At 43.0% G+C, this 60,948-nt stretch overlaps 3 protein-coding genes across 3 annotated transcripts; all 3 read right to left on the reverse strand.

The window, feature by feature from the left end:
- Nucleotides 1-33,245: 33,245 nt before the first annotated feature.
- cdca7a (cell division cycle associated 7a) lies at nt 33,246-37,251 on the reverse strand. Its single transcript, XM_080018779.1, has 10 exons — nt 37,195-37,251; nt 36,458-36,598; nt 36,249-36,365; nt 35,888-36,085; nt 35,707-35,784; nt 35,411-35,602; nt 35,182-35,316; nt 34,932-35,081; nt 34,688-34,824; nt 33,246-34,597 (listed from the first exon to the last, which is right to left on the reverse strand). The coding sequence occupies exons 1-10, from the start codon at nt 37,213-37,215 to the stop codon at nt 34,564-34,566; spliced, it is 1,203 nt and encodes a 400-aa protein (XP_079874905.1). The 5' UTR covers nt 37,216-37,251; the 3' UTR covers nt 33,246-34,563.
- Nucleotides 37,252-37,821: 570 nt separating this feature from the next.
- Nucleotides 37,822-43,041, reverse strand: LOC307243887 (mitogen-activated protein kinase kinase kinase 20-like; the record flags this gene model as incomplete). The annotated part of the gene is made up of 8 exons (XM_080018857.1): nt 37,822-39,684; nt 39,782-39,932; nt 40,080-40,154; nt 40,250-40,366; nt 42,399-42,488; nt 42,585-42,647; nt 42,786-42,925; nt 43,020-43,041. The coding sequence occupies 8 exons, from the start codon at nt 43,039-43,041 to the stop codon at nt 38,975-38,977; spliced, it is 1,368 nt and encodes a 455-aa protein (XP_079874983.1). The 3' UTR covers nt 37,822-38,974.
- Nucleotides 43,042-44,377: 1,336 nt separating this feature from the next.
- On the reverse strand, nt 44,378-60,224 carry LOC307244275 (mitogen-activated protein kinase kinase kinase 20-like). Its single transcript, XM_080019411.1, has 12 exons — nt 60,132-60,224; nt 57,936-58,128; nt 57,323-57,410; nt 54,532-54,633; nt 53,229-53,294; nt 53,032-53,060; nt 51,750-51,887; nt 50,831-50,917; nt 50,051-50,125; nt 49,786-49,892; nt 47,631-47,766; nt 44,378-46,097 (listed from the first exon to the last, which is right to left on the reverse strand). Exons 2-12 carry the CDS (start codon nt 58,092-58,094, stop codon nt 45,783-45,785), a joined length of 1,302 nt encoding a protein of 433 aa, XP_079875537.1. The 5' UTR covers nt 58,095-58,128; nt 60,132-60,224; the 3' UTR covers nt 44,378-45,782.
- Nucleotides 60,225-60,948: the final 724 nt, after the last annotated feature.

Here is a 60,948-nt window from a genome sequence, read left to right on the forward strand (position 1 = left end):
CACTACTGTGTGATTGGACAGTGCATACTAGAGTAATGCTCCCTCCTGTAGTTCTGGCTGTTTTGAGTGTTCCGATAATGTACAGATGAACCAAAAGCTGAAATGAATTGTGCTGTCACCACGTTACCTACGTTTTTATTTTATTTGTTTTTGTTTGTTTGTTTTTCTTTTTACATTTTATTTTCCCCCAAAGGAAATCCCAACCCCTTAATCGAATAGCTTGACAGAACTCTGGAGCGGTACCTCGTTCAATCAGCCCATTAAGCAGAGGAGATTGTGTCAAGGTAGTGCTGATCAGCACTGCTCTCCGTGTCCGCAGCACTTTTCCCCTTCACTTTTCTTTTCAAATCATTTTGCATGGAATGTCTTGTATCCTTTCAAGAAACTCATCGATGCTCACTGCCTGCTAATGTACATTGCTTTTTGACATTGATTTTTATTGACTGGATTGTATGTAGGGACTACCTGGCCCACATTGCTGTACATTCTCAGACCCCCCCCTCCAATTATTGAAATGTCAGACTGACTGATGCTAAAAGTAATTTACTTGTGGAATGTTTTTTTTTTTTTGTTTTTTTTGTTTTTTGAGTGAGTGAGTGAGTGAGTGAGCAAGAGCCTAATAAGCACTATGTATCTTGAGACTGTGGTAGAAAGTAAAAAAAAAAAAAAAAAAAAAAGATAAATCCATACTTTTTGTAACTGTACTCCACTCTTCATAACTGGTCTAGGTTTTTATTCACACCCAGAACATCCCTTAATTTTAGCCGCTATAAATTTACATCAATTTAACATCAATATAAACCTTTCTGTAACACTAAGGATTTTATTTAAATTTGCTCTTTCTGGAGTTGTCGGTCACTAATGGTGCATAATAGCTGTACAATGTCCACACTTTGTGGGCTGCTTTATATTTAATACTCTTTTATTACTAAACAAGGAAGAATACCAAGTTATCTTGTTTTTATTTTTATACTGAAACCTTTTGGAATGTTTGATCAGTTACTTTTACCTTGAAAGACGTGGGTGTTAACGGAGTAAGAGAATCCGACTTGAGCCAATGTGTCAGACACAAATTTAGTTTGAGAAGGAAGGTGATCCTGTTGTGACACCCCCCCCCCCCCTTACCCCCATCTCTGTGCCGTGCACTTTGATTCAGTAGTCCAGTAGATGTCACTGCAGCCAAAGCAGCATAAGGAGAAGCAGCTGGTCCTCTGACCCTCCTGTGGTGCCGCCAGTGATGCCACATGCATTTGACTAGCACATCACAACTCCAACTGGACAGAGTCCCCCCTCACACCTTTAGGATTAACTCGCCGATCAAGTAAATAGTACTCATTTACTTTATTAATCTGCATTTTCTTTTTATCAAAAGGGTTGACCAAAGTCTAGTCAAGACCGCCTTTAGTGTAAATGTGTACAAATATTTAAATACTGAGATAAAAAAATATATATTATTTTGAGTTCCTTATGTTGCCTGTACCCCCAGCAAGCACATTTAACCATTTTCACGATTTGGACAAGGTATCCGTAGGTCACTGCTCCTTCACTCCAGCATGTTGTATGTATGGTTGTATTGTATGGTGGAGATAAAAATGCATTATGGGCTACCTGGTTTAAGTACCAGGGAGCATAATTAGAAATTATACTATATAAAAGCCTTTATCTGACAAATCGGACTGAAAAGCGGTTGCTTTTCTAACCTTACCCAAATTGCTGAAAACGAAGTGCAGGAATAGTCCTGTTACATAAAAAGGACTCGTCCATTTTGTCCTACCTTTCATTTGCATAATTTAATGAATTAAATTCATTGTAATTCAGTACCTAGTGCACCAGTAACACAGAATGACAGTTTGAGTTAATGAAATGTGTTAACGGTATCATCATTTACTTGTATGTTAATTAGTCCAATTAATTTCCCCTGCTCGGTAATCTGAATATTGTAATAATCTTTGCTCCCCTGCAGGAATTAAATCTATAAAACACAGACCTCTGGGATAATCTTCATGGATATTCTGAGTTAATTTTTTCCAGAAGTGATACATGCAGGTTATTTTTTATTTTTTTTATACACATTTAGCTTTCTGGCAAAATAAAATAGTAATAAAAAAATCTTAACATTCTCTGGTGGATTGAGTGGATATATTTTGGTACAAGTAGGTTCAGTGAGCTATGCTGTAGCCGTGAACACTGATCAGTAGTAGTTGAGCTTGACCTTCCTTTAAAACAGTCAATCATGATTGAAACAAATGTCTGCCTTCGGGTTGGAAATGTGTGAAACTTTTCAACAATTGTCCAAAGTGAGAGCTGTCGGTTTGTCTGCTTCAGTGCCACAGTGAGGCGTGATGGGCTGGCCACGCCTGATAAGAGCGGCCATCAGTCAGCCATCCTCAGCACGCGGCGGGAGGAGGAAAGATCAGGTGTTTGCTGAGCGTGACAGTGAACAACTCCAGCACCGCACTGTCCAGCTACTTCTACTGTGGTGAACCAACTGCATTTCATCTCACCATGTTTATTCCAAAGTCACATAATTCAAAGTCTTTGCTCCAGTTCCTCTATTATTTTTTCATTTAACCAGGAAGATAACGCACACGGACACATTGTCACTTTTTAAAGGGCGACCTGGCCAAGAAGGTTGTGGCCGTCTGTAAAATACAAAATACAATGTGGACGGCACAATACTCACACACAGACACACAGTTATGTGTCGCTGCCGGGATAATTTCCTGTAATCAAAACAAACAGACAATAAGATTGACAGTGGTGCAGGACGGCTGCTTTGACTTGGTGAGGGACTGCACTGGCGGCCGGTATTCAAAATGCTATCAATGAGAATATTGATGGCCTTTTGAATATCGTCCGAAACAAAAATGTTATCAGCGATTAGATGGAAACATCCAATTCAACCAGAGACCAGAATCATTTTATTTTATTTTTTGTGAAATATGCACAAAGTGGAGTAAAAGGAAAGCAGTTCCAGTTATCAGGATTTCGGTATTGTAGTTTGCGATGGAAAGGTATCATTTCAAGTAGTGCTTACGCTCGAAAATGTTTTTTGGTTTTGTGTAGTGCAAAATAGCTTTTGGTCTGATAGGTTCTCCTTCTGGCTCAGTTTGAATAGCTGCGTAATTGTACACAACGCTCAACTTCTCATTTCAATTCATGTGCAAAATGCATAAATACAATAACTATACAGTGCAGAGGGACAGCAACACACTGTAATATTGTAATAACATTTCTGTGATACACTTACAAATACCATAGGGATTATGCTGCTTAACCATGGGAAGGTAATATGAACCGTTGGCAGAAATTACTTATTTCATTATTCTGTCCCAAAGATACAGCATACTCCACCAAGAGGGGTGCACCATCTTTATCCTTGCCCAATTTTAACTGTTTCCCCCAGTTGTTGAGGGATAGGGCTGCAATTTGGCAAAATGACTATTATTTGCCTTTCTAAAGGAATTGTCAACTTGAAAGTAATGCAAGGAAATCTTGAGCCTTTGCAGCTGCATTTATTTACAGTATGTATTCACTGGCAAAACACTCTGCTAATCCTACAGAATTTACAACATAAATAACTGGTCCCATCGCCTCCCGAGAAATGAACTACAATAAACTGCCACAGTCTCTCAGCACTTGTAACAAATAGTGACTGTCCTGCTAAATGTCTTGTTTTGCTGCAGCATTTCCTATCCATCTTATCAGCATAAACCTGTATTTAATACACATCGTAAGTGTCTTTTTTTTCACCCCACATCTCTAAATTCCTGTCACATTCTTGCCCTTGATCAACTACAGAAGGCAAACAATATAGCAGATCATTTTCCCCAGGCAAGGAAACACAGCATGGATCAACTCAATAACCTGATATTCTCTGTCTACTGAATGTGGCCAATTTAGCAGAAGGTCAGTGGCTTTTTCTTTTTTTTTTTTTTTTTTTTTTGATTCCAGAGACAATTTGGTGACCTCCCCCTGGTGTCCCAGCGGGACCCAAACAGACAAGCGCAATCGGTGGGCGAGAAAGTGGTTGTGTTGACATTGCATTTAGGGCCGGACTTCTCAAGGTGAACAGGTACCTGGTGTGGGACGGGGGCTATTATGCAAACCTGAGAGCGATGGAGAACAGCGGCGTGCCCCGGGATTTGTTTGCCAAGTATTTTGTGTCATTATTTGTCATCAGCATTCATCTTCGTAGCATCTAGGGACGATGTTTAAATTGAAAGATGCAGGAAGCCTTTGTGGTTTATGGTATCTAGTGTGCGTGCGTGCGTGCGTGCGTGCGTGCGTGCGTGCGTGCGTGCGTGTGTGTATGTGGGTGCGTGCATGTGCTATTTTGTTTATGAGTGAGTGTGTGTCTATGAGTGCTTGTTTCTTTATGTGTGGGATTGTGCGTACTACGTCCTTCATGAGTGTGTGTGTGTGTGTGTGTGTGTGCTTGTTTGTTTATGTTTGTGTGTGCTAGTTAATGTATGTGTATCTGTGTGTGTGTTAGTTGGTTTATGAGTATGATTTTATGTGTGTGTGTGTGTGTGTGTGTGTGTGTGTGTGTACTAGTTTGTTTATGGGTGTGTGTTTCTGGATCACCTTTTCCATTCTTTTGAAGGTTGATTGAAATAATTTCCATATTTGCATCACAGTAGATAGTATTTTATATTGTAATTCTTACAGGTCAGTCCATGAAAAATAGAATTAACCTTGGTGACCTAAGCCTTTATAATATTCAAATGATTCTCTGAAACTACCTTATGTACCCGCACAGTGCATGTGCTGCTCAAAGGTATCAATTGATGTGAAATTCTCTGTTTGAGAAGATGACTCATTTTGATCCTTTACCTCAAACCTCTTATTTGGCTTTTGTTGATAACTCCTTGTCAAGGTTGTTTGTGTCAAGGTCAGACTCTTGAGTGTTCTCAACTTGTTTGGACTCAAGACCAAGGCAGAGGAAGCCCTGAGTGTGTCCTCAATATTTTCCTCTCTCGGTGACAAGGAGCTGGCCTCCGGCGCCGCTCAGCCCATCGGAGACTATTTTCAGGTATGAAAGGAAGCGTTTTTGTATCTGAAAATGTACATTAAAGGGTGTCAACAACATCCCAGAGGGCAGAGTGGAGTCCCCATGGAGACTGAATCCGGCTGAATTTTCTTGCAGGCGTCGAGCCTCGCCAGCCCCCCTGAGTGGCGGCTCCGTGATGGCTCTCAGTTTCGCTCCTCGTGTCCCTGGCAGCTCTGACACAGGTAATATGCATGCAAGCTGTCAGTGCCCGGGGATGTACGGCGGAGACGGTGATGTACATATCATTTTCCCTCCTGACTGATTGAAGACTGTAATCTGCGCCGGACTTTCTCTCTGATTACACACGGCTCGGGCGGCAAAACAAGGATTCTGAGTCGCCACCGGGCACCGGGCTCATCCAGGGCTTTCAGCCTTTCGAGAGGACTGGAGTCAGCCTTTAAGGTGAGCTCAATTTTCGTCCCCCATTTACACTATTGTATTGTAAGTGTCGGATGGAATGCATCGGGTGGGGGGGATAGTGGTCAAACAGCGGCTGTCTGGAGATGACATGGGGAACACAGATGTATCTGGCTCCCAAGGTCACTTCCATTCTCCACCGCCCTGTGTGCGTTCAGTATTCCAGGAGATGGGCAATCTAGGAGAGAAAAAACATGAATTTTTCATTCCGGAGCATTGTGTCCTGGCCCGGCATTATAATAAGGATCTCAACGCCAATCTGAATAGGCAACGCTGAATCTGCCCAAATTAAAACTGCTCTTACTGCAAAAGGCCCGATGACAAAAAAACAAATAGAATCCAAACTTTAGACATGGACATGATGGCACACGAACCGGGTCTCATGCCACCGTGTGTAATGTTTGTAAAGGGTGGGACCGCACGTCCATTGGTTTGAAAGCCACTTATCTGCCCTTGTAACCTTGTGAGTTACACTGGACGTGTCATAAAACATAAGAGACTTCTCTGTTGACAATAGGTCAGTCCTTCCCAGAAGGTACCCAGCACATTATAAGCTCGCTCCCGGGGGAGAAGTAATGGGTTCTGGGCAATTGACCAACGCGACATGCTTTACTGCGCCTGCACTGAGTTAGAGCTGTCATCATTACCACTTCCTCCGACGTTCCCACCGGCGGCCCGACACTCCCACTTAAAGCAATATTTCACGACGCCTGAGCCTCGCTTCTGCTGTACCTCGCGTACTTCTCGTGAGGATGGAGGTGGACTGTATCCCGAGGTGTGAAGGTGGCCTTAAGAACCGGAAGAATGGGGCCCCACAGGTCGGGGTGGGGGTTCAAATTCTCCCAAATTGTCTATTTACCAAGATCAGGATTGTTCTAATTGTTGAATCCAAACGCAAATGGAAAGCAATTGTGAAGTCAATAAACCTTATATTTCAGGACATGCTGTATGACCACTCAAAACAGAGCCAATGTGACACTATATTCGTATAGGAAAACTGGATTGATATAGAAATAAAATTCTCTGTGCACTAGATGATTTTTAGGATGTGGAGTATAGATGCCAAACAGAAACATGTAAGTTAATGTGTTTTTAATAATATTTTTTTTTTTATTATTGCTAGACGATCACTGTGAAAGTGGACCCTACATGCAACGCATTTAAAATACAGGGGAACGAGGGTCGACTATAAATGTCTCTTTATGCATGTTTTTATTATGTTGCTCAAGTGACAGAACAAATTCTTTGCTATTCTATATTAACTGTATTTCAAAGAAACCATCTTATCATTTGTGTCATTTTTACAATTTGTCACGTTATTTTGTCTACTTCTAAGTATTTTGTTTAGAGACCAGAAAATCATATTTGTTATGTCACAACAATGAAAAATACATCTGGTTAATTTAAAATCTCACCTGAGGTTGAGGAACCATTTTCCAAATGTCAGACCTATACACAGAAATTCATCACATCAGATGAATGCACCGCCTTGTAATAGAACTAGAGTACTTGATGTGTTCTTAATACAAAAAAGGAAATAATGTCAGGACCAATTTTATTGGCAAAGCACCGATAATTTGCCCCATTTTCCTCCATAAACAATTTCGGAAGATGAAAATTTAAATTGAACACCCCGCTCGTCGCCCGCCCAGCTGCCATGACAAGATAACCTAATAGTGTTTAGTGGGACAGATTGAAAATATCAACACAATTAATTAAACCGAATTTTAGAGAATGATTTTAAAAAAGCAACGTTGCATTGTTTACAGAGCGTTCTCGGGAAGAAATAAACAAACCACTGAATGCACTTCCGGGTGCCGAAACCGAGCAAAGTGTGCGAGCAACTTCAGCAACTTGCAGATGTTTTTTTCTCCCCCCTCCCAGTTTCTCTTTCCTCCGCCCACACACATGTCTTATATCAGTGTTTTCTGGATCCAAAAACGACCGGCTTGGCAAAGAAAGGAAGGGAACTTTACATTGTGCCAGAAAAAGGAATGGAAATTACGGGCAGTGTCAGATAATTGAGCTTGTCGTAAGAGACATGTTAATAACAGACAGTGATGCGGAAGACATGTCACTCTGCAGCCGGGGTGACAGACTCTCTCTGCTCTTGATGAGCTGTTTAGAGGGGAAATTGTTCCACGCAAACACCATCGTTATTACGAGCTGGCAAGCTGCTCGCCTGTGTACCCAATTCTGCTTGAACTGACAGAATCCAATTGACCGGCAAATATTCATGCACTTTATTTTCTTTATTCTCACCAACAATGCAGATAATTACCGCAGCAAGTAAAAAACCGAAAATAGAATTTCACAGTGGCTCCGGGAAAACAATACGGGAGCCGCCTCAGCTCGTCTTTTGTTTTTGCGTGTTTTGTTGAGAAAACTGTGACTTGTGGAACTACTGTGATAATGCTCGGAGCTGATCAAATGTCCTTTTTTCAATCTTGTTTATCTTGTGTTATTGCTAAAACAGAGTGATATATGCTTCACCCGGTAACATCCTATATGAAAACTTATGGAAGAATATGGGGCAAGTTCTCTATGCCTTGCCATCCTATATAAAGGCATGGTTCGTATTACGGGGGCGATTGAGGAGGTCTGACCCCCCTAATTAAGACTTGGATACCCCAAAAGAGGTAAAAACAACAGGCCGGGGGTGTCGACACATTTATGGATCCTTCTTACCTTTGATCATAAACATTACAATATACTGTATTTCCCGTATTCGTGCGTGGAAGAATCTTGTAATACCATTTCAGACCCTTCTAAAGTGGACTGTACCACTACGCTGAGCATCCCGCTCCGCCGCGGAGGGTGCGATCCACTCTGATCTGCGCTGTCAATCAAATAAAAACAGTGTGTTTTTATTGTACATTCATTTATTTTTCTCATGAATTAAACAAAAAAGCCCCATGTGTAACGGGAATACTTTCTCAGTTGTATAATTTGCACTCTGTATAAAGGCGTATTTACCTCAATTCATGTGTGTGTTGTTGTTTATATATATATTTTTACATACAAGAACATGGTTTTTCAGTATCCATGTTTTCTCAGTTAAAAGGTCATTAAACCCCATTTGAGTACATTTTCTCAACAGAGTTTAGCCTGAGTGTTGGCCTGATTTACCACAAACATATATTGTTGTTTACAAATAAATACAAAAAAATAATTCATTGTGACCACTTAGATTTCATGACTTTTGTCAAAAATGCAAATAGATGTGAAATAAATAAATCAATAAATTGTCCTCTTGTTGTCCTTTCTCTTCAGGAACCAGTGAGTTTAATAGTTGTATTGTCATAAATGTTCAATGCTCAAGGACCGACAGAGACGTGTCCCACATATCCACCTCTACGTCCCTTGCCCCCTTTTTGCAGAAATCACTATTAAATAAAAATTCATTCACTAAAGTTCACGCTTCTCTTTTTTTCTCTCTCTTTTAAATGTTTAATTTTTTTTTAACCTGAACTTTGCCACGTTTCCCGATGTGAGGACGGTGAGAGACTGTTCTGCTGATACAGAGGGACACTCGGCAAGCCGCTGTCCAACAAGTCGTGTGTTATCTGAGGGAAATGTGTCCGTCCAGAGGTGAGGGCGGCTTTGTGCTCTCAACCAGGCCACCTCTCTGCCTTTGTGCCGGTAACAAGCTCAGCTCAGGCTCCAACGAAGCGAGAAATTGTAAACTCTCCAGAGAGGCCCAGTGGAGAGATAAGGGCTTAGTGTTTGCGAGCTATGCGCATGGGGATGGATCTGATACGGCGCGGTCCCACGCCAGAATGGGAGTGATGATACCTCCCCTTCTATGGAGAGTTATGTCTAATCCCCTTTGCCAGTGTATTCACTTGCAAATACTCCTGTCACCATTAATATGTATTAACATCCTTCACACACTGTTCAATACAGATTTATCGGCCTCTCCCTTTTTCCCCCCCGCCCCTCTCCCTTGTGTTCATCGTGGTCCCTCAGACCGAAGCCTCTCACAAACAGAATGGCTCTGAATGTGCGGCTCTTATTCAAACGCGGCAGGTTTGGCCGTAAGATACCGCAATGTACAACTTGGGCTGTGACGGTAGCCTCGACTGGACATGCAGACCCGGCCGCCTGATGGTCTCGCAACTGGGATTGTTTTGCGGTGATTTTCCCGATGCATCACCAGAGCAACAGCCGGTTCATTTACACAATATAACAGTGAAATGAAATGGGTCTTATCTGGAGTCTGCAACGGCACAACCTGCCGATCTAAAATGCTTTAAGGGCTTTTTGTAATAAATACATCTGCATTCAAATTTGTACTCACAATCAATTGTAATGTTGTTTTCATCTTTTATTTTGGACACTTTTGACACATTTGACTTAAGCTTATTGATTTAGAAATAATTATGAATCCATCTCATCAGATGGAGCACGTTAGATGGGATTTACGTGTGATTTTTGTCTTCATCTCGCACTAATCCGCACAAAGCCCGAGAAGCTCATTACAGCGCGGCGAGGACTGCAGCCCGCGCCGTTTGCATTAAAACAGCCGAGCACTGTCTGTCAGCCTCCTGGCAGAACCCAAATCAAGTTGTCAATTACTGGGCGTGTTTATGGAAATTACATGTTTGTTAACATGCCGGAAAAATGTGGTTTCGGCTCAAGCAGCGCGAGTTCAGAGAAACAATTTTGCTCAGAAATCACCTTTCAAATGGATGTAGGTGATCCTCATCAGATCACAGACACGGGTGGCATTTTACCTCTCACTATTCTGAGACGCACGAAAAAATGGGCTTCAACTAAGACCACAAGACCCACAAGGGATTTGCAAGACGGGGATAGGCACCACATTGTTCATTTGTTTATTTTAAGCTTGTTTAAAAAGTCACTTTGCACCTAATTTCGGCATGTTTCTTTATCAAGAAACAAAGAAATCAATATTGTAAACCAGATCAACACATCGGAGGAGCTCTCTGCAGAGCTGCCCCCACTAGCGCATGCATGACACGTGCGATAGGAAATACACATTTCATACATTTTCAGTGGAGCCATAATAAATAAAAGTATTTCAGTCTAAACATGGTCATGACATTCTGCTGGGGAAATAGATACGTAAACTAATTTCTTAAGGGACATTCCTGAGAAGATGGTGACCTGAGGGTCAGTCCGCCCGGCGTCCACGTCTCCAGCAACCGTGTTGACATCAACTCAGCCATTTAAATGCGAAGGGAAAAAGGAGCCGATTCCTGCTTTGCAAATGATCATGAAATTGAGCCGATCGACGTGCATGTCTCAGATGTCTGGTCGGGCTCATCTCAGACGAAGGTAATTTTGTCGGAGCAATTACCTTTATAATGTATTCCAACGTCAGGGCGTTTTCTGCTGCTTAGGTGAGCCACTGACAGCGTGTTGTGATTTTTCCGGCAACTGCGCTTTTCACTTAGGGATCATACTAAGGTCTGACTTTCTGTCTACATAACAACCCCAAACACATACACACAGGCACGCACACACACACGCGCACACGAACGCACACACACACACACACACACACACACACACACACACATACACACAAACACACACACACACACACACAGACACACACACACACACATACACACACACACACACGACACACATACTGCTATTTCACTAAAAACTCATGTAAGGTAAATGGGAACACACCTATTCACATGGCAGAGACAGCAGTCATATTGGAAACCTCTTGCACTGTAGAGTCCCGGGCTGTGGCGAGCTGTGTTTGTGGGGAGTGTGTGTGAGTGTGTTTACAGAGAAGCAGGGCCTACTGTACGGCGTACGTATCCGTTCCACTCGGCGCCGTATCACCTGTCAGCCGCGAGGACAATGCCCGAGAGAGCGTCCCCGTGCAGTGAAACTGTCATCACACAATTACTCTCACCATTACTGGCCCTGCAGCTCCGTGTAATGGCTGTGACACACTTTACAATTCAGATTGTATTCCTCAGTCATTGGCACTTAAATGCTGCACTCCATTTCGTCTTTTTTTTTTTTTTTTTTTTTATGAAAAGATAAAGATCTCTGTCATCTCCCAGAGCTAAACCGTCTCTTGAAAGCTTGTCAGGCAGCATTTTGTCATTCACTAGAAGTTGTCAAAACCCCGCGGCACCCCCTCTGTTGTCCCGCTGACAGTGTTTATTTTATTTATATCTACGTATGTGCATGTTGTTAGTGTGCGGTGCTTCTCGTCGGGGTCTTGGACAGCAGAAAGTTGTGCTATGTTTCGGGTCCAGTTATCCACCTCGGTCGTTATAATGTGCGGTACGAATCCGGTACGGTGGAGTCCAGCTGAGCACACAAAACGGAAACCCTGCGATTAATGATAGTAAAGCTCTTGAAGGACTCCCCCCCCCCCCTAACTTACGCCGAGCCGTCGTTGTTGTTGATGCGCGTGTACTGAGCGATACCACGGACAAAACCGTAGAAAGCAAATGGGGAGACTATCAGCAGATTGAATTTTACAAGCCAGATGGGTTGTAATTGTCTGATCAATCCCATGTTTGGCGGCTTTTATGCCTTTCATTACGGTCTGTTTTCCTTACGTGTAATTTCCTCCGCTTATTTTCCTCCCCTTTGAGTTGAACCGGCTCCAAAATCCGGCTACGTTCTCCTGCCGTCGCGGGAACGACGGCTCATACCGGGGGCTGGGGGCCCGAAAGCGCCGGGCCTCCGCCTCCATCGGCCATGCTGCGCCGGTTTTAGTGCCGCACCTCGGCAGGGCAGGTTCGGTGTCGTGCGCCGCCGCGGCGCAAATCTTGGTTCTTCCGTTGAAGCAGGTCCACAAACTGTGACGTGGCGTTGTTTTTTTTCAGCGGTTCGTTCCGAAAGTAAAGTCGCAGGCCGGGATATTGAGTCAGCCACGTGGATCTGCTAATGAGCGTCAACCCAGAGGTCCAATTAGGAACAGAGCTTGGCATGGAGCAAAAACATGAAAACAGGACATCTGAATTTTTTTTTTTTCTGCAATTTGGACACATTGTGTGCAGCGGGGCGGGGCGGGGCGGGGCGGGGCGGGGTGGAGCGAGGCTTCAGGGCTCTGTGACTGAGTCTCTTAGAGAGTGGCGGCCAGCAGGGTTGGCAGATCAAGCCGGCTTCACATCCTCGCTCGAGATTAAACGTCTTAGAAAGTGTTCAATTTGAACTGACATTTACTGGTCTAACTATGAAGGGAGGTGTCTCGGTCTGTCTTTCTGTCTGTCTGTCTGTCTGTCTGTCTGTCTGTCCATGAGTCCTCCCATTATCTCGGCGGCAGTTCATCCGATCGACTTTACACTTGGCGGGGGTGTCGCTGGGGACCCAAGGACGCGCCTTGTCGAATTTGGTGCAGTCTGGACACGCGACACATGTAATTTTAATAAACTTCCAGTAAACAGCGAACAGGGAGCCAGCGCGGGGAGGGGGGCTTCCCGCGGAAGCAATCGGTACCTTTTTGGTACAAAACACACGACACTTGTAATGTTAATAAACTTTGAATAAATAAGCAAACAGTGCGACTTGGGTGTTTTTTATCCGTGAGAAAGAGTGTATTACCCTTATGTTTCCAAAGGCATGAACAGGCATGTTTTGAATGGGCACTGCACCCTCGTTACTAATGTGAATATGATGATGAATCAGATTGATCGGATATATTGATGAGAGGATCTGCATTACTTCACTGTCGTCCGGCCTCAAAGACAACATTTCATTATATTGCGATATCACGATTCCCAGACATTATTGTACCATCTTGTGTATTTTGGGGCTCCTAATTTACAATAAAAGACTGATTTTCCACCTCGATCCTAAACATGCCGCCGCGACGCATCTAACTAAGATAAAAAACTTAACGTGAGACTTTGTGAACAGGATTGAGGGCTAAAGTGAGGAATAGCCGCCGCTTTACATGATTCGCAGTCAAAACCAAGAAAACTTTCACTAGTTCCTACAATCTTGCAGACATTGTTATTTCTAACCACCTGTAACAGCATGCATCCCTTTTCAATCATAACTTAAGTGTTGTTCCCCATCGCAGATGTGAAGAGGTTAATTATTTTTTTTTTACATTCGGAAACCCGTGGACCGGCTTTGTCACTTCTCCTTTTATCGCCGTAATTGAGACTCTTTAACATAGCTTTTGTTTCTTTTCTTGGGTATGTAATGAGCTGGATAGATACTCCACACGCTCAATCACAAAGAGCTAATCTGACTGCATTGTTTGACAAGTGTGTTCCTTACAGCTCGGCGCAAGTGAGATGTGATCCAGAAACAATTATGCCAATTCCTCAGAACAGTATGGGGCAGGTAAGAACCGTTTTACAGTCACACAGGTTAAATGTAATGGCCTCTCTAAGGCCTGGACCTGGGAGGGTGTTTCTTTCTTTCTTTCTTTCTTTCTTTCTTCCTTTCTTTCTTTCTATTTAAGCTTGAGGATTTTGAACAAATGGAGGTGAAATGGAGGGGAAACGCACCTATACATTGCAGGGAATATTCATCGTATTTTATAGAGCTTTTGAATGATAAACTCCTTTCTAGTTTGTGAATCTTAAGTTTAACTTGTGGTTTTTTTTTTTACTGATTCTACACACACACACACACGTGCGCGCGCACGCACAAACACACACACACACACACACACTCACACACACACACACAAACAGACGCACACGCACACACACAAACAGACGCACACGCACACACACACACACACACACACACACACACGCACGCTTGGGTATATATCTGTCCAATCCTGACTATCACCGGTCATCTCCACGGAGGCTGAGGACTTAATACTGATTCTGCAGCACATCAGGCTCCTAATGTTTAAAAATGGAGGTAAAAGAGACAGACGGTCCGCCGGCGTCTCAGGGACATTAAAGTGTTCAAGTGCCTCGAATTCAAGGTTGCTGAGGACTGAAACCCATCTGAGCCACGTCTTTTTCTTTTTTTTCTTTTTCTCTAGCCCCCGTTCGACTTTTACTATTTTTTATCACTCTTGATATTTGTTCTCAATGGCAAATTAACAGCCCCCCCCCCCCCCTCCAGTGCCATTCAGTTTCCTTTCCTCAGACAAGGCTTAAATTTGGCCTTAACTGCCTGAATTTACAACTATTCTATTTTTCACACGACAGAATCAATACCAGGGACTGGAGTGGAGAGGATAAAAATTTATGGTATCTTGCAATTTAATGGTTGAAAAGATGCAATTTGAAAGATCATAAATTGTGAAGGAGCTTATGCTTCATTGCCCTTGATTCAGTGCTTGCTGTTAGAACTTGATTTGCTGCGTGTCTGCAAAGTGTGATTAACGAGGCGATCAATGTGCGCCGCCGCACACCACGCCGCTCCTAATGCTCTTCATTAGAATAAATAAAATAAATTGACTGCAGCTCTACGAAAACTCTGTAATGGTTAAAAATCAAAGAACGCCAATCTCTCACTCACGGTTTTGCTTTTTTACACCCCCCGCCCGGCCTGTGTGTGTCCACCTTCATCTTCGTTTTTTTTTTTTTGTTTTTTTTTTTCTGACAGCCTCGTACCCCAAACCTGTGGGGGCCCCGTGAGCCAGGGGCCGCCAGGAGGAAGGCTGGACTGCAGTGCACTTGGTAATCATAAATGGGAGCTTTTGTACTGAAAATGTTTATGGCAAGTGTGTGTGTGTGTGTGTGTGTGTGTGTGTGTGGGGGGGGGGGGGGGGGGGGGGGCAGCTTGTGAAGTATTAATGCATGAAATGGCATTTCAAGCTGATAAACGGTTTGCAGAGGGGTCAGTCTGCGCTGATTTCTCATCCTCTGCTCCTGTTTTTTCGCCAAGAGATTTGGAATAACATTTACCAGGTACTTATTATTCCCCCCCACCCCATACGCTTTATATATATTTCCTCTCCAGATAGAGTTGTACCATTATGCAGCGGGGAAGAAGTTATGGTCTTTCCTCTCCTAAAAGATCCCTCGCTCCCTCTAATTATATTTACTGACCAAAAAGAAATATCAACCGCCGAGCCGTTCTTTTTGCGCCGTGTCGTTCACGAGGCGGTTGAGCTCAATTAACTGGAAGTCATTGACTAACACTTGTTCACAAGTGAGTACGTATTGATATTTTCATTCTGCCGCATTAATAGCACTGGTGGATTGTATTGAAGCCTTGTCTCTGATAGTCGAGAGAATGAACCACAAACTCATGACCACACGTCAGATAAGATGAGATAAGATCAAACTTTATTAATACCAGTGTGAAAATTCAGGTGTCACAGCGGCAAAAAAAGCAGCAACAAAAAGTACAAGTCAAGAAGGGAATAAGAAGTAAGATGGGGATAAAAATGAACAATTTAAAAAAAATGTATCTACTCTATCCTCCTAGCCACGGAGTAGCACTATGACAACTAGTGGTAGTGAGTCCAACATGGCGGATGGCAGTATATCAGTAAGTACACAGCCATAAAGTGAAATGGCATCCCAACAGCGTTAAAGAAAGTGTCAATCCAGTGGAAGTAGCAGTAGTGATAATCATTGAAGTGTAGTTGCGTATATTAATGTTAGCCATATATTATATATTATATATTATAATTTCCACAGTATTGTCCAGTTATGATGTTATGATCCACGTGGTATTTTGAATGTACATGTGCAAAGTGTATTCCAGATTTATAATCCAGGTGGTACTGTATTACAATGACCAAAGTACGAGTATAGTATATAAGTATAGTATATAAGTACAGTATATAAGTATAGTATATAAGTAAAGTATAGAGTGATCCAACAAACTATAATAATATGATGATATGGTAATTACTATCACAAAACAATCGTTTGTGCCCAAAGTAAATATCACATTCACATCACGTGGAGCCTAACCAGGTCCGCTTCATAATCACATCTTATCAAATCTTATTACAGGCCGAACTTTTGACCGACATTGATTTATGGACGATGGACAAATCGAAACTCCTGCGCGGAGTGAAGGCCCCGAGGTCTGGCCACTTACGGGGAAACGTCGGGGGACGATGACAGGGTTCCCGTGCGGAGAGGGAGACTCGGTGACCGGCGTCTTAAAGACACCTTTTTTTCGTGGCACTCCTCCCACTCCTCCCACCATCCGAACCACCCACCCCGACCAACCCCACCACCCTTGCTACCACCCCCCCGCTCGGCCTCAACCTTCATTAGCTCTCTGCCCATTAAACATGACCCCGGCGCTCATTCTGCACGGAGACACTTAATTGCACGACAATGCCGCAGACGCTGCTCCTCCGCGGGTGAGGACTAATAACGGCCGGTTCCTTAGACGATAATGCCCGAAATGAACAGAAACACTGAACAATTTCCCTTGTTCCTTACGCACCTTCGCCACCGACACCACCACCACCACCACCACCATCCACCCTTCTGTTCTGTGCAGCATTTTGATCAGCCCAGAGAAGATGCCCTCTGAATTTAAAAAACACATGCGCGGACGATCGGAAGATATTAGACCCGCGAGTCTCATCGATTGAAATCATAATAATCAATTCATGCTGAAAGGAGTTAATAATCAGTGATCGCCTGACTGTAATCACGGTAGCTGCGTCCACAAAGCGGTGAAAGTATTGCAAAAATGTCAAGCAGGCAGGTGTTTTTTTGGTCCGGACGACAAACCCTTGTGTTCTGTTTTTGTTGTTACTTATAAAAACTGAGTGCCACTGAGGGCTCCAACGTGCTTTCATTCTACTGCAGATACATTTCAGATATTTTCCAGTTTAAACATTTTTTTTCAAACTCCATTCATTTGGGAAAATCAAGTCATTTAGGAAAAATGCTAATACATAAAAAATGCAAGGACATTTCTATGATGCATATTTTTACGTGGTTGACGGAAAGTTAATAATAGAATTATCTTATTATTATTCTATTATTTTAACCCATGGATATACTTACATTATAGAACTAGACACCCAAGCTCTACGGCTGTGACAGCATTAAAAATCCTCGCAGAAGTTGAGCAGTCGCCATTAGCTCTCTGAGGACGGGTTGGGCAGACCGTTCTGGGACGTTTTTTTTTTTTTAATTTTGTCTATTTTGTCAATTTTTCCTCTTGTTTTCCTGCGGTTTCCTCAGCATCCCAGGTCGGACTCCACACATGGTGGCCGCTGATAGATTCCATGAGAGAGCGCTGGATACCCTGAAGTAATTACTGCAGCGTCCTGATGTTTGGGGGCCGCTGGGGTTTTTTAGGGTTTTTTTTGGTTTTATTTTGTTCTCTTGATGATTTCCCCTGGTATTCCTTTTCAAATGAGGGACAATGTGAACAATTATTTCTATATTTTTGTTTTTCATCCTGGGCCAGCGTACAGCTAATTAGCCGTGCGCGACCGAAAAGGGCTTTTTCAGAGCGGTTTTACCTGCAACTGGACACGGATACGGACGGAGAGGCCAGGTACGGAAACCGAGCTGATCCAGCTTTTTTTTCGTTTTTCGATTTGTTTTAAGAGCACGGTTCACGTTGCACGTGGTGCGCCCGCGAATAATAACCAAACGCAATTCATTTCCAATTTGTTTTTCCGGGAACGCTACAATTTGCTCAAATAAGATAAACAGACGCTGCCTATACGGACGTATACAGAGGAACATACGTTGTTATGTTTCGATACATTAGGATGTAATTTTATTTATATCTATTTCAACCTGGATTCTGGAGAAAAGCTCCCTGTGCACAAACTGAATTATGACACACACACACACACACACACGCACATATGCACACGCACACACATGCACACACACACACAAACCCAAACAACATTCAGAGTCCTTATACTGTAAAATAAGGAAATACATTGCATACATGAATTTATCTATCTATCTGTTTATCTGTTTATCTGTTTATCTGTCTGTCTGCCTGTCTGTCTATCTATCTATCTATCTATCTTTCTGACTATCTGTCTGTCTGTCTGTTTGTGTGTCTGTCTGTCTGTATCTATCCCACCATCCTCATCCTCCACACACACGGAGCACTTCATTACGTCTTCCTTCCTTAACTTAGCGATGGAGGACGAGTGTGGATGTTAAACATCATGGTTTTAAAACTTTAGCGTCGCTCTCCTCATCAAGGCGGAGGAGAGGAGGAGGGGGGCGGAGGGGCGCACAGGTCAGTGGAGCTGTGAATAGGCCTCATCAGCGAAGGTGAGGGTTCACATTCTCCTATTAGATCTACTGGAGTCACCCCCGCGCGACCTGAAGCAAATAAGACGCTTAACGCAATTATTTGCAATCACCAAATGTAAAAAAAAAAATAAAATCATCGCCAGGTAATTTCCTATTGTTCACGTGAAAAAAAAAAAAGCTACACAAAAGAGCTTTTTGAGTGTTATTGTGGGAAGAAGGGCATCTGTTTAAGACTCTTTTGGATTAAACTTGGAAATGGCGGGTTGAAAGGGAGTCCTATTATGCGCTGACCCTCGCTGAGAAGGAAAAATGGAAGCTCCCTGCGGAACATCTTTATATCGGGCTGATTTGTAAATTCAAGCTTTTGAAAGGCATCATAATGCACGTGAATATTCCACGTTGTTACATTCTATTCTTCCGTCATTGTCCCTTGATTTTGTTTATTAACCCTGTCGGCAGTTTATTAACCCAGTTTTGGCCTCGAACCCTGCCCGGACAGTAAGTATAGGTGTGAGCATGCGAGGAGAGGAAGCGGATCCAAGCCGCACTGTGGAGCAAAAGAAAGACATGATGGAAAAATGATTACTCCAAACTTTCTCCTCAGTGTTCATCTGTACATCTGCATTTGTCTAATTACGCTTTGGAGAGCAGAACACACACACACACACACACACTCTCTCTCTCTCTTTCTCTTTTTCCACTTTTCTTTCGCCTCCTATTTGTGAGTGGCTTAATGCGCTATTTGGTAATGCAAAGCAAATATCGGACTAATTGGCAGTTGCCTCACGTCGCTATACGTTTTTTCGCTCTGCATATTTCTGCCTTCCAGATAATAATGCAATTAAGCACAACATTTTTTTTTTCATTCCTCCACAGAATTGCTTAAGTAGATGTAATTAGGGAGTGGGTGTTTTGATGAGGAGAACAGAACCCATGGATATATCCATAAACCTACACACAATGTAGGAAGACAGCATTATTTTGTTCTAATTGTGTATGTTTGTGTGTGTGTATATATATATATACTGTGTTTATATAATTGGAATGAGTACACTTTAAATCCTTTAACGAATATGAATTGGAGGGCAAGTCTGGTGCCAGCAGCCACGGTAAATGCAACTTGCGTGCAATAGTACCGGAAAAAACTCTGGCAGATGCCCATAGTGGTCCTGTAAATAACATTGCTTATCTCATTCCAGTGGTACCTTTCAAGGGGTGTGATATATTAGGCTGCAAGTGAACAGTCAGTTCTTGAAGTTTATATGTTGAAGCAGTAAAAATTGGGCAAACATAAGCATCTGAGTGACTTAAGTGACAAGGGTCAACTTGTGATGGCTAGACGATTGGGTCGGAGCATCTCCAAAACAGGAGGTCTTGTGGGGTGTTCCCGGTATGCAGTGGTTTAGTACCTACCAAAAGTGGTCCAAGGAAGGACAAGACCCGGCGACAGGGTCATGTGCGCCCATGGGCTCATTGATGCACGTAGGGAGTGAAGTCCAGCCCGTCTGGTCCGATCCCACCGAAGGACTACTGTACCACAAATTGATGAAAATGTTAATGCTGCCATGATAGAAAGGTGTGAGACCACCTAATCCCCGGCCATCCACATGATGTAGAAGAAAACGTGATTCATCAGACCAGGCCACCTTGTTCCATTGCTCCATAGGTCCAGTTCTGACGCTCATGAACCCATTGTAGGAGCTTTCAGTAGTGGACAGGGCTCAACATGGGAACTCTGATCAGTCTGCGGCTACGCATCCCCATACACAGCAAGCGTTGACAGTGTTCTAACACCTTTCTATCATAGCAGCATTATGTTTTTAAGTAATGGGTGCTAAAGTAGCACTTCTGTGGGATCTGAGCAGATGGGCTAGCCTTCACTCCCGACGCGCATCAATGAGCCCATGGGCGCCCATGACCCTGTCGCCGGTTCACCGGTTGTCCTTCCTTGGACCTCTTTTGGTAGGTACCTACCACTGCATACTGGGAACTCCCCACAAGACCTTCTGTTTCGGAGATGCTCTGACCCAGTCGTCCAGCCATCACAATTTGGCTTTGGCCCTTGTCGAAGTTGCTCAGATCCTTACACTTGCCCATTTTCCTGCTGCCAACACATCAACTTCAAGAACTGACTGTTCACTTGCTGGGTAATATATCCCACCCCTTGACAGGTGCCATTGGAACAAGATTTTTACTTCACCTGTCAGTGGTTTTAATGATGTGGTTGATCGGTGTGTATATATAGTTGTCTTGTTGAGATAGTGAGGTTTTACATACTTACATTACGTACATTGTGCATATATGGTATGGTATATACAGTATTCCTGTATATACCATATATACCATTTATATACCATAAACAGTATATACCATACCCGTATATGCCATATAGACCATATTTTATAGACCGTATATATACGGAATATACAGTATACTATGGTATACTGTATATGGTATACATGGTATATACCTGTATAAACCATATATCATATATACTACCATATATCATATATAGTACGTTCAATGCTGAACTCAACAGGGGTCCTCACTGAGTCACTCGCTGTTCTGGGTTATTGTATACTGCGCTGTATTGCTGTTCTGTTCGGTGTTACTGTATTGCTGTTTCGTACTGTTCCATACCGTACTATATATCTCTACACACACTACCTCACTTTATACACATGCCACTTTACTGCACATATCTATATATACAAATAGCCTATCCATGTACATAACTCTATTCCCTTTATTTATATTTAGTACCACCACTCTGTATTACCCTTTTGAGTCTTGTTTTAATTTATTTTATTTTATATTTTTCTATTCACTAACTGCATTACATTTCTGGAATCAGTTAGTTTCAGTTAGTTAGTTTGGTAGGAATTAGGCTAGCTGTTGTGTTCAGTTTAGAACATATTGTGCATAATCTCTGGGTGCGTTGCAAAGACATTTCACTTCATACAGTATATGTATGAGCATGTGTATATGTATGTGACAAATAAACCTCTTGAATCTTGAATTTTGAATCTTGAATATATACCATATATATACCATAAAAATATATAACATATATCATATATACCGCCATATATACTATATATACTGTATATACCATATATACCATATACTGTATTTGGCATATATACACAATGAAAAAACTTCAGTAAGCTAAACTAGCCAACTACTTCTCTCCATTTTTGCATTAAATTCCATCTTTTAAAACAAGGTGAATGTCTGAGAAGCTGTCACGGTCGTAATGCCTCGGTCCGTCGCGTTACAATGGCCTACGATCACTTACATTGGACTTAAATAATTTATGCCGGCAGGGAGACGAGTCTAATTAGCCGGCAGTTTGGGTGCCGTGATAAAGCCGAGGACTAATTCCAGGCAGGCCAGGGAGCTTCGTCATCAGTCAGCCCGGAACAGATTAGCATCTCATGAACGAGGGACGAGCGGTGAAGCCGAGTGTGTAGAGGAGACAAAGATCCCACACCCTCCCTCTGCCCCCTCCCCACCCCCCCTTCCCCGCCCCCTCCCCCAGGCTCCTCCATTCACTCTGTTTGCAGGTGAAGAGTATTCTGCCGCTGCCCTCGGGTCTGTCACGCCGACAGCAGTGGAAAACACACGTATTTCCTCCACAGGGTTCAGAAGACATTTCGATTGTCTGTCACGTCCCTCCACTCCAGCGCAAAATGACTCAGATGGCCGTGCGTCCATGCACCGCCCGTGTGCTGTTTCGATCGCGACGAAATTCAGACTCGTCCTCGCCCTGCAGGTATGGCGAACTTGTGGATCCAAACAGCAATACGTTTCTTTTCATTTTTCCGAGGCCGGAACAGAAAGAGGTCCCAATTAGAAGCGGGAGCTGCAGCATCACTATGACAGGCAGAAGGTCCCGGGTGTCATGGGGACAGGGAGTGGGCGGAATGGGCCTGTCAAGGGTGCATTGAGAAAGATAACAATAAATAGCTAATAATCGCACTTAATGAGCTTGATTAAGTTGATTTGTTATGAAAAAAAAAAAATTACGCCGTGAACGGATGTAGGTGATAATGAGACTCATTTTAATGGATAGCAGATTTTTTCACCGGCGCTTCGCTGGGAGGAAAGGTGTAGAGAGAGCGATTTACAAAGGGATATTAAATGGATTCTCACCAGACATATTTTAGATAATTAGATAAATCTCACACAGCACCACCGCGGTTCAACACGAGGAACACGATGAATATGTGATAATTTTTTCCAATGCTTCATACGCCCGGTGGATGCGGTGGAACCCGGCTCCCGGGCGCGGCGGTGGTGATTATTTGGAACGCGCGCTTTTTTCTTTCCTCTCCAGCGAACAAGTGCAATAGGTTCGCACTGTATGTGAATACCATTAAATGCTATTATGGAGGCAGTAATGAGTGTCAGATGATTATCCCTGCAACCCAGAAGACTTGACGACCGCATGAATTTCTCTCATTTCATAACATAATTGTCTGTGATTGAATTGGGAGATTTAACATACTGTCCCCCTTCTTCTCGGCTTTCCGCCGTCACAGTGGAAGTTATCACACACTCTACAAATTTTCTGAATGGCCGCGTAAACAAGATGCAATGGCAGAGCAAGTTTCCCAGGATCCTGAATGTACCCCCCCCCCCCCCCCCCCCCGCGTCCCCAACCCTCCCAGCCCCCCAAAAAAATTCTTGGGGAAAAAAGGCGCCGAAAAAGTAGGATGAAGGAAGTTTAATTAAGTTGGAACCTGTTGAGGAAGATTTCCAATCATGGTCTTCAGAATGAGTGCATTCAGCGTATTCATCTCGGGGCAATACGCTCGCTCTTTATCCGCGTGTGCGCTGGAGTTCTCCAGAGGGACCCCGCTTAATTGAATACATTAAAAAGGGCGCCGGGGGCTTTATTTATTTTTCCACTTTGCTCAGGCTTGTTTAAAAGAGACCCACTGCTGATGTTTGGCCCCTTCCAGAGTTGCGATGGTCTCAACACCGAGGGTGGTTGAGCGTGAGCGGTGGCTGAAGAACAGACGCTGTGTAATCCTCACCCTTATTTATTTACAGCGGAACCTCGAGTGGGACTAATGTGTGCGCTTGGCAACCGTCCAAAATATTTAAATAATGCATTTCCCCCTCAGGGTTCCGGATCATGTGTCTATAGAGCTAAACGCCATCCATTGTGACAGACTTTAGCTGTTGTTGGTTTAATATCATCCTTAATTCCCTCCCGGGGATTCATAAAGTGGCCTTATCTTGTCTTCATCTGGTAAGTTTGAGGTAAGTAAGTGTTTGAAGGGGCTGTTGACGGATGGTTCCACCTCCCTCTGCCGTCACTGTTGAGATACCTGGGTTTAAAACCAGGCAGATGAGTCTGTGCACTCGGTTCGGAAACAAGGCTGAATGACACACTTAGATGATGAGTTATGCTGCTGCCATTTCAATTCAAGTCGCTTTTTGGTGAATACTGGCAAACTGATACCGATGGATCTTCTCACATATCCCATGAAATCTTCTTTGTTTTTTTTGTAATTCATCCCAAATAAACGTTAACACTGTGAAAACCGAACATTTATGTTATTTTTCCAATTCTAAGCAGCGTCTTAAATCTATCCAGAGCGAACCACTCGGAAACCGAACTCACAGCTCCCAAGTCAACGAAGATGCGTGAAAGCCAGAACTTGAAGCCAGATGTCAACGCTGAAGCCAAGGGAGAAAGGTCTCCATTCAGATGTTGAAATCCCAAATCAGTCAACATATCGTGTCTCATTGGCTCCTCGTGTGTTATCACTGCAGAGTTTGACTTGATGGGCCATTCAGAACCATCACACACACACGCACACACATATGCACACATACACAAGCATACACACACACACACACACACACACACACACACACACATACATACACACACACACACAGACACACACACACACACACACACACACACACACACACACACACACACACACACACACACACACACACACACAGTGGGCTTGTGTGAGAGGAGGCCAAGTGAGGTAAGAAGTATTTGCTGCAAAATGGATGTATAATGACTCTTTTTATGCTTGTGCTTTTTTGCTTTATACTTAGAGCTCTTAGTATACCTTTAGATGACCCATCACCAAACTTCACAACATGTGGTGTAGGTGGCCTCCAAGTCCATTCTCAAAAAATAGAAACACTGAATATAATGTGTGGTACAATCACAACAGTGAAAAAAGCATCTAAGTGACTGAAATATGAGGCTGAAGTGCCAACTTTTCATCGTTGTCCGTGTACTTTGTATTTCATCTTATTTGGTTGAAGCACCAACATCCTGCCGTGGTAAAACTTACGGTGTTGACTTGGGCTGAGTGCTGGATTGCGTAAGAGATAACTCCCGGCGAGGTGGACGTTATCCACATCATCATGGACGATGCGGCCACGCAAAGAGCTGGGCGGTTTGGAACGACCAAGCACCCGGACGGCCCTTAAAGGAGCGCGTCTTGTGCCCAACAAAATAAATTTTTTTTTTTTTTTAATAAAAATAAATAAATAATAAATAAAAGAGTCTGGACGACGCCGGCGCGATCCTTTAACAAGCAGCTTGACTGGTGGACCTTGGTGTATTAATGTCACGCCAAGTGTGAAAACCAGACGGAGGCTTTTTCCCAGAGGGCACTGGGATCAGATCCCCCGACGATACTCATTAGTCAAGACGCTTCTCACCGCTACGACCACATTCATCACAGCAACATGGAGAACTTACCCGCACGTGCATATTTTATACTCATTAATAACCCGGTACGCCATTCATCTTACAGGGAGGGGGGAACATTATTTACCGGCTGTTGCGTACCTGTTCAATTTTGGACAACTGTCCGCAACCATCTTTCTAATGTGCTAACCAGGACGTGTTATAGTCCTCTTATCAACGGGCCGTTCCCACTATCAAAAACGATCGATATCGAGAAGTCCAAAATGTATTTATTTTCGAAATAATTTCCTCACTCGTTCATTTATACAACGCACAGTAATTGAACTCTCAGTGCATTTTTTTTAAGGTGCTAAATACACCAATCGAGGATAGAGATATTGTGGGATTGAGAATTTTCTTTTATTTAAATGAAATGTTATTAAGTGTCAAAGCGGCTGGCATCTGTACAGCAGGGCCGCAGATAATGAATAAAGATTAAGCATGTAGACCAAAAATATGAATTTTTGTGCCAAATCTGCCTGATGTCGGCGGCGTTTAATCACCTCACTGACAGGAGTAACTGCTTTCATTTAACCTTGACTGAAGATCATGAATTCTAGCGCGTTTAATTGGATACATCATTTAACAGAATGAACAGAGCAAATTTTCGCCAATTTAAAGGCTCAGATTGACAGGCAGTGGCAGTAAGACCCAACACAATTAAAGCTGATCTGTATGCGCTGCCCCTGTCACCCATCACCATTAGCCGCGCGACTCTGTTTGATCATCTCCGCACGGAAACTTTGCTGAACTTCACCTTGTTTTGAAAGGGATCGACGCGGAAACTGGGAAGTGGCCTGTGAAGGAAGGAGGGAAAGTCAAAAAACATAAAATAAAACAAGAAAAAAGAAAAAACCCTGTGAACCGGAGCTTCTTCTTCCTCTTCCTCTTCCTCTCCTCAGCCACCCCTGGCCTGCAGCAGCGGCGGCGGTGGCGGCGGTGGCGGCGGCGGCGGCGGCGGCGGCGGCGGCAGCTTCACCCCGACAGAGATGTGACAATGAAGTGGCGTCTCAACGCCATTATGTTTATTATCTCCATCAGCGGCTTAATTGAAATGTTTCAAAATCAGGGGAACGACAATGGCGTCTTTAAAAGACACTGGAAATTATGACTTTGTCTTGTCGCTCTCTGCAGACAATTGCCCCAGTGATGTGAAAAACTGTGTCAAGTGCCACACGGCGAAATGTGCGGCGGCGACACTTAATTGTTTTCTTGCCTTTGACTCCGGAGAGAACAAATTTAATCTGCGTGCCAGACATTTCCTCTGTGACTAAACCTAACCAGCCAGAGCATGTTTGGTTAAGCAACCAGCTCCGGGGTTAAATTTCATATTTCGCAATTACAGTTTTTTTCTGGTTTTTTTTTTTTTCCATGAACAAAAAATGTAATGTGTTATTTAAATCAACATAGCTGTGGGATATTTTTGTTAACTATATCCAAAATGGTGGTTGGCGCAAAGTGAGGCATGGGAAACCCCCGAGGGGTCCTTCGAAGGAGTCCAAGGAGCCCCATATACATATTACCCCAATGGGAATCTATTAATCCATCTCTTATCTATTAGGGTTGAGAAATTCATGCTGTAGCAGTATATAAAAATATATATTTAGTGATATCACATTTATGGGGAACGTATTAGCTGACTGTCATTGAGTCTGATAAGGTCTAAAACCTTTATTTATACACTGATCTGGGAACCAATTATGAAATGAGGTCGTACCAGGGAAACGAATCAGAAGAAAAATTGGGAAATCGGGAAAAACAAATCAAAAATGAGAGCAACATCTCAAGTCAGGAGACACCAGAGCGTCCGGAGGCAAAACCGCGGTCCGTCCCCCGGGGGAACAATCTGCCGGGGGAAACGTCGCGCCCGGGGACGTCACGCGTGGGCTCACGGCAGCCGCAGTCGACTGACGTCCGACTTTTCGGGGGAAAGAGTGAAAAGGCCCCGCGCCGGAGGGAAGCGCGGATTAGGGGGAGACCAAATCAAACCCACTCAAGACTTGTTGGTTCTGCCGCACCGCGGTAACGCAAACCATGTGTGCTGCTTTTAAGTGGTGAAAATAATCTTAAGATTATAGAGTGGTCTCTGGTGCTAATTGTCTGAGAGCTGTTTTTCTTTTGCTCCCATTAATTCTTCCTTTGAGAGGCCCCCCCCCCCCCCGAAAAAAAAAAGCGCTTCAACCGGGGGTTTCGTCGGCTGTTGCTGCGGTGCAGACGTTGCTTTTTGATGCTCGCTGGGATGAAGGAGACGTTATTTAAACACGTGTGGCGAAACCCATCGCACGGTGCTGCTTGGGAAAGCCGTGCGCTTCGTTCTCAGGCTCAATCAAAGTGTTTGACAACAGATTTATGGGGTTCACCGTCAGCCGTGACGCTCGGGGGCGAAATTAAACACTTATGTAGTTGACTTTGTAAATGGCTTTTTATTTTTTTTCTCCCTCCCATCAGCACATCTACTCGTGGTCTATTCTCTCCCATGATATCTGGTCAGAGCCCGCGCCGTGGTTTGTTGTTCCTTTCGTTGTGTTTAAATCTTATGTTGTTATTTCCTTTGTTTTTGCTTTGTTTTGTATTGGACTTTTTCGGTCAAATACATATATTTAGTGACCACGCGTCATTCCGTGTAAAGGTACGTTAGAAAATGTACGTAAAAGAGTCTTTGTGTCAAATATTTTGACTCATTTGGAGTTAAATTATTGATGAAATTAATTTATCAAGTATGGGTTAAAAAATGACTACTCAAATACGAGTAGATTATGAATATATATGAGTATTAGTTGGATTTTCACCAGATATAACTCCTTGCCTGCAGTAATAATAAAAAACATTCAAAAGAAAGGATAAAGCCTCTCACTGTTAAACAGCAGGATTATCAAATGAAATACAATCCATACACTAGTTGATTTCGTTTAAGGTTTGAGTTAGGGTTAGAGTTAGGGTTAGGGTTAGGGTTAGGGTTAGGGCTAGGGTTAGGGCTAGGGTTAGGGCTATGGTTAGGGCTAGGGTTAGGGTAATAATAGTAGATTATAGTGGTAGAGTAAACTGCATCCCATTATGAATGCTTCAGTATGAGATGAATTGTGGAAATCAAAACAATATTCAAAAAGTGTCGTGGAAGAAATCCCCGATGAGAAACTCGATGAGTAATTTGTTACTTCCATCCCTGATGGAAACCAGAAGACAACCCTTCCCCTTCCTCCAGATTTCCCAGCAGAGCTTAACCTCAGGGTCCGGTAACTAAACCTCTTTAAAAAAAACAAAAAACCAAAGCCGACGAATAGAAAACAGCAGCACTGTCTCAGAGCCGCCGCTGTCGCCTTCGCTCAGCATCCCAGGAATCTCCAGCCTCCACAAGCCCCCGAGTGGAGGAGGCTCCCGGTGCGTTTGTGGAGACGCAGGGCAGCGGCACGTTGGGACTGATTGATATTGTTGGGTTTAAGACTACAACATTAAATAAATGATCCATCGTCTCGATAAGGAAGCGGGGAAATGGTAACATTTCCAAACTGTGCGCAGCCAGACAGCTGTGGTTTCCTGGCAGTGGAAATGGGAAAGATTTTTGATCCTCTACGGGGTCGTAAAAGTATGTTTTCATAGCTTCATATGGGAAATGTTATGCTGTTTTATTGATCATGTCGTTTGTAATACTCCAAGGGTATTGATTTTTTTTTTTTTTCGAGAACTGGATGTGGAGAGATTACGTGTCGGTGATTTAATGTCACTGCAGAACAGAAACAAAAACATGTGAATTCTTGTTTTTCCTCCTCTGTCCCCTCGCAGTGTTGGGGATAGATAATAATAACTCTTAATAACCCTACAGTCTGAGTACACCGAGTCCACCGTGTACATGCAGCTCTTTAGTTATGGGAGTGTTGCACAGCGTGCCCTCGCTGCATTAAAAGTTGCACGGCCGTCTGTGTAGCCGGTAGTCTGGGATTCATGGCCGGCAATGAATTGCTGTGGTGAAGGGTCTTAAGGAGATGAAGCTAATGAAGTAAAAATTAATGAAGCAGATGAGCACCACCATCTCAAGTCCCTGCCATGCTCCATTTATAATGTATGATCTCAATAAAATCAATCCAATGTACCAGTTCTCACTTAAGGTAAGATTAGATTTAGAGATTACGGTCCTGCATTCCCCTGGTCATAATTACACCCTCCCCCTCCACCCCCCAATTCCTCCCCCAGAGCTGGAGTCTGCTCATGGACTCCACAGAAATGTAATGTGAGGGTTCACCACATCGTGCACAGTTCACAGTGTGGCCTGATACATCCCTAAATACTCAGTGATAGTACTGCAGCTGCTTTGTGAGACTGTCCTCTCCATTAACCGCGGTGCATGTACGGATCCTGCTGCCCGTCACCACACGCAATGCATTTTCCATTCCTACATCTATTTATTTGTGTTGAACATGTTTTTTTTTTTTGTTTTTGTTTTTTTGCTATGGCCTTCTAACTTTTGTTGGTGGATCCCAAAAACTTGTTGAAAGTAAAGCAAGTCGCCTGTATTGGAGCTCCCCCTCCAGGAGCTGCAGAGAATGATCTGATTCTGAGGCTCCACTGTGTTGAGAGAAAATTGAAGATGGGAAAGACGCCTTTTTTATTTCTTTTTTTTTCAAATAGAATTCGCTTTCTCAGTTTCAGAGAGTAAGCTCCCTGCACATCAGCCATGTTATTCCACATGGGACATCATTATCATTATACATAGAATTTTCTTATTCATTCGATCATTATTATTATTATTATTATTATTATTATTATTATTATTATTATTATTGTTTTTGTTGTTGTTATTATTATTATTATTATTATTAATAATAATAATAAAAATAATAACAATAATATTAATATTAATATTAATAATAATGGGATGTTTATTGTTATTAGTAGTAGTACTGCTATTGTTATTATTATTATTATTGTTATTGTTATTATTGATAATAATAATAATAATAATAATAATAATAATAATAATAATAATAATAATAATAATAATAATAATAATAATAATAATCATTAATCATTAATCATTAATCATTAATCGTTAATATCATCATATTATCAATCATTAATATATCCTATTTTTAGTAAATTATTTTCATTATCAAGTATATTTTGTTGATTTTAATTCCAAGGGCACTACAGATTAAATTGGAGCCCTTGGAATGAAAGTTGTTTCTAAAGTTCTAAACTGATAAATGTAAGTATATTAAATCAAATATGTGCAATGCCAATTCCACATTTTTTTTTACATTTGTTTGCTTGTTTGTTTGTTTTTCATTTTTTTCCAAGATATATGAAGGTAAATTACATTTTGACTCATAAACCCACACAGGGTTTAGAGAAGTACACATGGGAGAAACAGAATTGTCAAGTTCAGCTGCCTGTCTGGCTCTCCACCTCCATGAACAATTCTCTATTTATAATGTCATCTTATCACGCTCCCCTTGAAGGCAGCAGCAAGTGCACTTATGCCTTCCTTTGTTAGGGTGAGTTGGCAATTTCCTCGGAGATGGAGCAACTGCAGGCAGCCCCCTTTCTCTCTGATAATGTTCCTGACACCTGGACGAAAACTGCTGCCTCCATCACCAGGCAGGCTGCAGCCGCAGGAAAGAAACATGTCATAAGCCTCCTGCCACACAGTCACTCACTGTGCATTTAGCCGCACTCTTTACTCGCTACACTTTCCAGGACATAGGGGTCAGAGGAAGATGGAGATTCTCGTCTGCCAAGAAATCATCCAAAAAAAGAGGACGTGGAGAAGAGGAGAGTGGGGCACTGGGCATGAGAGTATCTGAGTCCCCCCTGTCTCATGAGGAAGTGTTTTGTTCTCTGCCATCAGTAGCATTACTGGGGTACTGACTCACTGGGATCTACAAGCTCCATCATTAAGCCGTATTTATTAATTGTGCGCGGAGTCTGTTGATCATTTCAATATTAGGATCCTGTAGATTTCTTAGTTTTTTTATAAGGAACATTGTATAGGCCGGTTATTAATAAACAGTAAGCTGGAAAGGGGTGTTTTATTGAATAGAGATCTGTCAAGATTTGCCATAGATTATAATTAATCAGTTGATTTTGACCCACAGCTTCCATTGTGATTGTGCCCCATTGAGTTGTATTTATTCAGCGTTTCTCCTGGCTCCGCAACAATCACTGCGGACCTGCAGGACACTCAGCAAATTACCAGCCTCCTCGCCTCCCTGTCGCCATTATGGAAATATCAGTCAATCGAAACCCATGCACTTGTGGGGTTAAGCGTGAAATCCTACTACATATCTGTGGACCGTGCATATGAATTTAAAAACATATATTGTATAGCTCCAACACCTCAATAACTGTCTGGCATGTTTCCCAAGAAGCTCAGCCGTGCTATGATAATATAAATCCATTGTAAGTCTATTGTGGATGGGCTTACAATGGAACAAAGATAATCTGAGCATTAAGATGCTACTGGGGGGATCCAGGCCCTTATTGTTGGAGTCGGGAGAGCAGGGGACGGGGTTGGGGGCCCATCTGGGGCCTGTCGGTGGCCCCAGTGATGTATGGCTGTGGGCTGGATGGGCGGCTCAGTGTGGCATGGTACTCAGGGCACTTCAAGCCCCGGTCCCTCCCTACAGGTACCCCGCCACCCTGCACTACTCATTTACTGCTACACTGGTTTTCATAATTAGCGCCGCAAGGCCTCATTAAATCTGCTCTAATGAATAAATATTGTATTTCATAGCCTGATTACCAGATCAGCTCAATGCTCGAGCGTCGTAAACAATTATTTCCCTAAATATTCATCACCCCAAAGTGGATGATCATTGGTATTTAATACAGTATCAGTATTTTTCAAGTGCATCTTTATTATGCTAATAATAGTTTTTGAAAGGGAGAAAACGGAGGAAAAAGAACATTGTCAGAGTAGAAGTTATATTTTTATTGACATTGTCATATAATAAAAGAGATGCAGAGGATCTGAGAATTGGCCAATTGCAAGCGCAGTAAATCCATGTTTTGGGGAAACATGCCCCACTTAAGCGTACTAATCATTTGTTGGAAGCTCAATCAGAAAATAATCTTTCACCCAATTAGTTATTTTTGTTTGTGGTTTTTTTTTAATTTTCTGTGCTGTGTGAATCTAGCACATTGGGCATGAACATACTGTACAATGGACTGTTTCAGTAATCTAGACAGGTCCTGGAGGCAGTGGAAGTGCTTTTTGGAAAGTGATTGTATGGGTTTGTTAATCAGCACGATTTCTTATCGGCTATTTAAAACTTATTGACAAATTGACTGGACATTTCACTGTCATTTTTACTTCAGAATGCACAAGTGGCCAGGAATTCAGGTGGTGTCCCCATAGTGGTTACCAATAATGTTTGGAGACTCTTTCATTAATATTTAGCATAAAAAGTAGCAGGTTTTGGCATATACATAGTATATATATATTTATATATACTGACAATTATATATTTAGGCTAAACAAAAATGGCAAGGTTCAGCAGTGATACATTGAATATCAACATGTCATTCAAGGTGTGTGCTACTTCTTACTGAACATCTCAACAGTTCAACTTAGATGCACAGCTGTTTTAGAGACAAAAATGTAATATATAATGGATAAAAGGAAAAACGTATTATGCGGAAAAAAACTTCCAATTACAGTTCAAGGCTATGAACCATTTCAGGCTAATTTCATGTAATTTCCTGTGGATTATTACACTTCCGAACAGAAAATAAAGCGTATAACTCTTTTGCCACTCGAGTGCCATCCAACAGAACACTGCAAGGCACCGCAAGAAATGAGAAAAGAGCGGAGCAGAGCAAGAATGTGCTTTAATAGGAGAAAATGATTTACAGGTATGAAATCCCCATTAGAGTCTTCTAATTGTTTCCACACCATTAGTGACAGTTATCTAATGAAGGATATTTAACCAGCCACTGTACTATATCAGTTTCCTTGTGTAAAAATGGAGGGCAATGGACCCCCGTGTTCATGCCCTTTCCACCTGCACCTTTGAGCAGCATTTCATTGCCGGACTAGGAACATTTGACACTGGAAAAGAGTTAAATTGAAATTTAAAAAAATGTAAAAAATGAAGCTGATCAGCAAAACACAAACATTTCTCGAAAGCAGAACACAGGGGAGGGAAAATCAAACTTCAAATCAAAATGTTATAACATTTACTGTATGTATGTATGTATATATATATATATATATATACACACACACACATATATACACACACTCACTGTGCACTTTATAAGGAACACCTGTACAACTACGTATCAATGCCATTACCTAATCAGCCAATCATGTGGCAGCAGTGCAATGCATAAAATGCAGATAGACATTAACTGAAGCTGCTGACCAGCTTCAGTCAATGTTCACATCAACCATCACAATGGGGAAGAAAATGTGATCTCAGTGTTTTTGACCTTGGCATGATTATTGTTGCCAGACGGGCTGGTTTGAGTATTTCTGTAACTGCCGATCTCCTGGGATTTTGGCGCACAACAGTCTCTAGCGCTTACTCAGAATGGTGCGATAAACAAAGAAAACGTAAAAAATAAAATAAAATACATTGTGCAGCTGACAAATCTACAGGAATTGGGTGATGCAATCATGTGAACATGGACCAGAATCCAAAAGGAATGTTTCCAACATCTTGTGGAACCCATGCCAGGAAGAATTGAGGCTGTTTTACCCAGTAATAGTAGTGTTCCTTATAAAGTGTTCAGTGAGTGCATATAAATGTCTTAAATTGTTTCCTTGGCAGCAAATACAGTCATTTTGGATGTGTTACATTTAAAACAATGTACAATAACATCTCACAGATTTTTTACAATCAGAGTTGAAAACAGACACACGGATCTCTGAGTAAAGTAATTTTGCATACATGCATAGCACACTCACCTCACATAATCAATCACCCGTTTCTTGACGTTCATGTTCATATTCTGGGTATTTCTATAGTGAGAATTGAAATTAGTCCATTGTTAAATTTGGACGCTTTATGATGTCTTAGCAGTAGATCAAAGCCAAAGTTGGAGGAACAAGAAAGCCATTGGAGACATGGACACGAAGACAATGACAAGCAAGTATGAAACACCACATGAACAGGGAATCCGAACAAAAAAAGTTTGAACCGTCTGTCACGAACGTCGTCAAATGTGAGAATGAAATCATGTGCGTGTCACTCATCGGATGAACAAAGGTCTTCCTCCACCCGTTACTGGCTGCTGTCCTCCAACTCCTTCCTCAGGCTGCGAACAAGAAAGACAGACATTGATGAACCTAAAATACACTTCTAGTAAAAATCAAATACATTTCAAAGCACTCAACAGGGAACCGACCTTTTCAGATAAGCGTGGACGTTGTCAAAGCCGTGGTACTTGGCCAGATACACCAGCACACCCGTGGCACAGCGGCCCTCCCTCGCTCGACAGAAGCTGCAGTTGCAGATCCCTCTGCACGGCGGACAAATCCACTCCTGCGGGAGGAAAGGAACCGTTTTACAATCGGAACTGGACAGAAAAAAAACACAAAAAAAACAGTGCAACGTATGCATTCGGGGTGATGGATGTTAAAAGCGCTCACCGGGTCCAGCAGCGCGTCCCGGACCTCCTCTCCGTAGCGGTTACGGAGACACGGGCCGCAGAACTGTCCCCTGACGCCCACGCACTCCGGATTACGACAGTTTGTTTTGGTGTCGGTGGTCTTCTGGCGGCACTGATGGCAGGTCGATCCCTGGGGGAGGGGGAAAAACCCAAAAGCATAAAAACTAAGGATCCCGAGCATTAAAAATAAGTAATAAAAGTGATAACAATGAGAAGGTACGGTAACCTACAGTGGAGCTGTTGTAGACCTTCTCCCTCACGTTGAAGCAGATGCCTTCCAACTCAGCCTCCGTGATGTCCTCCACGGGACGCACCAGGTGAGGTATGGCCATGGCACCGTTGTAGGAACGCCGACGGGACTGGGCCTGGAACACCGGGTTGTCCAAAGCAAGATTAGCGAAATACGGTCCAATTTGCGCAGAACGCAATGCACCTCCGAATGCGATCGCCGGGGCTTACCGGCTCGTCCACCTCCTCGTAGTGGCGGCTCTTGCGCACCAGGCTGAACTTGTCCTCGGGCTCCTCCTCGGGCGTCGGGCTCGGGGGTCCGTCGACCAGCGAGCGGGACCGTGTGTGGGGGCGGGAGGCGCGTTCTGGGTTCCTCTTGAGGGCTCGTGGAGTTCCCGTGGACTGTCGCAGTGCGCGGCGGGGCTGAAAAGAGAGGGAGAGAGAGAGAGAGCAGCAATATAAAGTCCTGGAGTCACGTCAGCAGATTCACAGCAGGGGATGGAGATGTTTTTCCAGGTGTTATTTACCGTTGTGGGTACAGACATTGCCATCCGCCTTGGGAAGAGGCCTGGTACTTTGTTTAGTTCTGCCATCAGCTTGGCAAGCTGAGCGAAACAAGGAAAGCAACTGGGTCAATTTAAAAACAAGTTATTTTTGTTGTAAGCGTAATCATTTAGACATTCAAGTAATAACCGTAAGGACTTGTACCATTGCTTTGTTCTCTTTGATGTTGATCGCCCGTTTGTCGATGAAGTTCTCTTCTTCAGAGTCGGACTCTTTGGGCTGAGACTGCGGTTCGGGTGCAGGTCTCTTCTGACCCGCCTTCCTCGAGGGGAACACCATGGAAACCTTCAGGGCGTTCTGTTTGCGACCCCTCCTGCGGGGTTCGGCGTCTGGCTTGACTTTCTGAAACAGAGCGCCGCGGGAGGGTTAAAATACGAGAAGGTCGGGAGAGCTCAGAAAAAAAGAAAAAATTATGAATCTCTTTGGTCTGCAAAAGAATCAAATGAAATAAAAGGTCCGCTCTATCGAAAATATATAAAGCGACCAAACACCGTTGAAAACTCACCATAGAGCGCATCTGACTGTTGACTGCGTCCTCAAGGCCGCTGGATGTTTCGTCGTCTGAAGACGGACACGCCTTTGGTTTCTCTGCGGCTCTTTTGGCTTGGATCAGGTTGTTCCTCTGGGATAAACAGACACACGGTCATTAATTGCAGGTGCAGTTCCCGTGGTGTGCGTACAGCCTCGGTAGGAGGGGGCGCGGCGTTTTGTTACCGTGCTGGCAAAGCCTCCGTCGGAGCCAAAGCTGTCACAGCTGTCATCCGAAGAGGAGGACGAGGTCTCCATGGGAACCAGGGGCACGTTACGGAAACTCCTCAAACTCATCCTGGTGGACGGCGGCTGGACCGCAAGCTTCTAGGGACGCACAAATGATACAAATGTTGAAATACAAACAACTGACGTAAAAAAAAAAAAAGAAAAGAGCATAAACCCAAATACTATAATCTACCCAACATGATGAGGACAAGATGATGATGACATCACTTAAGGTAAAACTGAGAGTTCAATGCAATACTTTTTAAGACAAATAACAAAATCTGGGTTTGGGACTTGTGTGTATATATATATATATATATATATGAAATGTTGGCTTTAATTCAGAAGAATTCCCATTTTGACAAAAATGAAAAGAATCAGATGAAATGATCAGTTCTTGAGTAAGAGTATTTCATGACTTTTGTTAAGTGAATAAAAAACTTTCTAAGGACTTTAATTCTAACACTGACCTGACCTAGTCACCTTGACATGTTATTACTACCACTATTAGCAGTGACCTGGAATGAATACTGCCTGAAATAGTACTTTTTGGTCGGATATCTAGCTGAACATACAACGATGGTAAAGCCACTATCTGTTACAATACTGCGCTGTTATAACCACATGTTGCACACTATTCCTGCACGCACTTCCATCGGAAACAGACAAATCCGGTGTTTTAATGCGTGTCTTACCATGGATCGTGTGCAGGGCATCTTCTTCCAGATCTTCCAGACACGTCGCACAGACTCCGCAAGGCGCTGACTGAGCAATGTGGAGCGAACAGACCCCGGAGGGGAGCGGGGAGCAATTCGTTTCCCGCGCCACGCCGGGGTCCTGGAAGCTGCCTTAACCGCGTTTCGAAAGGGACAAGAAAACCTCAATCTGAAGAGAAACACACACGTTTTCCGCCACTAATCAATGAATAGTTCTTTTCGCTTTTACCTATCGGTAACATTCTGATGGATGAAACGCGATGGTTTGCTTGGAATGTGTAATTTAAATGAAGCCTCTTCCAGGTCCTGGAGGAGAATTCTTGCCATGGCGCGAATTTTTGCTTGCAGATTTGCATACAGCGCGGGTAAATTCTGCTTCTATACTTAGGTCAAAGGTACAGAGATACAAAGCCACGAACTACTATGGTTATAACTAGTGATGCGGTTCATGTTTTGCACTTAACAATATTAATCGTTTGATTACTGAAAATAAACGGATATCACAGAGCCCCCCCCCCCCCGAAAAAAAACAACAACTTCACAACGACCAGTTTTAAAGGTTTTTTTTTTTAATAAAAAATTATTTTATATTTGTGTGTTTTGGAAAATAAATACAGACATCACAAGCACATAATCACACTGTCTGTCGAAAGGCCAAACTGTGTTTCCTAAAGCTAGTCTCATATCTAGCCACACACATTCCGAGGTCATGTTTTAAAACACTTGCCATTACGCTCAATGATCAGCGAACAGAGCTTTGTTGGGCAGTTAATGAGCGATCCGCGATTTGGGTATATAAATGAACTGTGGGCCCTGACTTGAAATTCAACAACTGCAAAAGATAAGAGCTCTAAAACAATGGTCCTCAACGTGGGGCCCTGGGACCACGAGGGGTCCTTCAAGAGGATCCAGGGGTTTCCCCGGTAACCTTATTTCTAGTTCTTTTATTTTTTATTTAAGACGTTAGCACCGTTAGAGAATGAACAATGGCTGTTTTGATCCAAGTTTTACTGTTATCTCCCTGACTATAGTCTAAACAGGTGTGGAGGTTTGGACTCAAATCATACCTAACAACAAAAATGATTCTCTGATTAGGGTCCCAGAGACTAAATCTTATAAAATGGGGGTACGTGGCCTAATGTGATTCAAATTGAGGGTCCTTGATGTAAAAAAAAAAGGTTCAATTACAAATACCTGGTAACTGTGCATCACAGTTATGGAAAAAAAAACTATGCAAGCAAATGTCAAAATTCCTGAGTTTACTGAGATCTGCATTGATAATATTATATACAATAGGTTTTTTTAAATAAAATAATACCCCAATAATCATGAGACATTAAAAAAAAACTATTTTCACTTTTATTATAATCTTTGTTTGTGAACCTCAAAATACAAAAATATTTATGTAAAGGGGTGAAGTTTCACCAAATTTGAGTTAACCAGCAGTAGCACCTGGAGCTGTGGCACTCCTACTATGTCTAGAGTCCACCGTACAACAACTTTGTGCGTGTGTCAAAAGGCACAATATACAGCATTTAAGTATCTCTTAAAATGGGAGTGTTCACGGTAGACATCTGCCTAATAAACCTCAAAGTCACATGTTTAGTAAGACGCAGCAAACATGTTATAACACAGAGGTTGGTGTCTGCCGTTGCTGCACTGTTTGCAATAAAAGTAAATGTAAAAATACATGAGCCTTCCCGTGAGTCACCTGGCGGTGGAATACCACTCCTCCACCTACTCTCCCACTCCTGATTTATTAAGTTCGGCCACCCCCACGGCCACCTCTGGCCCCTCTCTTTGGTCGACCTCTGACTTGTTTATCCTCCTGACGCGGTGATCTTTTCTGCCGTCCCACTTTGATCCACTCACCGTCGCCAGCTTTGGCCCCTTCTCTTTCTGCGTTGGGATTTTCCACGATGGACAATATCCCCGGTCTCTGCGGGTTGTTGTGATGAGTGTAACTGTTGGAGCGCGGCCTCCCTGTCTGCGGGGAGACCCTGCTGCCTCTGTTTGGGTTGTAGCCGGTTCTGGCCTGGGTCGACGCACGCCTACCGTCTCCTCTTCCTCTGCCGCCGAACGTGCCGAAGAAGCCCTGTTGCCGGCAGTTGTGCGCGGCCCCGGCGCTGAGGGGGCGCTCGCGCTCCCTCTCCGAAGCGCTCTCCGAAATGGTGCTGGACGGGCTGCTGCCCTTCGACCCCAGGTGAAGCGAGAGCAGCTTTGGCGTGAGGCCGGCGGTGGGGGGCGAGGGGGTCCGAGAGCCCGACCAATGTAAGCGGCCGCTGCGGTTGGGAGAGCGCCGCACGGCCGCCGCGTAGGACGAGGCCTGGTCCCCGTACGCAGAGAGGAAGCGAGGAAGGCTGTGGTTGGCCGAGCTGCTGGAGGACGTCGAAGACCCGGTGGGCTGCTGCAATGACTGGTTCATCATCTGCCGGAGCCTCAGGTGGTACATCCACCTGGGATCTATGTCTAGAACAGAGGAAACGCTGTGATGACGAGGCAGCCCCAATGTAGATAGTAGTAGATAACACACGGTACACTGTATATTATAATGTAGTATTATTACCAGGGTTGGACACGCTTCGTGGGTCCAAGTCATTGCTGAATGATGACGTTTCTATGAATAGCTCCACCATCTTGCTTTCATTTTTTCCTCCACCAAGACTCCACCTCAATCCATGGCTGTGTCTCGTAGACCGGGGTGACTTGACATCGTTCTGAGAGAAGATATTCAGTGATCATTTGTATCAAACTCATGTGTGACGAACAAGACTTTGTTAAGATCCGTGTCTACATTTAAAAAAGGTCTAAATAAGGTTTGACCACAGGAGATTTGCTCCTCTATAGTTACAGGAAGGACTAACCTCGTAATTGACGATGCAGTCCACACTCTGGTCGTCCTGCGTTCCCACAATCCATTTTTCCATCACGAAAGGCGGCTGAAATAAGTCACAGGTGGTTCTTATAAGAGCGCTAAATCTGAAACGGCAAACAGTCTTGTATGTATAAGGTATATATATATATATATGTACACCTTAGTCATCTTCAGAATCTCCACATCCGGTCGGTTCGCATTAAAGGTGACATCCTTGATGTATGTCACTGCGACTTCATCCCCGTCAAGTTCCATGTACATTTTCCATTTGCAGTCCTGGAAATTAGATGACAAATGTCTTTATGTGACTTTAATGCTTTTCTGTACCGGGCATTTATGACGGTATTGTGTGGAAAATGTTCATCATTTCACTGGTGTCTTATGAGAACTTAGCTGCTCTTGTTCATAAACCAACAGCACAACCTAGAGGCGGTTAAATGGTATGAGCACATTATTGGCAGCGTCAGAAATTATAACGCCTCATACAACCCATAATGAAACAAAACTGCAAAATGACAGAATGGACAATCTAGGTGAAATGTCATTACTTATCCGTATACGGTGCTCAGACGCAGAAAGTGGATTGCCTAAACAGCTTATTTAGAAAAGTGCTACCTTGTTGGACATTGCAATTCATCATTTTTTACACAGATATTTCCAACACCATGAAGAGAATTCTACTGACAGTGATTATTATTTTACCCGTTTTCATCATCCTATCATTCATGTCAAATATTGGAGGCATTTCTTTGGCTTAATAGTTTAGCAGCAACATTGGTGGCACATTGGGATCTTCCCAGGCGACATGACCGTCTCACTGACACTCACTGTTATTCCTCGTAAGGGAAAAGAAGAATGGCGTGCATTTCCAGTGAGTTCCGTGAACAGCATGTGACACGCATCAAATCCTCATGGGGAGACACAAATCGGAACAAAAACCCTTCCCCACTTCTCCCGAATATTGAATGCTGACGAAGCATTAATGATTGTGCCAATCCCCAAACCGCAGCCCCGGAGCCGCAGGTCACTGCTTAACCACGCAGGGTTCACGGCGCGGGCCAATCTATTGTGTTGGGATCACAGAGGAAGACATCAGAGGAGTGGTGCTAACACACTCGTCTGAGGAGTCTCGGCCCTCTCTAGCATCGTCCCCGGGGGCTGGAAATGGCTCAAAGGGGGAGCGCCGGCGAGCCCCTGGCTCAGAAACGCGCTAGTGGCCCTGCGTTGGCCCGGCATCCTCCCTGGATGGCTGCAGTGGGGCTTCCAGGTCCATGCTACTCTAATCACTGCGGCAGAAACAATGTCTGGTAATGATGCCCAGGACCCGAGTGCGTCTAATGACAACTCATACATAATTCAGCACCTTTCACTTGGCTGCACGGTGATATCCTCATTAGTAGGGGACCCTCAGTGACTGTCAGATGGTGGCCGCACAATCGCAGGCCCTCATTTTGTCTTTGAGAAGTGCAGCTGCTTCCATGACATCGCCACCAAAGAGGGGCGAAGAAAAAAAAAAAAAACAAAAACAAAAAAACCTAGTGCGGGTTTGTTTTATTTAGTGCAAAAAACCTTCCAGTTTGTAAAAACAAGGCTGACACGGAACCTGACACCAGGCAGGGGAAAATAATTAGCTCTCATTTTCTCAGCCTCCTGTTTCCTTCTCCCTGCTGTGTTTTCTACCCACTAAACCACCACATGTCAGAAGAAATGGGAGGCAATTAGCAGGCTCGTTTCAGCCCTGCCGAACACATTGAAAGAGGACTATTTATGATGGGACAATGAACAGCTGAAAGATTAAATAACATTTGCCTTTTAAAAAGAAAATGACTTCTGGCTAAATGGGCTATTTTTGATTAAATTCAAACAGAAAGTGGAGAGCCAGCCTTTCTCCACAGTTTGAGACCCTAACAAAGGGCTGCGAGCAAGTCGCAGTGGATGTGGTGCACGGCTGAAGATGAAATACTTATTCATCTGTTTCTTCAAGTATATGTCTCGTATAACATTGGTCAACAGTTTGATGGAGGTTATGATAGCCAATCCTTGGAAGAATGTATTCTTTATGGCCATCTTGAAATATCTTAAAATATACAGCTCAACTTTTCGGAAAGAAACACAACTATCTTTAGAAAAACAATGAATTGTGCACTGAATTGACAACACATCTATGTGAACACCCTACGCAGATACAACAAGGTAAGGTCCATTTGTAAAATATGTTCCTAAAAGATGATCTAATGGTTAAATGATTATCATTATCAAAGGTGATGTCTTTTTGCTGGAGTCCTTGTGTTTCTCGGGACCAACGTACCGATTTTCCAGTGCCAGGTTTCCAGTGATAACCAAACACCAGCTCCAGATACACAATCTTCTTGTCTTCCACCTTCTCTTCCAGTTCATCCTGGGAAACACCAGGGTTTCAGGCTCAGTTTATTGTAAATGAGCAACAATCGCCACATGCCTAACAGAGAACATAAAGTGTATAATAATATTCTACCTTCAACAGCGGTGGGAAGTGGAGGAGTCCAAGGTAGTCATTGGTCAGCTTCTCAATTTCAGCCTGCCAAAGAGAGGACGCCAAGTTACATTATGCATTAGCAGGAAAATTATCCCTATGTGTGTAAATATGTATGAGTGACACGCATTGTGCAGGGTGCATGGGTGTGTTTATATCTGGTTGTGGTTTATCGAGCCTCGCCTTGAGGTGCATGATGTGTCCTTTGGATTTGACCCCCAGGTCCCGCATATCCGTCTCCGTGAGCAGAAGCAGCCTCTTGCCTGTGATGTGGTTTTCCTTAAAAAGGTCGGCGTACAGCTGCATGCCACATGCACCCTCTCCTGAGGACAACAACACGACGAGATCCACAGTTTGAAACAATTTATTAACGAAACACAAATACTTTATGAAGCGGCGTGACGGGAATGAACCGACCTGCTTTGAATATTTGCTGCATCCAGAAATACTGTGGATATTGAGAAGAAAATATGTTTGTTATATAATAATATGTGGTCCAAGAGCACTATAAGAAGTGTTAGTTTGGGAGATAATCCTGTGCGGATACGAACCACATGCTCCTCAGTCCAGGTGTAGATGTCGAGTGTGGGTAACAGCTAGATGAGAAACACAAGATAAACAGTGATAACACGAGGAAGGTTTCTCAAACATACACTACATTGCTGTGGAAAATGGAAGATGGGTTCATAGACTGTTTATTTTAAACGCAGACAATGAGCTTGAATTCCATCTTTCAGCAACTGCACCAGATCTGAATAAATGCTGGAAAAATGTTTGGCGCGCTCCAGAGTAATTACTTTGTCGGTAATTTCCACGCGCGATTAAGACGTCTGCCTGGCCTCTAATGGACGAAGTCAAACAAGAAATGTGTCTTAAGTCCGTCTGACTGATCTAGCGTGATCCATCTCAACAATAAATCACTTATTCCTCATTAAAGGTAATCAGGCAGAAACCCACCAGCCAAAATAAAGATTTCATCATTATCACGAGGTCTGGTATCTAATGACAGAAAACAGCGCAATCACAAAAATTGAGGGAGAGACGGAGAGAAATGAAGGAGTGAAGCCCATTCACTGTCCCCTTCTTCCCATGGCATCTGCTAACAAGCCGAGGCCTCAATAGATCGCATTTCAAAACCATTGACATACGCTGGTGTGCAGCCAACCGACCTATAAATTCCTTTTGGCCCCGTGGCGTTTTCCGCCTTCTCTCGTCCTATTGCTCGGAAGTAAACAGATTCAAAAACACCCCCGACCCCCTCCCCTTCCCCCAAGTTCCATGTGGCTTAATTACAGTGACATAACATCACATTTAGAGTTCCCATAACGTATTTCACAAATGACTTGCCTTCCTCCTTTTATTACGTATCCCAAATCATATGGTTGACAAAGGATGAGATGCTGAACGGGGCAGAGGATGGAGGAGGGTGAGGAACGTTTGGAATTCGTTAAACATCTGATGAGGAGTCAACCTTGCCCCCGTGTGGAATAAACGCAGACGGGGTCACGCGCAAACAGTGGAAGAAGCGGATGAAGTGCGGCCTATCCCTCATAGAGTGGCGATTAAATATTAACATTCACTTTATGTCTGCGCCGTGTTTTTCTATAACGTTCTGCGCTGCTGTGGACATGACATTTTATTTGCTCTACCAGAGGAGAAGCGTATAATTTACATTTAATGCGTGTTATTTGAGCGCAATTTGTGCATGTGAAAGTAGCGATAAACACAATTTGCAGAAGACAGTAAAGGAAAGGAGTGCTTGCGTGTAAACGGTTTATTGAAATACAAAACAAACAGAAAATATAAGTCATAACAAAAAAATAAAATAAAAATGATGAGCGTGTCCAAGATACTCGGTGGGTGAATTTCACACAAGGAAGTAAGTTCTGGTTAAAGTCAGCGTTAATCGGCGCGCTCCAACTCGGGTGACAATCACATCGGAACTCTTGAGGTTCGAAAGGAATATTAGGTAATCACACACAAAACAACAGGTATACAGCAGTGGATCGGAACCCTCCAACTGAGACCGATATGAGCCGCTGGAAAGCTCAAACTGATGGGACGCACGTGCTTCCCACAATGCATCCACACCTAATCTAAAATATTTCCCTAATATCAGCCTTTGACCCCCGTCTAGTGTTGAATCTGAATTATTAAACATCTGGACCAAATGGAACACTACCATAGGGTACGGTGGTGATTCTCAACCTTTTTCAGGTCAAGGATCCTTCACTGCATACACATTAGGCTACGGACCCCGTTTGATATTATTTTTATTGTTAGATAGGATTTGATCCAAACCAGCATGCCCGTCTACACTATAGTGGGGGAGATAACCCCGAAAACGTGATGAAAACATTCATTGCACTGCATTCTCAGTGCTAACGTCTTAAATGTAATAATGGTGATGTCTTAAAAGAAACACTGTGCAATGGCGCCTAAAATGCCTCCGCATACCGCACTATTCCCATTGGAAGCTAATATAATTGAATATATATATATATATACAGTATGTGTAGTTATACTGTCGTGCCTCTATTCTCCCATGATGTCGTCCAGGGAGAAGATGAGAAGTTTTGCGGCCGGCGGGGCTTTGTCGGGAGAGCTCCCCAAGCGGGAACCCGGGTCAGTCGGGGGGATACGACATGTACTTTCTTGTCCTGGTGCGAGACTCTCTCTCAACTGCGCTCCGCCACATCCAGAACAAATTGGCCAATCTTAATGTCAGCAAAATGTCACTTCATTATAAAAGCTTGCCTCCTCTATGGAAGCGGCTGGCGTGGCCCTTTCTTCACAGCATGGCACTACACATCCAGTACATTAGCCGTAAATTACTTCCATAAGGGCCGCCACGGTAAAGGCTTTCATTCAGCATTCTATGTTTCTACCAACGTGCGCTTCGTGGCGAACGCATATTAGGGATAAAAAGGGGAAACGCAAAGGAGTCATTCTGCGGTGAGACAATAAGCTCAATGGATAAAACTAGTGGTAAACGCGAGGAGAAAAGCTACGGAAACTCTCCAAGCGATGCGTGTCCAAGCGTGCGTTTCCGTAGCGATGGCGACGTGAGACTCTAGGCCTTTTGTGACAGAGAAGGCGGCGGGGATCATGGCGAGGGCGACGGCCGCGACAGAAACCGACCGCCGGCGGGTCGGGCGGCGCCCTCTGGAGGGAGGGACTTCAATCGCTGTCGTCAGACCACGTGAGGAGCCGCGTCCCCACGGCCATGTTGATCTTGTGTCCCTCGCGGACGCAGCTGGAGGAGTTCTGCTTGGCCCGCATGTCGACTCGCATCCCCGAGCGCAGGACGGGCCGCCCCACCTCCAGCGAGAACACGTCCCCAAAGTCCCTCATCATGGCCCGCAGACCCCGCCTGTCCACCTCCCCGTTACCGGAGGCCGAGATCTGACACGACAGCTGAGAAGTGTTCGACTCCTCCCGCTTAGACTCATAGAACGACTTAGAGCTTATCTTTGCGGCCACAGGAAAGAAGAACTGAGAGATGAAGGGGGGAGGGAACAACAAGAGTGGAGAAAAGGAAGGCACAGGGGGAGGAGAAAAGACAGGAACGGGGGTTTGGAAAGCAAAGGGAGGTATGGAAATTAGAACCACATATGGAACCATATAAACCAAACAGAAAGAACAGAGATTCTTATTTCCCCTCCCCAAACACAAGATATGATTTTCAAAAGAACAACACCCAGAGAGAGAAACCAACAAAACATTGAATCGTGGGTTTTGAAGAAAATAAGTGAAATTTTAAAGGAAGTAGCGCTAAATTAAAGGTTTTAGCAGGGAAAAAAATGCCAGACTGTACGATTCCCGCAACGTTATAACATGTTTATGCAGCGCAGGTAATTACGTGCTTCTCCATAAGGGCCGCATGGGATTCATCCAAACAATTATATTACTTTTAAGACATTGTAATACCCGTTCCTTCATGCAAAAGAACACTGTGGTAAAAAAAAAAAATTACCAACAATTTTAAGGGTTGTATTCCTGCAGCACTGTTATTATGATGCGGGGCATTGTGCTTCCGTTTTGAACATACACTCACGGTGAATGGACTCATCGAAAACATCCACTAAACCCCAGAGCAGGAACTTCCGAGTTCCATAAAAAAAAAGTCCCCGCCGTGTATTTTAAGTCAGCAAACGATTAAAGAACTAATGTGCGAAAGTAAGCGGTACAGTAGAGCGCGTAGAGGCATGGCAGAGCTTCTGACTTCCTGAATGTGGAATTGTCCACCCCTCCTGAAACCCACTAGACCAGCCGTTCCCAAACGTAAGAATGCCACGGCCCAATTTGATTTGAAATCTGAAAATCTTCGGCGGCCCCGCCCAAACCATTAATCACAACTCTGAACAACACACGAGACCAGGAGGAAGTATTTCCCGCTATATTTTTTATTTCATAAACACAATAATTCTACGTAAACGTGGGCCTACAGCAATGCAGTGCAAATGAATAGTCCATCCACATACACGCAACAATTTGTAAAGCAACAAATAAAGATAGAATGTTATTTAAATCCCATGGTTCTATTAGTTCTGATTACTTTTTGAAATTAAATATTTTATGGTAATTTCAAACTTAATTCCAAAATGCAAAATGATAATATTAATATCAAAATATATGTTTTATTTATTGTAAATGACCTCCCGTGGCCCACCTGCAGTACGTTGCCGCGGCCCACACTCTGGGAAACACTGCACTAGTCACTAACTGAACATCTCGTTTTTGTTGTTGCTTTTGTTTCTTCTCGCATTCGATTCCATCCGCCACTTTTCCACCCAATTCTGCTCCTTTCCAGAAAGAGAATTCAGTCCGACACAAATCTTTCACTCGTAGTGGCGGCGAGGGGAAAAACCATTAGTGAGGGTATCACGTCACTTGTGAATTACGGCCGCAAACCGAGGGGGTGTTGTGCAACCTGCATCCACTTTACACTGTGTGCGGGTGTCTTATTGGTACAGATAAAAAAACAAAACAAAACAAAAAAAAAACAAGGCGGAAGGAGGAACTCACCGGCGTATTGGACTGCTCGATGAGCTTGCGCTCCCACATCTTCAGGTGCTGCTCCCTCTCTTTCAGCTCCTGCTCTTTGGTGCTCAAGTCCCGTTCCAGCTTCTTCAGCCTCTGGAGTGTGGCTTCAATCTCACACCTGCACGCCACAGCACAATAAAGACTTGTTTGTTTTTTCTTTTCCTTTCCTTCAGATGTGTTCATATCACTTGGTCAAAGAGCAATACATGTTTTTAGGTTTAAGGTTTTATTCTAGACAGTCATCGTATCAAAAATGCTGACCCCAAAAATGGGGAAAAATTGCCAGAAAAAGGCCAAAGAATAGAAGGAAAAGGTCAAAAAGAAAGAAATATTTGCTTAATCATGTACTTGGGACAAAGACAGCACTTTAGTTGTGTTTTCATGGACAGGTTATTCATATACATTTTTCATATTAAAGACCCTCAATTTGATACACATTGGACCCAATTGTATAATATTTGTCTCTGGCACTCGAATCTGAGGAGATTTTCATTGTTCATTTAGTCCAACTTCCATACCCGTCCATACTACAGAGCTCAGATAGAAACTATGATCAAAACAGCCATTGTTGGACCTTCTCTAATGTTGCTATCTTCCTGTAAAATAAATCATGTAGAAGTTTAACTATGAATCATTTTGCTGGGGACCCCCGGGACCTCTCGAAGGACCCCCGAGGGTCTCCAGACCGCAGGTTGAGAACCACTGTTTTAGACCTGAGACTTTTCAAAACCTATGCTGACAACGGGTCTCTTGTGTTGTTGTACTGGTTTTGCCCAGTAGGTGGAGCTGTGCAGTGTTGGTGCCGGTTTGGAACTTTCTAAACACATAAACACAGAGGAGCAGGAAGCCCCACCCTCCACTCCTGGTCAAGCTTAAAAATATCTCATACTCAAGGCCATTTTCTAGGCTGGACATTGTTCGTTTGCCCTCATTCTATCCTTATCTGAAAGGCAACTCTATACAATCTACACATAATACATGCTGCTGCACAGCATCAAAAATAACTCAATAAAAAATCTCCTTTTTGTGGAAAAAGTGAATAAAGGGCCCTCATATTTGCACATATGACATTCAGCTGAGAGAACTGATCACTATATTGACTGAAGTTATATAATCTGTAAATAAATGTATCATACACGGTATAATATACCCTTACTAAAATAAAGACATATGTCTGTGTTTGCATATTCGTGAACTTTAAAGGAATATATGTGTTATCATGTAAATATTAATACTATATGCAGCACACAATCCTTTTTTTTAATCTACTTTCTTGTGCCTGATGTAATCTGAATATAGTGTATATATTGTAATATTATGATTTATTTTCTCTATAACTGTATATACTTTCTGTACTGTACAATATAAAAAATGCCTGAATATGACCGTTTCATGACACTATGGCAGGACACTGGGACCCAATATTGGTGGTAGTATGAAAAACACTGAATAATATACCATCATATAACATAACTCATAATAATAAGTGTGTCCTCAAGGTCGTAAATTAGTTCTAATAGGAAAATATTATCCTTGAAAACCCTCCCGGGCTAAAATGTATCTGCATCCGTGTCACACACATGGACCCCGGGTTTCCTAGGGATCGGCCTCCCTCCACCTGCTCCACCTCCAGACGGCTGCCTAGACACGCCGCCGTCGCTAGGCGTTGCGAGGGCGAACCTCGGAAAACAGAGAGAGCGAGAGACAGACCACCAGCAACAGAGTAAGGGAGAGAAGGAGGGAGGGCAGAAGAGAAGGAGAAGAAGAAGAAGAATAAGAAGAAGAAGAAGAAGAAGAAGAAGAAGAAGAAGAAAGTAGCAGCTGAGGCTCAGGCTGCGCTGAACACCAGCAGACCTCCAGCTGCTCGCGTGGGCCAATTAAACACTTCTACATGAAAAAGATGGTGATTATTTTAGGGCTTTATGGGTAAAGCGAGGAAGTATATCCAGATGGAGGGTTCTTTTGGAGTTTTTCACGCCTTTATGTTCGCTATCAGTGTAATTATTAAAAGATCTATATGCTCACTCTCACTCTCGAGTCCCCTTTTTACTGTTTCTCCTCAGCTCGTACATTTTCCACTTCCTTTGAAAGAAGTTATAGATTTCCCAGGGTCTTGGAAGCGGGGAGACGGCGTTACCTCCATTCAGCCTTGTTATTCAGGAAGGAGGTGCACTGCTGGGGAAGCTGGCTGTCATTGCACATGGACTCCAGAGTGGAGAGGATCTGCTTGAACACGGGCCGTTCCTGAAGCGACAGGAGAGAGAGAGACAGAAAGAAAGAAAGAAAGGAAGGAAGAAAGAAAGAAAGACAGACAGACAGACAGATAGACAGACAGACAGGACATGGTTGGATACAGTCTCATTCCCTCATGTGCATTTCATCATCCGCCACTCGTCTCTCACCTTTTGCTCCGTCTTCCAGCACTTCCTCATGAGCTCCGCAAAGCTGCTGGGACAACTGCTGGGGATGGTTAACCTCTGAGACACACAGAAGGGTGGGTAGAAGAAAAAATTAACTATTACCCACGTCCTGATTTTCTTCATTGATCATACAAAGATGTTAGTCCACACAGACGCTTGTGTCTAAGGAAGGTCGTATTGTTTTATGAAACACGTGAGTAGCAATGAGCTGGAAGGTTGCTAGTCTTACAGTAAATTGATATGTAGCTATAACGGTCATATAGCTGGTCATCGCTTTCCTTTAATTCTATTTATTTTACTTTATTTACTTCCAGATGCAGATAGGAAACTGAAAGAGGTAATAACCCTGAAGCCCTGAGTCCCATTTTCCCCACTCAAAGTACCAAAGACTCTGTCTTACATTCTTCTGGCAGAGAGATACGAGGGACGTGTCGTGCACTTGTTCACTCTCCATTCAAAAATTCACAATTTGCATTTCCTCTGTATTTAATCATCTCTTTATTTCTTAACACAATCAATCATCAAACCACACCCGAACCTGTGAGAAGAACTGCGTCTTTCTAGGACACATTGAGAATTTACCTGGACCGGCAGATTTTTATTTATCAAAATCCGCTGCAATGTTTTGCAATGGTACGAAAACATTTTTATTCATAGTGAATGCAGGAATATGTATTTGATGTAATGGCCTACAATAGACAAAACTCTGTACAGGTCCATACGCACCTCTGGAGGGGTGCATATGGTGATACAGTACTGTACCTCGTTTTTTTCCACCACGAGCCAGGCCACTTGTAAACCTTCCAAGCCTTTGAAAGGAATCTCACGTGTAAGCATCTCCCACAGGACCTTCAAAAAGACCAACAAAAAAAAGTCTTTGATCCACGAAACTAGAACTGAGACAACTAATATTGTTCAGACTAAACACCTTAACAAATGCAAAAAAAAATGCATTAAAATTTTTTTCAAATTTAAAGAAAGAAACTGTAATGGAAAACTTAGTGCTGGGACAAACAGTGAATACCACTGTATTTTTGGTAAAATAGAATACAGGAAACATCTATGTAAGAAAATCTTGACTATGTACGTAATTTAGTCAAATAAGATTTATTTTAGTTGGGAACAGCCCGAGGTACATCAAATTAAAAGTATAATTTCCATCACAGTGAGAGATTATTATATGTTTATCTTTATGTTGTAGTTTTTACAAGTTTGATTTGCATTTATTATTATATTTTTAACTAGTTTAAGTGGATCAAGTGACCTCTCATCATAAGATTTTGAGATTAACTTCCAAATCTCTGTGAAAAAAGCCACTTAAAGAAGAATCAAATAAAATAGAAGAAGATAAACGAACTTCCTCAGAGGCAGTACTTCTGCAAAGGTCAAAGAGACCTCTTCAGTCCACTTTAGTAAAGGAAGCAGCGCTGGAATGAAATGTCATTTCTGAAAGTCTGTCCTTTCAGCAAGAGCAGGACCAGCTGATTGACACTTTATTTTCTCAGCTGTGCGGGCCACCAAAAGTAAAAATAAAGCAATTTTTCCCCCCGTAGTATAACGCGGGGAACAGGCTCTTTAGATTATTTTCCAGACAGGCAAATGGCTTCACAAATGGGTTTGGACTCTGGTTAACTCCCAATCAGCTCGGTGATGTGACTTTTCGGGGGTTCCTGTCACTCACCACGCCAAAGGAGTAGGTGTCACACGTCTCGGACACCGGCAGGCTCTGGATCACCTCCGGAGCCATCCAGGGGAACGTGCCCACCAGGGACATGTGGGTGGTGTGGGACAAGAGCCTGGATGCTCCGAAATCACAGATCTGAAATTATATTATATTAATATATATATAAATATTGTTTTATAGATATAATAATAATGATGATAGTAATAATAATCATGATGATAATAATAATAATAATAATAATAATAATAATAATAATAATAATAATAATAATAATAATGATAATAATAATAATAATAATAATAATAATAATAATAAATATAGCTCCAGGCAGCAATACATAGGGTCCAGTATCGACACCAATTACAATTTTCAAGTACATGCTGTCGCTCGTCTTTACATCAGCATTACTACAAAAACAAGTTACAATTTTCAGAGTTTCCATTGAACGCAATATCGGCTGACATAATGACACGGTGAGAGTTTTGTTGAGTCCTGGTGACACACAGAATGACTACTACAAGCTGATACACTTGTTGCATGTTATTACTTTGGCGTAAAAATTTGTGACTGTAAACGTGGCTGTACTATCTGTAGTCCACAGAGTCCAGCCTCACGGTGTCTCTGTGGAAGGAAATCACTCTGTGTGGTTCCCAATAACAAGGTTCCATTCAAACGGACTAAACACTGCGTGTCCTTTAGGACATTTCATCAACTCTTTAAACCTTTCTGACTCAAATAAACGGACACAATTCGGACCTGTTGCTCTGGAGCTGGACACAAACACGGAATGTTTCTGACTGCTTTCGACTCCTACAGTTTGTATGTTACAACTGGCTTGCATTCTGCAAAATAAACCGGGTTAGATGCGACCAGAATGTGTTTATTCACAAAAAGGACTAAATAAATCAAATATTAAACAAAAAGCTCCGCTAACAAGCAGGTAAGATGATACACAGACACAGAGCGATGGAGTCTACACCACGCACCTCGTACAATGTGAATGGGCGTCCTAAGCCACAACATGCACATATATAATGAATTGAATTATGATGTCACAAAGCCCCCGCTCCCCAAATTCATAGCATCTCGCTCCACCACCCGACCGGAAGTTTAAGAACCTTGGCATATCGGCAAAAAAAAGAAAATAAATATTTTTGTTACTCTGACACTGGTTAGAGGAAAGATCTGTGCCACTAGTACTACTTGTATGTCAAAGTAATGATGTCTGTCAATACCAATACACTCAAATCGGCCAATGTTTAGGTTACACTCCACCTACCTTGAGAACTTTGTCTGCTGTAATAACAACTGCAAAAGAAAATAATGTTTAAAAAGTAAGTAAAAACACTCAGATCATCATAATATACATACATATATATATATACTGTATATCGATATGTAGTATACAAGAATTGTTTTTTTGCAGGCAAAAACTAATGACGGAATAAATCATGTTAATAAATGCTATTCCTTTACCATTGCGGGACTTCAAGTCTCTGTGAATGACCTTGACGGGGGCCTCTGAATGTAAATAGTGTATTCCTGAAGGGAAATAGAACAAAATGTCTTCACTTGAAGAGATTGATTGTAAAACAAACAGATGTAAACAGTCCTACGAGTGTCTGGTTCTTGGCTCCATGTTCTCACCACCCATGTAAACAACGGACTACAGTGAACACCGTTGAAAAATTACGTCTCTTCCCTGGACATGTGATCCAAGTGCGACGCCAAACAAAACATGAAATGTCAAAAAATAGCAAGGAGCTGAGATAGATCTTCACCGACATAACGTAAGAATGCAAGTTCTTTGGAGGTTGGTAATGAGCAGGGGGTGGTAAGAAAATAATGAAAAAAAAATTGTATTACTTGCACAGAAAGTAGTGCAAAGTGACATAGTAATGCATATTAAGCCAGCAAAAAAAAATAATAATAAATCTGTTTCCTGCGATCGTGAGTTGATATGTGTGTACAAATGGATTGAATTTCAATACTTTTATGGCACCGTCTGAACTACATCAAGTAGTGGTAAATCTTTATAGCATCAGAAATCCAAGAATAAAACTGAATTTGGTGCAGTAAGAGTAAATGTGTCATTTCTCTTTTTTGAGATAAGTTTTCCAAGGAATTTTTTTCAATAGATTTGGAACTGGTATCGAATCTAAGATAACATTATCAGTACTAATCCTGTAAATATTTTAAGACACCCAGCGTTCTAGTTCAGAAGACATAGAAACTAAACGTTACAATTTTTGTCTCAGCACTACGTAGCATTGAGACACATAAGAATTAGGAGCGCCCCGTCAACCTAAGAAAGAGGAATTTATACCAACTGTCGATGAAGAAACTGCAGACGAGGGAAATGTACGTATTTAGTAAATAATTTGAACAGAAATGGATTTTGGTGTACTGAAAAGGTGAAATCAGTCAAAGTTAACAGAGTAAATACAACGAACCCCGGAAGCCATGCTCAAACACCGTTGGCTCACAGAACTCGGAACTTATGCTCAAACCCCAGTGGCTCACAGAACTTGGGGCCTGTGGAGGGTGGCTCCTCCCATAAAAAAAACAGCCCATTTTGGAACAGGATGGTATAGAGGTATGTTACAATGGCTAGAATGCTTAATCTGAGTGGTATTTTCAGCAAAAAGCTTCAAAAACATGTTGTGGGGAAACCAGATTACCTATATTAACAATTGGAAAAAGCAGCATAATTGGTTCCCGTTAATAATAATAATAATAATGAATTTAGCAATCAAAAATGTATTCATCTCATATTTACCTTTGGCAATTTCCATTGCCCACGTCATGATTTGCTCAATGTCCATTTCCTCGCTTTCTGCACTGGACAGATAGTCAAACAGGGATCCGCCACCGGCATACTCTGAGAGAAGCAGGATGAGGACCAAAATAAATCATTTCAGTTACAATAATGTTCTATTTCAGAGCCACAATAAGCCTCAGGGCATTATTTCTGCCTGAAGACTCAGGAAAGCACGAATTGTTCCTGTCCGTGTCCCGTCCTGGTGAATGTTTTTTTCTGGTCACGATGCTTTAGGAAATGCGTGGGAGGTTTGCATGCAAGCGTTGCCTTGCACAACACCCTGATTCCCCAAAAGCAGAAACTAATAAAACCATCCTTATCGGTCAAGTTTTGGTGCATACACAATGCAGAAGTCCTTCTCATCTACATTTTATTTTCCAAAATAATTCACGAATTACAAACGAATTTCAATCGCCATTTCTTTGAAGAGTTTTGACTCAGGGAGACTCCGGCGAATGGAGCCTGACATCCCTGCACTCTTGGGGAATTGCTTGACGTTTGATGAACTCATAAGCGGTAAAAAGCTTTTAAATAACCGGTAATTAACGGTAAATAACCTGAAGCAGATAAAGGATGAATACAAACACCGTCCGATGGCAACGAGACTAGAGAGCGGGCTTTTGTTTGTGCAGCGCAAAATGAAATAATCTCATCGCGGTGCAGAGCGGTTGTTTAATTAACAAAAAGCTGTTACAAACAAAGCGAGCATCGTAAATATTAGGAGTTTCTTTTGGATATATTCCAGCGCTCACAAGCTATTGGTCGTCTTAACTACAGAACGAAATAAACTTAATATGTACATGTGAGATTGTTAGAATTGTTAGAATAGAGAGTATTAGGTCTCGGCGATATTGATCAAATCAAAGATCACAATATTTACAATTTTACAGTATTTTGGGGATGACTATTGCTGCTTTCGTAAGATAAGATATAAGATAAGATTGACACATCATAAATATTTTGGACACAGCTAAGTGGGTATTATCACCAAACAGGTAGAGGCACTGATTGGAACAACCCACGATATGAATCCAAGAGGACATCATAGTAGTTTCTAATATCACAATGTCAATATCAAATGGATACTTCTCCCGAGAGTAGTAGTATGACCAAAGATGTACACGGCCACAATTAATTTCCTGTTCACCTTTATTGTCACACCACGGCTTGTTCTTACTTTGACCTGTCCATAAACATTCAAATTCCACAAATCAAAGGATGTCCGGTGCTCCCCCTCACACTATGCCTACTTTACACCTTTCCACAGTACATCAATTAAAAATACATAAAAAATTTGGCAGGCACTGCCACTTTGCTATTTCACTGCATACCTGTATGCATGTGACTAATAAAAAATCTTGAATCTTGAATCTTGAATAAACGTGTGAATCCCGACTTCCCCGACTAGAAAAGAAAATCACCCTTTTAAAGGGTCAAAAAGGAAAGTTGCCCTCATTCAAAAAAAAAAGGTTTGTTGGAGAGTCATCTCTTTAAATTAAATTAACCAGCGAACGAGCGGAGACAAATATCTCCTGACACCCGAGCAAACAGGAGAAATTCATAACGCGGGTAATGAATGTGGAAATGGCGAAGTGACAAGGGGCCATAAACACGCTTTTCTTTAATCCGGTGCTAATTAGATTGTCCTTTGATAAATAGAGGCAGCGGCTTCCTGACAACATGGCTCCTCTCCCGCAGAACACTATCTGCCCGGGTCACACAGTCGATGTCATAACCGGCAACTCACAAAAACATACATAATTATCTCAGTAGAGGAGTGCTCCGTTAAAAGGTCCAGTAACTGATAACTAGAAAGAGAGAGAGAAAAAAAAAAACGCTGGGTAAACAATGGTCCTCGCAGTGATCAAAATATGAATCGATCATCTCTCCGGGGGAAAAAAAAAATCCAATTTCAATGCATCTTCCCCAAAAAGAGCGTGTTTTGATACAAGTTCCGTCGGTTGGAGGGTACTCGGGTAAAAATAGATCAACCTGCGTTTTACAGCAACATGTCCGCCTCTAGAAATACCGTCACCGCTCAGGCGACGGGTGGCCAAGAGGACAATATATCTATAGCACAAACAGCCGCAAACCTGTGGAAAAGCTCTGATTTTGATCATGGTCTGTAAAGCGAGAAGCGGTGATAGTGAGGCCAAGCTGCCAGAGGGGCAAGGAGGCAAGAGTGGACGAAAAGGGAGTGCAGAGGCAGTAGGCCCGGGCGAGATATCGATATAATATGAATACCGCGATGTGAGATGAGTGAACAGGCAACAAAAAAAAAACGAATAAAATCTTATCGTGGGTCTGCGATCTGGAAGTTCTGGAGAGCACGATTGAAGTCCACGTAGGGAACTCGCGGAGAGGGAAAAAAAAAAAAGGAGAAACAAAACCAAAAGTAGTTTTAAAAAAAATGTGTTTACACAACAAAGGCTTTTACTTATTTTTTTTTTACGACCTTTGCCGTCGGCTATAGTCTTCACAGCCGATTATCTTGACGAAAAAAATAAATAAATCTAGAATCAGCAAACTATAAATCTGATCTGAACCCTGAACCCTCCACACACAGACAAAGCTTCACTAGAGAGCGCTGAACCGTTTAGCCCGAATAACAAAGGCTATCAAATGACTGATATCTACTTTTCATCAGGGCGGAGCTGGTGCCAGGACGGATAGCGGCGCTACTGACTCATTTTACCGAGATGCACACAGCACACTCACTGCGTGGACTCTCGTTGCCTTTAAAACTCACCTGTAACAATTCCATAGTTGGGAGCCTCGGTGATGGCCCCGTAGAACTGGATGATGTTTCGATGGCTGAGGACGCTGAGGATTTCAGCCTGGGCGTTTAAGACACAAGGAAGCGTTAGGACGGTGAAGGAAACGAAGCAGGAAATGATCTAGGACGTTAATATTTGTTCCTATGAATTGGGAAACGTGAACTAGTCCCTCCAAAAAACTGACTGAAAATAAAAATGGATAGGGGTGATCTTTTTTATGTTTGAGAAGGGATTGGAACCCTGCGTTCATGTTCCAAACGTCCTATCACGCCACCAACAAACGTGGTAGAATTTCCCCTGAAAAGATGACCTTGATTGTCTTTAAAACAATGGACTTCGCCGTTTATACATAATTCCAGGAGCCGCCGTCGTGCTTTAATTGGGCCGGGTGCAATCTCTCATTTGGCGATAATCTTTTATCTAAGGCGTACAATATGCACGATTCCCAGCACAAAGAGTGGGGGAGTATAATGACTGTGACTGATGGGTACAGAAGTCACCACAACCCTCTAAATGGAGGTGCAATTAAAATGATTACTACACCGACAATTAAAAAGTATATGAAAAGGCAATTACGACTCCTACCTCGTTCTCGATCTTGAGCAGCTTTTTCACCGCCACCTCTTTGTCCTTGGAGATCCAGCGGGCTCGGTACACGCTGCCGAAGCTGCCGCCGCCGCAGTTCTCGTAGAAGAGGATGTCATCAAACTTGACTTGCACGAAGGAAGCGCTGAGAGACGACATCTCATAATGGCACTCAGCGGCAGCGGCTCAACTTCTGCGGGGGGGCGGGGGGGGGGGGTCCACCCGCAGATATTTACCGAGAGAGAGAGTGAGAGAGAGGCACGGGCGCAAATAAAGTCTTTCAGACTTCCTGAAACCCTTGGTGTGAATATAAATGAGGCCTCGGCGGCAGGGTTACAACTGGAAAATCCACTCCCGAGACACCGCATCGGACAGTGACGCTACGGGCAGAGGGGCTTTTTGTTTTATTGGCTCTACATGGAGAAGGCAGGGCTCCCACTTGTCAGGGCAGTGATTTATTTGGACATTCCCTGTTGCCGTTCACTCCGCCCCGATCCTTTTCCCTCACACAGTGATCGGTCATCGGTACCAGTAAGCGGTGAGCTCAGGGTCCCGGGCTCTGCTTGTATAAGGACTGTGGCATCTCCGGCATGCGCTGGGATCACGGCGCGCAAAACGCGCGTGCATGCGCGCGCATGCGCACGCGCATGCGGCGGTCCCACGGAATGTTCCAGCCCAGTCCACAGGCCAAGGTGAATGTGAGGTCACAGGTGGAGGCTATTACCTGCGACGATGAGCTTATCCCCAATCTATAATCGCTTTAAAACAGAACCCCTGAGATAACGTTGTGTTCTCTCCATGAGTCCATCCCCCCACCCCCCGAACACTTCCATACAGTATCCGATGGCAGGCGGAGGTTCGGGGCAGCGCCGTGCTTGTCAGCCGGGAGGCCCCCGCACAAAAGAGATTACCATTTCCTTTTGTTTGTGCATAACAGCATAAATGCATCTTGTACCGAAAATAATCCCATCATTACAGGAAATTGTAGTTCTGTTGCCATTCATGGATTTCCCATTTACAGCTGAGCAATTATGGCTTTTAAAAGGCTGTTACCTGGGTCTGGATCAGGATTACTATCCATCCCAGCGGGAAATGCCTCCATTGTCACAGAGGGGAGCCAGTGCTCTTTGCTGATTTACTTGTAGTTGTGCCACACTTAGCTTCACACCAATAGACTCACACACAGAGACACATTGTGCAGCCACTCGAGGGGCCTTGGCGACTGAGATATGCCACAACTTCCACACTCCTCGCAGCCTGTTCTCACTAAATAGCAAACAATGCTGCGGGCATTAGAATAATAAAAAGCCCCGGTAGCCAGATGCCAGCCTTGAGATAGGTAATGTAACCAAAATACATGGAAGGAAAAACATTTTTTTTTTTTTTTTTTTTAAACAACCCTGAATCAATGTCCTGAAATAGAACCCACAACTAATACAGGCACCAGAGGGAAGGAAGGGAATGAGGATAACATTTCTGAAACTGGTAATAAATTTAAAAAAAAGTCAGCTTCTATAATTGGGCTTTTTAGATTAGAGTCAACAACATATTAATATTGAGCTGTTAAAATGGTAATGATCCATGTGTTCAATTGTGTATAATGTATCACAAAATATTTCATATTTTTAAATTGACATTACTGATTTTGGAGTCATAAATAGCTGTGTAAAACAGTCATAATGCATCTATGTTTGGGTACTGATACTGCATATCACTGCTGAACTGTGTTCTGGATACTTCGGCATTCTCAGAAAAGCTCACGGTGCACAAACTGAATTATGACACACCCACACCCACACACACACACACGCACACGCACACGCACACGCACACGCACACGCACACACGCACACACGCACACGCAGACGCAGACCTACAGACACACACACACACACACACACGCACACACACGCACACGCACACGCAGACCTACACACACACACGCACGCACACACACACACACACACACACACACACACACACACACACACACACACACACATTAAATAGCATGTATCCGTTCTCTGGTGGTGTTTGTGGTTTAACAGTTTGGTAGATGACACTGTTGAGAAATATTGCAGACGCTGTTTCGTAATAATCGTGTAAAAACAACTACATCTAAAACCATATCTGTAACCATATCAACATCTATATCTCCATCCCCTCCAAGCATCATGGCGTGGTGAGCATACATACCGATATGTAGCGTGGGGTCCCGGGTTCGGTCTCCACGGTCACCAGCGGGGAAAGTGGAAAAAGTGGCCTTCGCACTTACCGGGAATCAGCGTGACGTTCCGGCAAGTTGCTCAACTCCTTACGTCACTGTTCCTGCGCCGCTTTCCCTCAAAGCGCATTCTGTTGACAACAGCGCCACTCACCGGTGGGAAGGGGAACGTCGGCTGGAAATGGACGCGTAAAAAAACACTACAATATAAATCACTGTAAAGCACTGGAGGAGGAGGAGGAGGAGGAGGAGGAGGAAGAATCTTGAATTGTCACGCAACAGAAATGACCAGAAATCACAATAAAACACTGGAAATTACCAGAAATCACTGCAAAACACTGGAAATGACAAGAAACACACTGGAAATTTTCGAGCTTATAGAGCTTGGTGTGTCAGGACATTTCACTGCATATATGTACGACCGTATGTGTATGTATGTGACAAATAATCTCTTGAACTTGAACTTGAGCTTGAAATTACTACAGATGGCTCGAAACCACTATAAAACACTGGAAATAACTAGAAATGGCTATAAACCATTATAAAACACTGGAAATAACTAGAAATGGCTATAAACCACTATAAAACACTGGAAATAACTAGAAATGGCTATAAACCATTATAAAACACTGGAAATAACTAGAAATGGCTATAAACCACTATAAAACACTGGAAATAACTAAAAATGGCTAGAAACCATTATAAAACACTGGAAATAACGAGAAATGGCTATAAACCATTATAAAACACTGGAAAAAACTAGAAATCACTATAAAACACTGGAGATGA

The sequence above is a fragment of the Zeus faber genome (assembly GCF_960531495.2).
Source record: "Zeus faber genome assembly, chromosome: 18".
NCBI classification, from domain to species: domain Eukaryota; kingdom Metazoa; phylum Chordata; class Actinopteri; order Zeiformes; family Zeidae; genus Zeus; species Zeus faber.

Coding starts and splice junctions, on each gene's coding strand:
- LOC307244275 (XM_080019411.1), bottom strand. CDS start 58,094: ATGTCGTCTCTCAGCGCTTCCTTCGTGCAAGTCAAGTTTGATGACATC. Junction 54,634..57,322: donor CAACTATGGAATTGTTACAG/GTGAGTTTTAAA, acceptor TGCTTCTCTCAG/AGTATGCCGGTGGCGGATCC. Junction 49,893..50,050: donor GCTGGAAGACGGAGCAAAAG/GTGAGAGACGAG, acceptor CTGTCGCTTCAG/GAACGGCCCGTGTTCAAGCA.
- cdca7a (XM_080018779.1), bottom strand. CDS start 37,215: ATGCCCTGCACACGATCCATG. Junction 36,086..36,248: donor ACAGTCAGATGCGCTCTATG/GTGAGTTTTCAA, acceptor GCTCTGTTTCAG/AAAGTCAAGCCAGACGCCGA. Junction 35,785..35,887: donor TCAAAGAGAACAAAGCAATG/GTACAAGTCCTT, acceptor TGTTTCGCTCAG/CTTGCCAAGCTGATGGCAGA.